Source organism: Grampus griseus (genome assembly GCF_964374135.1).
Source record: "Grampus griseus genome assembly, chromosome: 7".
Lineage (NCBI taxonomy): Eukaryota > Metazoa > Chordata > Mammalia > Artiodactyla > Delphinidae > Grampus > Grampus griseus.
Window position 1 is genome coordinate 19,193,269 of NC_139001.1, and position 58,132 is coordinate 19,251,400.

At 53.9% G+C, this 58,132-nt stretch overlaps 5 protein-coding genes across 9 annotated transcripts in view; 1 reads left to right on the forward strand and 4 right to left on the reverse strand.

Annotated features, from left to right (window-relative positions):
* Window positions 1-4,384: 4,384 nt before the first annotated feature.
* CTDSP1 (CTD small phosphatase 1) lies at window positions 4,385-10,284 on the reverse strand. Of its 4 annotated transcripts, none has more exons than XM_082658438.1 (7): window positions 9,897-10,284; window positions 8,348-8,496; window positions 7,784-7,885; window positions 7,612-7,668; window positions 6,890-6,982; window positions 6,563-6,748; window positions 4,385-6,087 (listed from the first exon to the last, which is right to left on the reverse strand). In XM_082658438.1, exons 1-7 carry the CDS (start codon window positions 9,961-9,963, stop codon window positions 5,959-5,961), a joined length of 783 nt encoding a protein of 260 aa, XP_082514564.1. In that variant the 5' UTR covers window positions 9,964-10,284; the 3' UTR covers window positions 4,385-5,958. The 4 variants fall into 4 exon arrangements, with proteins under 4 accessions (XP_082514564.1, XP_082514563.1, XP_082514562.1 ...); XM_082658437.1 differs by having other exon boundaries at window positions 7,784-7,888; XM_082658436.1 differs by having other exon boundaries at window positions 8,348-8,604.
* A 4,244-nt stretch (window positions 10,285-14,528) lies between these two features.
* SLC11A1 (solute carrier family 11 member 1) lies at window positions 14,529-23,631 on the reverse strand. Its single transcript, XM_082658425.1, has 15 exons — window positions 23,560-23,631; window positions 22,915-23,048; window positions 22,007-22,129; window positions 21,592-21,711; window positions 20,566-20,672; window positions 20,052-20,122; window positions 19,644-19,711; window positions 19,308-19,463; window positions 18,551-18,709; window positions 17,070-17,159; window positions 16,823-16,942; window positions 16,234-16,383; window positions 15,701-15,774; window positions 15,134-15,287; window positions 14,529-14,993 (listed from the first exon to the last, which is right to left on the reverse strand). Exons 1-15 carry the CDS (start codon window positions 23,564-23,566, stop codon window positions 14,886-14,888), a joined length of 1,641 nt encoding a protein of 546 aa, XP_082514551.1. The 5' UTR covers window positions 23,567-23,631; the 3' UTR covers window positions 14,529-14,885.
* A 10,796-nt stretch (window positions 23,632-34,427) lies between these two features.
* On the reverse strand, window positions 34,428-40,364 carry CATIP (ciliogenesis associated TTC17 interacting protein). Its single transcript, XM_082658433.1, has 10 exons — window positions 40,296-40,364; window positions 40,027-40,119; window positions 39,418-39,618; window positions 39,060-39,115; window positions 38,804-38,890; window positions 38,446-38,613; window positions 36,424-36,548; window positions 35,369-35,445; window positions 34,945-35,033; window positions 34,428-34,725 (listed from the first exon to the last, which is right to left on the reverse strand). The coding sequence occupies exons 1-10, from the start codon at window positions 40,318-40,320 to the stop codon at window positions 34,486-34,488; spliced, it is 1,161 nt and encodes a 386-aa protein (XP_082514559.1). The 5' UTR covers window positions 40,321-40,364; the 3' UTR covers window positions 34,428-34,485.
* A 3,584-nt stretch (window positions 40,365-43,948) lies between these two features.
* LOC309825068 (RAF proto-oncogene serine/threonine-protein kinase) lies at window positions 43,949-47,254 on the forward strand. 2 transcript variants are annotated; one of them, XM_082658423.1, is made up of 2 exons: window positions 43,949-44,294; window positions 44,435-47,254. In XM_082658423.1, exon 2 carries the CDS (start codon window positions 44,461-44,463, stop codon window positions 46,405-46,407), a length of 1,947 nt encoding a protein of 648 aa, XP_082514549.1. In that variant the 5' UTR covers window positions 43,949-44,294; window positions 44,435-44,460; the 3' UTR covers window positions 46,408-47,254. The 2 variants fall into 2 exon arrangements, with proteins under 2 accessions (XP_082514549.1, XP_082514550.1); XM_082658424.1 differs by lacking the exon at window positions 43,949-44,294 and having other exon boundaries at window positions 44,451-44,664; window positions 44,760-47,254.
* A 4,793-nt stretch (window positions 47,255-52,047) lies between these two features.
* Window positions 52,048-58,132, reverse strand: part of LOC309825449 (putative hydrolase PNKD) — an 18,802-nt gene continuing 12,717 nt past the window's right edge. The window contains exons 2-9 of the mRNA XM_082658996.1: window positions 56,595-56,710; window positions 56,349-56,461; window positions 55,642-55,700; window positions 54,840-54,932; window positions 54,303-54,466; window positions 53,495-53,581; window positions 52,462-52,577; window positions 52,048-52,243 (exon numbers count right to left, since the gene is read on the reverse strand). Coding sequence (XP_082515122.1) covers window positions 52,070-52,243; window positions 52,462-52,577; window positions 53,495-53,581; window positions 54,303-54,466; window positions 54,840-54,932; window positions 55,642-55,700; window positions 56,349-56,461; window positions 56,595-56,710 — 922 coding nt within the window. The 3' untranslated portion in view covers window positions 52,048-52,069. The remainder of the gene's footprint in view (window positions 52,244-52,461; window positions 52,578-53,494; window positions 53,582-54,302; window positions 54,467-54,839; window positions 54,933-55,641; window positions 55,701-56,348; window positions 56,462-56,594; window positions 56,711-58,132) is intronic.

Sequence of the window (58,132 nt, forward strand, 5' to 3'; positions counted from 1 at the left end):
AGGGAAGTCAGGAGAACATCTGTTTTAAAAAATTATTTCCAATTTCTTAATTTTGATAAATGTCAAACATATAGAAAAGTAGAAATAATAGTATGGTAGTATAATAATAAACACCCATGGACTCAAGAATTAACATTTGCTATATATATATATTTGGAAGTTGCAGATATTATTATACTTCAGCTCAAAATATTTGTCATACATCTCTTAAGAAGTAGAACAATCTCCTTCATAACTGTAATACGATTTTTGCAACTGAGAACATTAACAATTATTTCTAATATCATCTTCCGTGAAATACATAATCAGATTTCTCCAGTTGTCCACAGGAGGACTGTAACACCTGGTTTCATTGATTCTTGATCAAACCAAGATCATGCATTTCCTTTGATTGTTATGTCTCTTCAGTATCTTTTAATCTAGAAGAGTCCTGCTACTTTTTTCTATGACATGGGCTTACCTGAGTCAAGGGCAGTGTCTTGTAGTGTTCACACTGGGATTTGTCTTTCTTTGTGTATTTTTTTTAAATTTATTTAATTAATTAATTATTTTTGGCTGTGTTGGGTCTTCATTGCGGTGCGCGGGCTTCTCTTGTTGCGGAGCATGGGCTCTAGGTGCGCAGACTTCAGTAGTTGTGGCATGTGGGCTCAGTAGTTGTGGCACACGGGCTTAGTTGCTCCGTGGCATGTGGGATCTTCCCAGACCAGGGCTCGAACCCATGTCCCCTGCATTGGCAGGCGGCTTCTCAACCGCTGCGCCATCAGGGAAGCCCCTCTTTGTGTATTTTTAAATTTGTTTCTCTTCCTCCTGTATTTCCCACAAACTGCAAGTACCTCTAAAGGCTTGGTAGGTCCTGGTTAAACAAGTTTTTCAAGAATATGTGAAAAAGGACAGTGTTTCTCCAACTGTAATATCTTAAGAATCACTGGAGAATCTATTTGAAGTGCAGATTCTGATTCTATAGGTCTGGAGTGGGGCCTGAGACTCTGCATTACTATCAAGCTCCCAGATGGTGCTGATGTTCCATTCGGTGGACCACACTTTGAGCAGCGTGGTCAAAAGTGTTGCTGTGTACTTCACACTGTCTGGCATCAGCAGGTGTATAATGTCAAGCTGTCTCAGCATGAGTGATGGCGAAGTCTGATCCCTTGATTACGGTGGTGATTGCCAGATATTGCCACCTTAAAGGCACATTTCCTCCTTACAATTAGAGGTCATATTAGGGTAATCTTGGGGCAATTAGAAGTCATCTCCAGGCACTGGCAGAACAAAAGTTTCAGATTATTTACCACTTTCTACCTCTCCTTTTGTAATATTATTTTGTAATTACTTCGTTAATGTATGTTTTTCCCACAGTGTCTGTTTTGCTCACTGCTGTACCCTAGTGCCTGGTACAGAGCAGGCATGCAATGACTGTTTAAAGGAAAGAAATGGAATTTGTGATTTCTATCTTTGATAATATATTTAGAAAGCTGTTTTTAATTTAAATCGATTTTTATTTTTAAAAACTAATAAATGTACCTGGTAAAATAATTCAAAATATAAAGCTATATAATAAAACGTGTCCCTCCCATCTTAAATGACTGCCACCCAGTCCCCCAGCTCTGCTCCCCACAATTAGCCACAATTCCCATTTCTTGTGTACCCTATGGAAGTATACAAAATTATATACGTATATTTGTGTCTACTTTTATATTTCTCTTTAGTGGGAAAACACCATCACCATTGCTATGAATCTTGCTTTGTTTCATTGACTGGTTTACCTTGGCGATCATTCTATATTTGCTTGGATAGTTTCACCTCATTGTTTTTCATCACTATATAGTATTCTCTGGTATAGATACAGAGGCATTTATTTAACTAGTCCCTTATTCTTGGACACTGAAGTTATTTCAAGTGCTTTGCTATTACCAACAAGGATGAAATTAATACACATATGCATACAAACTTATATGCATATACATTTTATCTACCACATAAATTCCTAAAAGTGCAAAAAATGCTGCCTGTTCCTTCTGTTCTCTGTGTGCGTAACAAGCAAATAGTGAATAACTGAGCCCCACATCAGGCTCAGTGAGAGACATTCTCACAGCTGAAGTTTCCAAAGCCAGAAGTCAGGCTGCCTTCCTCCCTCCCCTCCACCCATGCTCCCAGGGTCAACTAGCCACAGCTTCCTGCCAAGTTCATCTCCTGTGTCACATCCATCGCTTCGTCCTTCTCTCTTCATTCTGCCTCAGCTTCAGTTCAGGTCTTCATCGTCTGTCTTCAGAACCACGGCTGTGGTCTCCCCTCAGGGAGAGTCTTATGTCCCCATACCCCTGATTTAGCTTTCAACGCGCAGCTGCCAGGTTTGAGTCGGCCCCTCTCTTGTTCAGTGTCCCCCAGTGTCCCTCAATGGCACCCAAGGCCCGCAACGCAAAGGCCACTCCCTCGGTCTGCCTACAGATCTGCGATACCTCGCTCCCGCTTTCTGCGGCGTCATTTCCCATCCTTCCCCCCACTGTGTGCAATTCCAAAATTGTCACTTCCCACTCTCCCTACTGTGGCCCACCTGAAGCTCTGGCTTCCTTTCCTGGTGCACCTCCACTCACAGACCACCTTCACCCGAACCTCTCTCCTTCCCAAATCCTCTGAGCCTCACTCCCGCGGGAAGGATTTCCAGTCCCCCCCCATGGCCGCCGCAGAGGGGCTAGGTGTCCCCTGTGCCCCCTGCCCTCCGTGTTATCTCTTGCACTGCATTTGCAGCCTTTCAGGGTTGGACAGGCCGTTCAGGTGTCTTTCTCCACACTAAGGTGTGAGTTCCTTGAGAGCGGCGGCACAGCCTAGTGATGGCATGTCCCCCGGTCCTGGCACTGTGCCTGGTACAAAGTAAGCTCTGATACACGCGGCTGTGTTGAACTCTGTGGGTGAAGTGTGTGGGGTGCGGGACGGGGGAAGGCTGGCTGTGGTCTCGTTCAGAGTTGGAAGCTGTGGCGACTCTCTGGTGGGATGCAAATCTGGAGGGACTAGTGTTTGCATGGAGAGCAGGAAATAGTGCAGGACCCCAAGCAGGGTCAGGGCAGAGGCAGGGAGGACTCTGTATTCACCCTGCCAAGGGCTCCGGGGCTTCTGCTCAGACTGGAACTGGAGCTGATGGCACTGAGCGAGGGTACTGCGGCTTCTCTTCCCAGGTGGATGCTTCGTGACACTTTCCTGCCAGGGAAAAGCAGCGGGGAGCGGGCAGTATCACACTGCAGATCCCCTCAGAGACTTGGGGGGCAGATCAGCATCTGAGGCACCAACAGGCAGCCTTGAGGCTGGATCCACAAGGTAAGGGTGTGAGGGGGTGTGAGGGGTAGGGGAGGTGGAGCTGCGGGAACAGGGATCACCTTTGGGAGGGGCAGACCTTCCCCGCAGTGGGTTTGTTCGGGCGGGCGGGATGGAGCCAGAAGCTACCCACTCCCGGTAGAGGGGGGAATGAAGCCTGCCCTCATCTTTCCAGCCACGGGCGGGGTGGGGGAGAGGGCTGGGTGTGTGCGCCCAGAGGGCGGGCAGCGGAGGCCCGGGGCTGGGGACCCCGGGCGTCCGCGAGGAGAGAGGCCTCTAGCGGCCACCGTGGGAAGCAGGAGAGGGCGGGCCGGGAAGGCACTTCCTGCCAGGGCCTGGGGCTGCCCAGTTTTGCAAAGGAAGTGCTGCCAGGGCCGGAGGGGCGGAGGCAGGAAGTGGGCCAGAGGCTCGTGCGAGGGTGCGGCCAGCGGGTAGTGAGAGGCCGCGGTCGGAGTGGGTGCGGAGGTGAACGAGACCGAGCCCGCGATCCCACCCATCCTCCCCAGAGCCCCAGACGCCTCAGCCTGCCAGCACGTCTGGCGGCGCGGCTCAGCCCGCGACGCCTCGGCCGCCCGCACGCGGCCTGGATCAACCGCGTTCTAAGTTCTTCCGTTTGGAGCTGAACTTGGCTTCCCTCTAACTCGTCCCGCACCCCACCTCCCCACTCTGGGGCCTCATGAGCCCTTCCCCTCCGCTCCAGAGCGGAGACCACACCCCTCCCGTCTCCGAATACCTTCCAGGGGCCTCTCCTAGGGACGCATTTCAGCTTGCTTTAGAGCTAATAATATTGAGTCCTCCCTGTGCAGGCGTTTAATCAATTCTGTAGAGGGCCTGTCTCCATTCTGCAGATTAGATAACTGAGGCCAAGAGGTAGAATTAAACGGCACAGCCGGATGCACTCAGATCCATTCAAAGTTCGCACTTTCATTGAAGCCCCAGGGGGCTTAGGGCAGCCCTTCCCTCCACTACTACTGCCGTCGCTCCTAAGGGTTTGCTGAAGCGAGGTGTGGCTTCATGGGACTCCCCGCACATCAACGCCCCCCCCCCCCGCAATAACCACAGAGTCAGGATAGGGGGGTCTGGCTTTCTCTTTAGTTCTCATCACTTTGGGGCTCTCCGTTACAGAGAAGGCACTTAGATGGGAAGGTCACTTGATTCAGACCAACCTTGTCCTCCCTCCCATCCCCAGCTCTCTGGGGTGGGGGGAAGGGTAACGACATCTCCACCTGACATCCCCCTTGGCACTGGTATGTGGGTCCCCTTAACCGACAGGCCCTGGGGAGAGCCCAAGGCCTTGACCTCCAGACCCAGCATTTGGGGGAGGGGTTCCAGACAAAGGACTCAGAGCTGGAAGGCAGCATGTCCTGGGAGCTGCCCCCAGCCAGCAGGGCGCGAGGCAGAGGGCTGCAGGGGTGGGTTGGCACAGGGGAGGGGGACAGCTTAGCCAGGCTTCCTGGAGCCCCCCAAACTCCGCAAGAAGGGTCCCACCTCCTACAGATCCCCTAAAGGCACCGGTGAAGTATGGGGTGGGTAGGGGAGGCACCCCTTAGGCGGTGTAGAGACCCACACACGCACACGCCGTGGTGGGCCTAGCATAGCGCTGGGCACAGAGAAGGTGGTCAACAAATGTGTTTTGAATGTATGAATAAACGGAGCTGAAAAGGGTGTGAGGGACAAAGGACAGGGCCTGGGGCCCTTTGGCCCAGCCTGTTTCATTCAGAAAATAGCAGTTTAAAAAATGTAGAAATCCTTTCCCTCCTCCCCCCAGTTTATGGGTCCAGGAAAGGGGTGAGGGAAGGGTGTCTCCACCCCAACCCTTCCCTCTCCCCTTCCCCTAAAAATCTATATACACATATACATATTTATACGGCACCGCAAAGGGATCCTGCCTATGCCTCCACACTCGGAGCTGGGGCACCAAACCCCAGGGCCTCGGGGTGGTCAAGGCAAAGGTGAGAGGTTGGAGCTTGGGCCGTGTGGGAAGCAGCCCTCAGGTGCTGATGAGCCCAGAGAAGCTGGATTCTAGGGTCTTGAAGGACAGACCCCTGCTCCCTTTACAAGTGGTAACAGATCTTCTATCCTCCCCGCCCTCCTAGGCAGAGATTGGTGGAGGCTATAGCAGTCCCAAGGTAGGAGGTGGGGAGACTGGGTCCTCCCCCACCAGCCTAGATTGCTGCAACCTGATGGCTGTTCCAGGCAGAGCTGACCCGGATCGTGGCCCTGGGAAAATTGGGCCGAGAAGAGGGCTCTATGCAAGGCACTTGGTGTCCACTGTTCCCAGGCTGGGGGCCCAAGGCGTGGGGCAGCAAAACTCTGCCCCTCCCCCAGGCAGAACTGGAAGGGCCCGAGGGACCCAATTTGGCAGCAAAGAAACATGGCCATGCAGAGAGAGAGAGAGAGAGAGAGAGAGAAAGGAGGGAGGCGGCACGCAGGGCCCCCCAGGTCCCCCCAAGAAGGAGGAGGTTCTAAGGCACTGACACAGGGACCCGGGGACTCGGCGCCCTCGGTGCAGCCTGCCGCCCCCTGCACAGCCTGGCCGGGCTGGGGGGAGAGACGCCCACTTCCCCGTGGCGCTGAGTTTTCTTTAGGAAGAGTCCGCGTGTGAGGGGTGAGGGTGAGGTCAGGGGCAGGTCCTGGCCCCGTGGCGCCTCACTAGCTGCCGGGCCGAGGCTGCCTGAGCACTGAGTACACGTCATCCACACGGCTGAGCTGCTCGAAGAAGGGCAGGAGGTCGTGGAGCTCCGTGTCACTCATGTTGTCAAACCACGAGGCCACCGGTACCTGAGCAGATGGGTGTAGGGCGGTGAGGGCCACCTCCTGGAAGCCCCTTACCCAGTCCTCAGACATTCTGACGGCAGCCCCAGTGAGTCACATTTACACACAGGTCAGAGCAGAGGTTCCACGGGACCATACTTAACCTTACCATGTGCTAAGCACTCTGATATTTTCAGTTCTATTTCATTTTTTAAAAGAATCCCAACTAAGACCCACTAAATTATTTCTGTGTTCCACTAACAGCTCACGACTGGCGGTATGAAAAATGGAAATTGCTCCAGTGTCCAGCAGGGACCCGAGCCCATGGCAGGTGCCCTGTATCTGCAGGCAGAATGGGCTGAATGACTAACACAGAACAGGGAGCAGCAGTGAGTGGACCAGGCGGGTGGGCAGCAGGCATGGGTCACTGAGGAAAGAGGGAGGAATGGGAGGGCACCAGACCCCAGCAGGGGCCCCCATCCCCACCCTGCCCGGCACTTACGGCGTTATCTGGATGGAAGACATAGGAGGCGGGTGAGTTGTCCAGGATGAGCACCCGCCGAAGGTCTCGGCCCAGCCGGCTCAGGTCCTTCACATAGTTCCCCCGGTGGAAGACGCATGACTCACGAAACAGCCGCGCCCGGAAGGCCCCCCACTTGTCCAGCAGGTCAGCTACTGGGTCTGCGTACTGGGGGGCAGGAGGTGGGTCATCCAGGGCCAAGAGCGACCCAGAGGTCACTGCCCAGAGGTCACTGCCCAGAGGTCGTGCGCTGGAGGCAGATAGGAAGCAGAGATGCCCCAGGAGGCCTTCGGAGCGTGGAGGGCTCACCTTGGCAAGGCTGGCGGTGAACAGCACACATTCGAAGAGCTCACCCATCCGCTGCAGGAACTCGTCGACGTGGGGCCGCTTCAGCACATAGACCTGGGGGGTGGGCCAGTGAGGGGACTGCTGGCCCACAGGCCTGGGTGGGGCGGGGCGGCCGGGGGCTGGGAGGGAGTGGGTGGAGGAGGCACAGGAGGGAGGCTGGTCCCATGGCCTGCGGGCTCCACTCAGCCAGCCGGTGCAACCACCACTGGGGAAGACACCCACCCATCCAGAAGAGTATCAAAATGAACCTCCAACTCCTGGTTTCGGGCCCTGCCTCAAAGGGCATCACTAATTCCTAGCCCCTTCCTCCACCATGGCCTCAGCCAGATGTAGGGGCCTGGGGGCAACCCCCTCACCCCAGAGCTGCAGAGCACCGGCCCCCGAGCCAAGTAATGGAGAACAGGCTGGACAGCACACAACCTATCCTGAATTACTTGAACTGGGTCCCGGGCAGGGTGGGGCGAGGGGGCACCGAAGAGGACCCCGACTCCCTGCAGGCCTTGGAGTCGGGCCAAGTCCCTGAGGGTCCGTGTGACCTTAGGCAAGTCTCACACCCTCTCTGGGCCTCTGACATTCCACATCTATCAGAGTCCCATCTGGGACTCTCAGGATTGGTGGGAAGAGCCTGGGGTCTGGAAGACAGATGCCAAGCCTACCACCTCCCCCCACACCCGGCCCCTCACCTGGTGGACCACCCCATCAATCTCCACAGGAATGATGAAGTCGGCATTGTTCACTGGCTGTGAGGGGGGAAAAGAGCTGCTGGAGCTGGGGCGAGGCCCGCCGAGACCGCCTCCCAGGCCAGGGCAGACTCCCTTAGAGACCCGGGGCTGAGGGCTGCTGGGCAGGGCCCACCTTGAAGGAGCTGTGCACCAGGGTCTCGTCCAGGTCGATGACTACGCAGATCTTGTCCGAGTCCTGGGCCTTGGCCTCGGGGAGCAGGTACTGGACTGGGGTCTGCTGTGGGGACAGGCGGGGCTGGCTGCGGCACCTCTCTCAAGCCCCAGTCATTTCTCCTCCACATGTCTTCCCTCCCCCAGCCCTCTACCTGGCGAGCCACAAGGACAGTGGGAGAGACCAACCCCTTCCCAGCTTTGCCCCTGCCAACTCTGGAGCCTGGGGTAGGCCGCCTGGCTCTCTGGGCTTCACTTCCTGACCTGGGAAACCAAGGCAGAGGAAAGCTTCCACTTCTGAAGGGGAAATTCAGAATTCCCGTGGTTGGGGGGCCCTCCCCTGGGAGGCAGTCTTGGGGCATTCAGGGCTGGGAAGGCCTGGGAGGGTGGAGGGCTTGGTGGGGGGACAGGGGGGCTCCACCCTCCTTCCAGGGTCTACGAGCAGGTCATGAAGAACCCCCTCCGCCTAAACCCCCTGAGGGTTGAGCCCAGGTGCCCCTGCAGCGCCCTCCTGGCCATCACACACCTTGGGGACAGCACCGTTCTCCTCCACGAGCAGGGGCGCCCCACTGTGGGCAGGCAGGGCCTCCCCATCATCCCGGCAGACGCAGCAGAACAGTGAATGGAGGAGGCCCCGACTCCGGGGCTTCTGAGAAGCCGCAGACTTCTGGTCACCTGAAGCAGGGAGGCCCAAGGTGGGGGAAGGCACGCTGACTGGCCTGCAGAGGTGGGCACGTGTGCCGAGGCACGAACCCCTGGGCTGAGAGGCTCTGGCCGTGCTGCCTTCATTGAGGGAGACACACGAAAGTGGCATCCAGACAGTCTTGGCTCCAGGCCACCCCTCCGCTCCCCACAAGTCCTTCTAGTGTGGGTACAAAGTTACCCACATTAGGGAGTGGGCTGGCTGGAGGCGGGGACTGAAGGTGTTTTCTCTTCCTAACAGCCTCCATCGCTGCTGGGGGATCAGCCCACTGGGGGCACCTCCTGGCACACCCTGTACCTGAGCAGCCCCTATTCAGTAGGGCCCCTGCCAGAGAGGGTTGAGGCCTGGGGCCCTGGGGCCCACTCCTGCTCTCCTTCCCCTCCTTCCATCCTCTCCGCCTCCAGAGGTGCAAAGTCCTTCCTGAGGCTGGGCCCAGAGACAGGGGGTGGGTGCCTGGGGCCAGTGTCCTGCCGCCATCTGCTGGCCCCTCCTCCTCCGCCCCCGCCCGGACCTCCAACTTAGGCCCCGCTGATAGACGGCCCGCCCTCCAACATCCCCTCCACCCGGCCCCGGCAGAGCTAGGCCCGGGCCACAGGTGCGAAGACCTGGAGGGACTTCCTAGCCTCTTAAGTCAACACCGGGACAAGGAAGGGCAGACCCCCTGCCCAGACCCGTCAAGCCCCGGGGTGCCCGGCCGAGGCCGGCGGCATCTCGAGTCGGTGCGTGTGCGCACAGACCCGGCGCCCACCGGCCTGCAGCCGGGGCTCCGAGTACCCGGTCCGACGCGGGTCTCCCCGCGGGCGCGCTGGCGATCCTTAAAAGTGGTTGTCCCTCTCTGCGTCTCCGAGAGGCTCGGCGCCTCCACAAGTGACGCGAAAGTTTGTGAAGAACGTGGCTGTGTGGTAGCGGGAGATCCTTCCAACCCTCCCCAGCCCGCTGTCACCTCTGCGCCCCCTTCCTCGACCCGACCAGACCGCGGCCCAGAGGGGGCGGAGTCTCAGCTGGTGGCCTGAAGGCGCCCTCTTCAACCCCCCCATCTCCCAGCCCCACTGGCGCCAATGGGGGGGAGGGGGCGACTCCCGGGCATCGCGCACAGCCAGTCCGGGAAACCCGGAGGGCGCCCCTTCTCTACCCCTGCCTCAGTTTCCCCACCTCGAGCAGACAGGAGCGCCCAAAAGGGGGCAGGCCCCGCCCCGCGTCTCTGAGCCTCTGCGAGTTCAAACTCTCAACCAGCTCCCCCTCCGGTTGGAAGCTTCGGGCCCCGCCGAGTCGGGAGCCTGGGGCGGCAGCGGCGGCTGCCCTGGGGAGGGTCGCGGCCCCCTCTTCCTCCCCGCAGCGCCCGGATTGCGGGTCCCTCCGCGCGCCCCAATACCTTTGCTCCGTAGCGGGCTCCGCGCTTCCTCCTTGCTGATCTGAGTAATGACGGCCGAGCTGTCCATGGGGCCGGGCGCGCTCCGCTCCGGCCGGACTCTGGCCCGGGCGCCCGGCCTCCCCCCCGGCTCGGGCCGGAATCGGGGCGCGGGGGGGAGGGGAGGGGTGGGAGGGAGGGATCCCCGCGAGCTTCGGAGGGGAGGGGAGCCAGGTTCTTAGGGGGAGGGGGAGGGAGGGGGCGCGGAGGAAACTTTGTTACAACATGGAGTTTCCTCCCCGCGAGGCGGATGCAAACATGGAACCCGGGCGCCGTTTCAAGGCTCCCCCTTAAAAGGGCAACGGTTTCGGCGTGACCTGGACTTGGCCGGGGCTTTCATCACTTCTGGGGCCGGCGCGGCTTGGCGGGCTAGGAGGCGGGCCCGGCCGGGTTCCTGCCGCACTCCAAGGGGCGTCGCCTCCCTTCCTGCCGCCCGCCCGCCTGCGGGGCCGAGCCTCTGCGGCTGCGTGGCAGGGCCGGCACCCGACCCACCATTCTCCGGCGCTGGGCGGCCAGGGGACAGGGCCCGCCCGGAGCGCCCACGCCCGGGAGTGCCCCGAGGGCGACGCGGCTCCACCTCTGCACATTCCGAGGGTCGGGGGCTGGCAGCTTCTCGGTTTCCTCATCTGGGAAATAGGGTAACACCGTCTAGTCTGTAAAATGGGTCTCTCCGGCGGTCTAGGGGCCATCTCGCAGGGAAGTCGTGAGCGTGCAAAGACTCTTTGCTACCTTCAAACGTCTGTGCAGATCCACATAATTAGGCTCTTAACCGGACCAAGACTGTCACCACCTACCGCAGTCTCGGGCCCCTTCCCCTAAACCCGGAGTTGTAGGGCGTGGAAATTCCAACTGTCTGCCCCGGGATGCCCCCTGCCGACCTCTCCCAACCGCCTCACCTGGCGCCCGGCCACGTCCACTCCAGCCACCTGGCTTTCTCGCCAGAAGCCTAGCGCCTCCACGCCTCAGGGCCTTTGTACCTGCTGTTCTCCCGGCCTGGAATGCGCCTCCTTAGACTTCTCACAGCCAAATCCCACCGACCTCGAAGAAATGACACCCCCTCCAAGAGGCTTTTCTAGGCCCCTCCCCTACTCCCTACGCCGGCCACGATGTGACTGTTGGGCAGGGGGGAAAATCAAGCGGCGGCTACACACAGTGGGGCCCCCATCCCTTTGGGCTCAGTGCCCAACCGTGGGGACCACACCGTCAACTGGAGGACCTTGAACACCCGCTCCACCCGGGTCTGTGCAGACACACCGGAGGGCGCGGGGCCCGCGTTTCCACGCAGATTCTTCACGAGGGAAACTCCCGTGTGATGCACGGTGAGGTTTGCGGGTGGTTTTTTTTTTTTCTGTTTATTAAGTTCCTTCCATTTGCCGTTACTATTTTGTGTTCACGTTTTAAAAATATTCATAACGCCAAGCCTTGACAAACACGCCTCAGCATTTCCTTCCCCCGCCGGGCGGGGCGGGGCGGGGCTGGCGCGTCCAGTCCCGTCCGGCCGCAGGGTGCTTACGCGGCGCACGTCCTCCAGGCCGGGCGGAGGGGGGAGCCGGGGAGCGAGAGGCCCCGCGAGGGGAGCGGCGCTCGCCCAAAGGCGCGCCAGCTTCGGGGCTGGGCAGCAGGGCGAGGAGGAGGTGGTCAGAGGCTGTGAATCCTGTGGACTCCACGACCCCCCCTTCTGCTATTGGGTTAGCCAAAAAGTTTGTTCGGGTTTTTCCGGAACATCTTACTACGCCGCCGGCCGGCTGCCATCATTGCATTTAATCACGATAATCGCCAACTTGCGGCGAGCGCTTAGTCTGGGTCCCGCTTTGGCTGCGCCTCTCATCTCATTTACTTCTCAGAACAATCCGTTTTTTAACCCATTTTACAGATAAAGAAACAGTCCCGACGAGCTAGCGACTCGACCAGCCCTCCGGCGGGGGCAGAGGTTGGATTCCTGTCGCCGCGCCGAACCCCCTCCCCTTCGGTACGGCCCCGGGGCGGGGCCTCGGCATTCTCTCCGGATGCTCAGCCGGCGCCGACCCCAAAAGGAAATGTGCGGCGGAGGGCTGAGTGAACCCCGGGCCTCGCCCCTGGCCTGAGCAGGGCGGCTCGCGTTCCACTCCCTTCGTCTTTCCCTCTGTGAAGGCTGGAACCTGGCCGACTGTGCCACTGAGGGTCAGGGGAGCTAACGCGGGGATAGGGCACTGGGCACAGGGCACTGGGCAGCACTGCTGCCCCCCTCCCGTCGCTATTCCCTTCACCTCCTACTCCTACCCCCCCCTCACCCTCCATCGTCTCCTCCGAGCCTTCGCTGGTGCGGGTCTCCTCCCAGCGAGACCTGCCCTCTTCTCACGCTCAGCGGTGCGCTTTCCGCCGGGGCGGAGTGGATGCGGAGTGAGCCCAGACGCCCGTGCAGTGCGGGGGTCTGGGGTCTGTGGGGACAGTAAGGTGGGGCAGGTTCTTTGGGTTTCCTCAGGAAGGAGGGGAGTCCACACCCAGCTGCTCTCCCTCTACCCTCTCTACTACAGCAGGTGGGGGGGTCGCCGTACCCGCATAGTTTATTTTTATCTGTTTCATAGGTTTGCGCCCCAGGACGGATAAAGTCATGGGGACTGTGAGTCGAGAAACACTAGGACTCAGCCGGGGTCGGTCTGGCAATTATGGACAAGTGTCTTGTTCATCTAGCACCTCAGCTTCCTTCTCTGCCAAATAGGGTTGGTAAGGGTCCAACCCAGGCAAGTGGGTAGGGGGAATGCCGAGCAGAAAGGCCGGATGCCCTCCTCCCAGGCTCCGAGACGCACCGTGGTGCACATTCCGACAGAGCGGGGTGGATGCGGAGTGAGTCAGGACGCCTGTGCAGTGCCGGGTCTGGGGTGTCTGTGGGGATGGAGTTGTGGGTGGAAGCTTCTGGGGAGAGTAAAGGTGTCAGGCCACTCCCAGCCTGAGGGGCTGATGAAGCATCTAGTTAGATCTGAACCTGGGGGCTGGGAGGACCAGAGCTACTGGGGAGGGAGCAGCCCTTTTGGAGGCGTCCCTGTCTGGATATGACTGACCTTGGCCTGACTTCATCGCTAACGCCTTACCCAGGCCCAGAGCAACCCTTAGCTGGCCCTTTGGTCCCCTCCCCTCCTCACCTTCCTTTACCCCAAGTTCTAAGCTCCAGACTTGCCTGTTGGTATGACCAGCCCGCCCGTTCTTCTGGGGAACTCCCAACAAGGTTGCAAGTCTCTCGCTTTTGCATACACTGACCCCCCCCACCCCAACTCCCGGCATGCTCATCTCTCCCTTGATTGCTCTCCCTATGTCTATTCAGCTTTCAAAATATTGTCCCGGAGTTTATCTTCTGTGGGCCTTGCCTCATCGGTTGCAGGTGTGCCTGACGCACACTTCGGATCGTCAGTGTTTTGTTGTCATTCACTTAGGTTCCCCCCAACCCAGTGTGAGCTCCTAGAGAGCTGACATCTTTAATTCGAGACTGTGCCTCCCTTCCCCAGGTCTAGCACAGGGCTGGCGCCCAACTAATGCCTACAGAATTGACCAGAGGGGTGGGCAGGGGGTACAGCTGGGGGCACCTCAGGGAAGCAAAAAAGGGGTCTCCCGTTTCTCCGCTACCTGGCCCCCATTCATCCTCTCTTTCAGTTCGCAGGGGCCCCATCTTCTCCAGGGACAAGCCGGGAGAAGGAGGTTGGGCGGCGTTCTAGCCCAGGTACCTCTCCACCGTTGCTCGGGTGAGCCAGACCTGTCCCATCCCGTCCCTCTTAGAGGGCCCCACTTGTTTCGTTGCCCTTTTAAGAAAGAGGAAATTCTTCTCATAAACAAGCGCCTCAACCGGAGCGCGGAGCCCAGCTGCCTGCCCCGCCGCATCCCCGGGAAATCGGGGGTGCTTCCAGGCACAGCGCCCACTCCAAGCTCAATCTAGGGGAAAGGGCTGGCGGCCCCTCATCGCGGACGCTCGCCACAGCTCAGGGGCTGGGGTCCAAGGGACGGGAAGAGGCAGGAGGGACTTGGGGGAGCCTAGAAACAGCCCAGGGAGCGTCTGTAAAGTGCAGCCCCTTCAAGGGGCGAAAGGGCGCCGGGCCGCTCCCTGCGGCCGAGGGGGTTCCCCGCCCACAGAGCTCACCCCACCTTCCCGCCTGGGCGGATTCCGACGCCCCCGGGCGCGAAGCCCGAGTGACAGCCTCCTCCTCTTTGGAGGCGGGGAGTACCGGCGCTCGGGATCGTCCCTGTCCCTAGGGGTAGCTGGGAGTCAACGCCCAGGGAGCGTTAACTGCGCGGCTTGGGAGTCCCGGTCGCCTGGTCCCCTGGGGAGATGGCAAAGGAATTGGGCCTGAGAGGCACCGACTCTTGGGTTCCTTAGGACTTGGCGCCCTAAGAGGGGAGAACCGCGCTTCTGTTTTCCTGCCTGGAAAAGGGGTTTCAGGTGGAACAGAAAGGCTGAGGCCACTCCAGCGAGAGTGGGAGCGAGGCAGACCTTCGGGGAGGGGGACTATTCTTGATGGTTCAGGGATTTTGTGCTTTCCTGTTTCCATTTCCCTGCTCTTTTGGATAAGAAGTGAATTAGCATTTATTTATCGTTTTCAGACTCTATTTTTAAAGTACCAGTTTGGAGCCTGTGTCCCACCCCCAATTGGGTTGGTCTGTCAGGTTACTCCTATAGGTGCTCAATAAATACTTTAGGAATGATTTTTTTTTTTTAAGTCTCAAGTGCCAGGCTCTGTGTTAAAGTGCTTTATTTACCTCCGCTGCAAGGTTGGTGTCCCCATTTTATAGTTGAGAACACTGAGATCCGGAGGTTAATCACTTGTCCAAACTAGGAGACAGCAGGTCCCTACGGAACCAGGGGAACCAGGGTTGGCCTGCTTCCAGAACTCCATCTTGCTGCCTCCACACACCACCCCCGACCCCCACTGGTCCAGCAGGCCAGTCTGCCCCACTCGTTACACCCTCGGCCATGCCCTGGGTGGGAGCTCATCCAGAGGTCTTCTCCTGATCCTCTTCAGGAAGCCCATACAGAAAGTGTTGGTGGGAACCGTGGGCCAGAAGGGTGGCTCCATGGGTTATGAGACAGGTCCAGGTCTGGAGGAGGGGTGACCATGAGTAGGGGAGAGGACAAGACCTTTGGGGAAGCCCCAGTGCATCCCCCCACTAAGCCCTCCATCTGTTGTCTCTTCTCCTTGCCTCCCCCATCCCCAAGGCGCCCGCGGACCCAACAGTACCAGGTAGATGGTGAGGCCCAGGTAGACTGCGGCCAGCAGTGCCACAAGGCTGAAGTAGGCAGGGTGGGGTAGGCTGGGCAAGTAGCTGACCACAAAGTAGAGGTTAATGGCACAGATGAGCACCATGATGGAAGAAGTGAAGGCCTTGCTCACCCTTGGGGACGAGAGGGAGGCTCAGGATTGGCTGCATCTCCTCCAGTGCCCACAGCCAGCCTGGAGCTAAGGTGGGGGGTGGATACACAAAGCCAGCTTCCCAGGGCTGTGGGCCCTGGGGCAGACCCCTGGCCAACTTCTGACTCCTGGGCCCTCCAGGCACCACACTGGCAGGATTTGGCAAAAGCAGAGTCTGAGGTGAGGGGGAGGAGCTCAAGCTCTAGAAACAGCCCCTGGCCCAGGATCCCAGTCCTGGCTCCCCCACTTGCTAGCTAGCTGTGTGACCTTCCGCAAGTTTCTTAACCTCTCTGACCTCATCTGGGTAGTGGGAAGAACGGGACTTCCTACCTCTTGGTGGTTGTGAGGATCAAGTGTGGTAACGTAAGTCCAGTGCTGGGGTTGCGGAGTACTCACAGGCCATTGGTAAACTCCTGCATCAGGGCGGGCATGCTGGTGAACGTGAGGATGGGCAGCACAGCGAAGGGAAGCTGGGGAGAAGCGGGAGGAGGGGGCTGAGGGACCCTGCCCTTAGAATACAGTAAGGAGGGGAGAGCAGGCCGGGGCTCCAGTCACCCTCTGCCTCACTGTGCAGCCTTGGGAAAGCCTCCTAACCACTCTGAGCCTCAGTTTCTCCACCTCTCTGCCTTCCAAGGTTGTAGGGGCTCGAAAGCAGGAGAAAGTGTTTGGGGGCTCTGGCCCCAGGCTGCCTGAGCTTGTATCCCAGCTGTGCCACTGGTCACTTAACTGCACGCATCAGTTTTCCCATCTGCAAAATGGGGATAGTGGTGGTTCCTACCCCCTGGGGTGGCTGTGGAGAGTACATGAGGCTTGTAGATAAGGTGTGTTTAGAATAGCGCCTGGGATGCAGGGGAGGCTCTGTAGCGGGATTGCTGTGGTTCCTGTTTGGCTCCACAGCGGGAAGGAGGTGATAGGGCCCGCAGGCTCACCAGCAGGCTCTGCAGCACGTTGAGCAGGTCGTTGAGGCCTGACAGGTCCCGCAGGTCCCTGAAGACTGCCACGAGCACGGTGGGCAGGATGGCACAGGAGCGAGTGAGCAGGACTCGGGCGAAGCGTGACCACCGCAGCTTCAGGAAGCCCTGGGGGGTGGGGTGGGCACCTTGGTGGCGGGGTGCAGGACTGTGTTCCAAGGGAGGGACCCTCTATCCTCCCTCAGCCCATCTCATGCCTGGAGGAACACTCTGTTTCTCCATCTTTGAAATGGGGGCAGCTCTGTCCATAGTTGGTGGTGAGGGGATAGATGGGGGGAAATTAGGGGGGGTTCCCCTCCTTTAGGGGGGGTTCCCCTCCCACAGCTGATTGCTGAAGACTAAACCGTGTTGGAGAAAAGGCTTCTATTAGTTCTGGGTTTGCAGTTTCGGGCCTCATCTCGCTGAATCTCAGTTTTCTCATCTGTAAAATGGGGCTTATAAGGGCACCCGTTGGGCTGCCTTAAGGATCAAGGAAGCGGATGTCCGAGCCCCGAGTAGTGTGCCTTGCCCTCAGTCCCCTGCCCGCCCCGGCCCGCCCCAGCCCCACCTCCATCACAAACTGTCCCGCGTAGGTGCCGGTCATCGTGGAGCTCTGCCCGGCGGCCAGCAGACCCACCGCCCAGATGTAGAGGGCTGCGGGGCCAAAGAGGCAGCCTAGGATCACGCCCTGGAGGGAGGGGTGTGGTCAGAGCCATGGGTCCGCCCCTTCTCGCGCAGACACTACCTCTGAGGTGGGCGTGGCGAGGAGCCCCGCGGGATTGAGCCCTTCCATACCCGCCCTGCCTCGCGCTTACTCCTTGGTAAATGTCCACCGCCACTGTAAGGTTGTTCCTGGGGAAGATCTTGGCGTAGTCGTGGAGGCTGCTGCTAGCACAGACGTTGAACTGCGGGCACCGGGCAGTAGGAAGGAGATGTGAAGCGCACACTCAATGTTGGAAAATCAGACCTCCAAGCCTTGACCAAGGATTGAAAACTAGTGGCCCGCGGGCTGAATCCAGCCAGACATATTTTGTGTGACTAACACATTTTTTTTTTCTTTAGTGTGAATTGGTTGACATTTACAATTGAGAAGATTTAACATGAGACCCTGGTTTCCAGCTGCTCTTGGATTGTAAGAGCTGGCATTACCACAGAGAGACAATTGGCTGGCAGGGACTCAGGCTGTCCCACAGGCCCTTCTCCCTTACCTGGGACCCCCTTCCCACAGCTCTGTGACTCGGCTGGTCTCGAAGGCAATGTGTGACTATGGTTTGCCATCCTATTTAGACCTCTCTCCTTATGCTAAGGAGCAGAGACCCAGGGAGGGCTATGACCTCACAAGGTCACACAGCAAGGCAGTGGCAGTGCCCATGTCCCCGGAGGCTTGGCCAGTCTGTCCCATCCCCACCCCACCCCGTCAGCGTTCAGTAAGCGCCCAACACTGGCTAGCAGTTGTTAGAGCCTTGGGACAGAGACTCACTCAAAAACTGCGACAGGCAGAGTCCCAGATCCCAGAGAGCCAGGGAGGAGCTGGCCGGCTCCTTCGCCTTCAGAGCCCGCTCAAATGTCACCTCCTCCAAGAGGCCTCTCCTGACCACCTGGCCTAATGTAGCAGTCCCTCCCTCACCACACCCCCAGTTATGTTTCATCACCCCCTTTATTTCCTTCACAACATCGTTCATATTTTCCTTTGAAACCGATCAACTGATTGGTTGAATTGTTTCCTGTTTGCTCACTGCCTCTGAATTTAACCTGCAAGAGGGCAAGGTCTCTATCATTGGCTGCTGTATCCCTAGGGCCTAAGACACCGGCTGATACATAACAAATGCTCAATAAATCTTTGCTGAATGAATGACAGTTTATCTAGTAATAATGAAGATTATCACTAGAAACTCAAGGAAAGAAATTGCCTGCCTGCATATTCCTGACCCCACGCTCCGTGCTTAGGCAGGCTGCCCCCTCCCAGAATGCCCTCCCTACAGTTTGCTGGGCAAATCCTGCCCATCCTTCAAGGTGCAGCTGGAATGCTGGATCCTCCAAGACTCAGCTCCTCCCGCCAGTCACCTCCCCTGGACGTCTGTGCCTTGTAGCCCCTGGCGTGGGGCTGACCGCGTGCAAGCCTACATGCGTGTCTCCCCAGTGGGGTGGGGAAGGGGCTCCCAGCCAGAGGCCAGGGTCGCAGACTCCCTCCCCTACCAGTGCCTGGAGTACAGGACAGAGACTCGAAGGGCTTAGCTGCACTCTTTGGAGTCCCCAGCAAAGCCTGAAGGGCATGTGGGCATGGGGTGTGCCTCACCGCAGCCTGGTTGGTTTGCTGGTAGAAGGCTTGCCCAAAGACAGCCACAACAAAGAGGTTGATGAAGAAGGAGACAGACAGTGCGATGGCGGCTTCAATCAGGAAGTACATGTTGGCTTCTCGGATGTCTGCCCTGCGGGTCCGGTCTATCTCTCGAGACTATGAAAGTCAAAGGGAGGGAAGCACCGAAGTCCCTGAGTCATCCCAACATTCTCTACCCTCACACCTCTACCTATGTTCCCCCCAAACCCCAGTTCTTTCTAAAGCCCCCTACATGGCTGTCTGGGATAGGCCTTTGTTTCTGCCTCAGGGCCTTTGCACTTGCCAGTCCCTCTGCTTAGAATCTCTTCTCCCCTGGTCTTCCTTCCCATCCTTCATGTTTCAAAGGCCTTGGCTGACTCCTTTTCTAAAGGAGCCCCCTCCCCAGTCATTCTCCATCATACTTCTCTGTGTTGTTTCCTTCAGAGCACCTTTCACAATCCATTTCTTTCCTTTATTGTTTACTTGCCCATGGTCTGTCTCTCCTGCTAGAATGCATGCTCTAAGAAGGCAGAGGACTTATCTGTCTCTTCATCACTGACCCCCAGCTCCCAGCACACAGTAGACCCTCTATTATTACATATTGAATAAAGAGTGATTCACTTCCCTCCTAAATTCACAGAGTTGGGAGCCAAAAGGGCGGGGCCCCAGCCTTGGGGGCGGAGCCGGTGTGGCCCTTAGGGAGAAAGCATGTCTCCCTCCCCTCCAGTCTGCTCACCTTGACCAGGGCTGAGTGCAGGTAGATGTTGTGGGGCATGATGATGGCGCCAATGATGCCCACGGCCTGCAGCAGCTCGGGCTGGCCGCAGCCAGGGCACGAGGGCAGGAACAGGTCCCGAAGAAGTGCTCCCTGAGCAGGACGTGCCACCACATACTGTGGAGAGGAGCCTCGGTCAGGCTCCACCCCACCCCTGAGCAGCCATTCTCACCCTCTACCCCAACCCTGGCCACTAGGGAGCGTGGCTAAGGTCCGCTCCCCGCTCCTCTCAGGCTCTGCATGGGGCGGAGTGGGGTGGCCTTGGTGTGGGGACGTGGTACTGGTACGGCTTCCCACCTCATAGCCGAAGGTCAAGGCCATAATGGTAATAAGAAATCCAAAAAAGGCTTCCAGCTTCCGCAACCCTAGGGGGAGAACAAAGGGGCAGAACCGAAAAACCAAACAACCAAAATTATAACATAAACAATTGTTAATGGCTGGTATCTTGAGCACTTTGTTCCAGGCACTGTGCCAAGTGCTTAACATATAGCGCTCGGTGCAGCCCCACCACAGCCCTGTGGCCTCTGTGCTACTATCCACGTGTTATAGATGAAGAAACAGAAGTCTAAGTAACTTGCTCAAGGCCGTACAGTCAGAGTGGGGCTGCTAGGAGCACTTCTCCCAATTCAGCAGAGCATCAGCTCCTACATTCATTGCCAGTCCCCCCCCTCGCCAAGTCCCCTATGGGATGAGAGGCACACCCACCGTAGTTATCGAGGAAGAGGAAGAAGAATGTGTCCACGATGGTGATGAGGACACCACCCCAGAGTGGGATTCTGAAACCAGAGTGGCCTGCGTCAGCCCCGCCCGGTCCAGGAGTCTGGAACTCCCTCCTCAGGGCTGGAGACTGTAGAATGTGGCTTCCTGGGAGCAGGCACTCAAATGGCCCCAGACAGCTAAGGGAGAGGGGAGTGGGAGTGTGCTAGAGATGGGAAAATGCCACATACACGCTAGGAAGGGCCAAGCTGTGTGGAGGACCAGCGTGGTAGGGAGCTTGGGGCTGCAGTCCTGAAGGCTGCATGGTGACCGACATCTGTGTGATTTGAGACAAGTCACTTTACATATCTGGGTCTCCACTTCCCCATCCGGCAAATTGGGCAATAGCTCTGAGTCAGAGGTGACTGGAGGATGAAATGGACACAGGGAAATAGAAGGCCTGGGGAGGAAGAAGCCGCTGTTCCCAGCCCTGGACTGAAGAGCTGGGGCCCCTCCAGAGTACCGTCCAGCTGAGAGCAGATTGAATGCGATAGCTGTGCCAATGACTTCCTGCATGTCTGAGCCCACGATGGCTAGCTCGATGGTCAGCCAGAGGAGGGTGCGGGGCACCTAGGGGGAGGTAATCCCGTCATTAAGGCTGGACCAATTATTTGTCTGTTGTCTCAGACCTACACTGACTGACCTTTCTGTACCCGGCTCTATACTCCTGGGCTGGAAGCCTGCAAACTACATTTGCAAGTCTGCCTTGCCAGCGGGATTCCAGTTAGGTTTTCATGGTGTAAAATTAATCAACAGAAGCCTCAATTAAATAGAGTCGGGAGATGAGAAGGGGAAGCTCCCACGCCCTGCGAAGATAGCAGAGCCCAACAGGAAGAAGAAAGACTCCTCTTCATTCCCGGCAAGGACTCAGCCACTGAAAAGCCATGGACTCTTTGTTGACTATCGGCCTCCCAAATTCCCTTTCCCCTCCATAAAAGTGTTCTCCTTCCTTTGCTGTGCGGAGACTTGCACGTGGCTCCCCATGGCTTCAGACTCCCCAGTTATGATTCTCTCCCCAGTTATGATTCTCAACCCATCTTTGTTGGAGAAGTATCTAGCAATCTATTTGTTTTAGGTCAACAGTAGGAAATAGTTAAAGGAAATGGAAAGGCAGGGAGACATCATTTTTACCCCCCCCCCCTTCTGGAGCTCGCACCAGCAAGGGCACCAGGCAACATGGGCTCCATTCAGCAGTAGCGGCAATGCCTCTAGAAGCTTGGGTGCGAATGATGGCCCCTGGGCTCCTGTCCAGCAGCTTTCTGATCTCTGGGTAACACCTCCTTCCCTTGCTCCTCCAGCTCTTTCAACACCTTCGTGACTGCATCCCTGCATTAGATACCTTTGAAATATCTAGTGGCGTGATTTCTGTTGGCCTGCGTGGACACTGACGGCCAAGTCCCCGGTGCCCACCCCAACCAATGCCCTCCTGTTTTTCACCTTGGGCAAGTCACCTCTTCAGGTGCTTCCTGTCCAGGGGCACCAAGCTCACCTTAGGGTAGTAGAGATGACAGACTTCGCCCAAGTCCTTGCCTGTCACCACGCCCAGCCGGGCAGCAAGTCGCTGGCAGAGCAAGCCCAACACGGTGGCCCACAGCAGTACCCAGAGCAGCTGTGAGAAGCCAGGGAGAGGCCGTCAGCCAGAGGGACCAGTCTGATAAGCCCTGAGCTGCTGGGACCCTCTAACCAAGGACACCCTCTGGGGAATGAGTTGGGGAGATGGAGCTAGAAGACACCCCCCCACTCCCGCAGGGCTGCTTTGGGGACCCTTTTGTGGTCCATTTGAACTTAACACCTGTTCCCAGGAACACTGGCCATGAAGGCCACTCTGGGGAAACGTGGCAAGCTGGGGGTCTCCACCCACTTAGCCTGGTCACCCCCTCCCCACCGTGCCCCGACTCAATCACTTTGAATCCAGCCACAGCCCCGGCCTGAAGATCCGACTCGATGTTTCCTGGGTCCAGGAAAGCAATGCTCATAAGGAAACCGGGCCCCGTGAAGGCCCACAACTTCCGCAGGCTGAACGTGCCCTGTGGAGGGAAGTGGAGTGAGGGGTCTTGGACACAGGCTTGGGGGCCGCTGGCCATGGCCAGCCCCCAGGTGAGCCCCTCTGGGCTCATGGGCCCAGGCTGGCCAGCCCTGCCCTGGGCCATGGAGCTGCCACCCTGGGGTGGGGGATAGTGGAGCACAGGGGGTGGGAGGAACTCAGGATTTGCTGAGTCACGGCAGATCAGCTTTCTGGATCGGTCAGGTTCTGTGGTCTACACTTGACTAGCCTGCCTCGGGCAGGCCCTGAGTCAGCAGATCCTCAGAGCCCAGAGGGGAGCTTTCCTGGGTCAGGCCTCCCTGCCCAGTCCCTTCTCAGACCACAGGGCCTCCTCTCTGGAGTCCACTGAGCCTAGGGTCTCCCCACCCCCATTCCGGGGGTTAGCCTAGCAGCCTGGGCATCTGCTAAAGATTCTGGGAATGCAGGGTGATAGTCTCTTAGAAGCCAGCCGGCAGGCTCCACGTCTCCCGATGCCCTTGTCTGTGTCCTTTCCTTAAATGTTACAACAAATCCTTGAGGCTCCAACCGGAATTCACCCCAGGTCCCTTTCCCTTCCTAGGAAAGCTGAGATTCATCTAGAAAGCCACTTGATAATTTTTAGACAAATATTAAGTGCCCCAGCTAAGCACTGGGGACAGAAGCAGGGAGGCAGCGGTTGCCGTTGTCCATCAAGGCTGCTCAGAGCTGGAAGGGACCCCTCTCCCCCTGTGAGATCCCATGTGGTCTTGTCCATCCCGAAAGACCCCAGGAAGTTTCCAGCATCCTCACCGGTTCTGCATCTGGGATGGGGATCTTCTTGCTCAGGTAGGTCCCTCCGGGAGGTTCTTGCTGTAACCCCGGGTTGGGTGGGCTAGAGATGGAACCATATCTGGTCCTGCTGAGCTTTGGGGGGCCTGTGTCACCTGCAAGGGGCCCCATGAGCCTTGGTGAGTGACACGCCTCTTTCTGGTGGCCCAGGATTAAAGCCATCTGTCTTCTTCCCACACCTCCTCTTGGCAAAGTGGAGAAATGAAGGCCCAACTGAACAGGAGGCCTTGACTCCCATCTTGGGTCCACCGCCTCCACCCCGGACCAAACATTACAGAAGATGTGTGAGAAGCGGGGCCTTCATGATTACCCTCCTTCCGTGTGAGTGCAGAGATTCCCAGACCCAGATCTCTCTCGTCACGGAGGATGTGGAGAGGGACGTGGGCTCTGAGGAGGGAAAGCTGACCCCACCGTGTGTGCCCCTTGGCCTCATCGCTGCCACCTCCAGCAGCCAAGGAGGCCCCAGGGGTTCCAGACCCACAGAGATGAGGCAAGGGGGCACTCTGCCCTTGGGGATGTGAAGAACCCAGCCTCAGGCCGGTGTCCTTGCCCCCCTGACTCCCCCCCACCCCCATTCAGACTCTGTCCCCGGAGGGGGCCGCTCACCTGTCATGAGGACCGCAGACTCAGGCACTCTGCACAAGTGATGTGCTGGGCAACCCTTCTGGCTACGCTTCCTCTCTGGGTACTGCTGAGTGTGTGAGTCCACACCCTCTTACCCATCCTCAGCTGAGCTGGGCTGTTCTCACACGCACGGAGCCTTGTGAAACACTTTCCAAGGGCAGAAGTGGCCAGCTCTGGTGCAAGGGTCTGGGTGACCACGGTATGGCCATTTGCTCCCCTCCTGGCCTGAGTCCCACAACTCCTATGGCTCCCTTCCAGGCACCCCGAGTTCTGTGCCTCCCAAGTTAGCTCTGATTTCAGACACTTCCTGCCACTTGGGCATTCATGTCTAGATCACGTGACTGCCCCCTGCCTCCACCTTCTCTCATCCTGCACAATCAGACCCTTCTCCTTTTCATTCTTGAGTCCCATGGCCAGTGGTTGGCCTAATGGGAGGAAGGGAGTTCTGATGCCTACCTCGACCTCAGTTTCCCACTGAGTGCCTCAGAGGGAAAGACCTTCCAGGCACTGCCACAGGGACATGCATTGAAGATTCAGGCCAAAGAGATCCTCAGAAGAAAGGGGCACTGGAATTCTGGTCCTTGTTCTGCCAGCGATCCACTTGACATTGTCACCAGATCATGTCCTGTCTCTGATCTTGTTTCTTCTGTTAAAGGAAGGGCTCAGACTAGCTAAGTGGTTAAAAGTTTAGGTGTCCAAGGAGGCCAGGCAGGTAAGATGAACTATGAGACAGGTTGGGAATGAGAAAAATAGTGCCAGCTCAGGACTGAATGACAAAAGATGCCAAGCCTCCGCTGTGGGGGGGGGGGGGGGTACGGTAATAGGGAGTGGTGGACTGTAGCAAAACAAAGGTCATAAACTCTGTCTGAAGAGGGCAGTGCTTACAGAGTTCCAAACAACTGTCATGTGGAAATGTGGGTCCACTGTCATCATGTCCTCTGACTTGTCAAGGATGCTGGAAAATGTATGCAACATATGCTTTTTGAATACTAGGCTACAATTTTTTGAAAATATTGTGTAATCTAAACATACATTTCTATGGGCTGGATTCCACTTGAGGGTGACCAATCTATTACCTCTAGACCGTTCCAGCTCCCAGTCTCTTCTCCTTGCCAGCTGCCAGCTCCTTTATCCCCCCACTTACCTCCTTCAGAGTCTTCTCCCTGCCATGCCCTGCAGCCTTTCTTTTCTGCCAAGAAGATTCAGACCTTGAATTGTCATGGGGTTTCCAACTCCAAAGTCTACAACTTCAGGACTCAGAGAAAATTGGGGCAGGTTCTCACATCCAGACCTGATCTGGGATATGATGTATCCCCACGTTGAGTCAAAAACTTGAGCCAAAGCTTAGGAAACCAGGATGGGGGGAGGCAGCCAATCTCCTGGCTCCTCGTTGATTGAAGAGGCTGGAGGGACAGGAGAGATGTGGGTGCGGGTAGGGGGGTGAATGGCGTGTCAGAGAGGAGGGAACTGCACTGGGGTTTGTCGCTCGCTGTGCAGTCCTGTTGCTCGAGGTATGGTCACCATCCTTGACCTCTAGGGTTTACACAGGTTTGCAGTCGCTATCTTGGACTCACGTGGTGGTGGCTGTGGGGTGGGGCTGGGGTAGGATGCTGTGATGGTTTCGTTTTTTGTGTCAGTTTGACTGGGCCATGGGGTGCCCAGTAATTTGGTCAAACATTCTGGGTATGTCTGTGAGGGTGTTTTTGGAGGAGATTAATATTTTAGTCAGGGCTTCCCTGGTGGCGCAGTGGTTGAGAGTCCGCCTGCCGATGCAGGGGACACGGGTTCGTGCCCCGGTCCGGGAAGATCGCACATGCCGCGGAGCGGCTGGGCCCGTGAGCCATGGCCGCTGGGCCTGCGCGTCCGGAGCCTGTGCTCCGCAGCGGGAGAGGCCACAACAGTGAGAGGCCCGTGTACCGCAAAAAAAATATACATATATATATTTTAATTAGTAGACTAAGTAAGTCTGATTTCCCTCCCTAATGGTGTATCATCCAACCAGTTGAAGACCCGAAGAGAACAAAAGGCTGAGTAAGGGAGAATTCTCTCTCCCTGAGGACTGCTTTTGAACTGGGACACTGGTCTTCTCCTGTCTTCAGACTTGGGTTGGACTAGAATTTACACCACCGGCCCACCTGTTTCTCAGGCCTTCAGACTCGGACTGGGATTATATATGCCATTGGCTCTCCAGCTTGCAAATCTAGAGATTCTTGGCCTCTATCCTCACATGACCCCATTCCTTATTATCTATCTATCTATCATCTATCTATCTATCTATATCTATCATCTATATTTTCATTGGTTCTGTTTCTCTGGAGAAACCTGACTAAGACAGCATCCTGTCTTCCTCTTTGCATCTTTTGTGGGGCCTTCCCTATAGTTAGGAACTCGGTGAGTATAACTGATTAATGACTGATCGATACCCTCCACAACCTCTACCTTACAGAGGAGGCAGTGTGTGTAACGGTTAAGAGCAGAGGTCTCTGGGCAGAGTGTCTACATGAGCCAGAGCTCCAGAAATCTGCATAGTCGTCCCCTCGGATCTGGAATTGTTGCTGAATATTAAACCCTGCATGCGTGCAGTGAAATTGCATGAAGGCCAATCTGCTCAAAATGGATCACAGACTCAAATGTAAATTTAACACTAAAGCTTTTAGACAAAAAGTAGGAGAGGGAATTCCCTGGTGGTCCAGTGGCTAGGACTCAGCGCTTTCACTGCCGTGGCTTGGGTTCCATTCCTGGTTGGGGAACGAAGGTCCGCAAGCCACTTGGCGAGGCCAAAAAAAAAAAAAAAAAAAATTGGAGAAAATCTTCAGGATCTAGAACCAGACAAAGATTCATTAGACTTGACACTTACAAAAGCATGATTTATAAAGGGAAAAATGATGAATTGGTCCTCATCAAAATTAAAAACTTTTGCTCTGTGAAGGACCCTGTTAAGAGAATGAAGAGACAAGCTAAAGGTTCAGAGAAAATATTTGCAAACCACATATCTGACGATGATGATTAGATAACAAAGGATAGGGCTTCCCTGGTGGCACAGTGGTTAAGAATCCGCCTGCCAATGCAGGTGACACGGGTTCAAGTTGCCATGGAGCAACTAAGCCAGTATCCAGAAATAGGGAAATCTCTTAAAACTCGAGGGAAAACACAAACAATCCAATTAGAAATGGGCAGGGAGTTCCCTGGTGGTGTAGTGGTTAGGATTCAGTGCTTTCACTGCTGTGGCCTGGGTTCAATCCTTGGTAGGGGAACTGAGATCCCACAAGCCTCGCGGCGTGGTCAAAAAAACCAATCCAAAACAAAACACCAAACAAAAAAGAAATGGGCAAAAGTCATGAACACACATTTCACCAAACAGGATGTACAGATAGCAAACAAATATATGAAAAGATGTTCAGCGTCATTAGCCATTAGGAAAATGCAAATTAAATCATAATGAGATATCACTACACGACTGGCAGAATAGCTAAGATAAAAAATAGTCCCAATACCAAATGTTGGTGAGGATGTGGAGAAACTAGGTCGATCACTGATATGTTGCTGGTGGGAATGTAAAATGGTACAGCCACTCTGGAGATAGTTTGGAAATTTCTTTAAAAATTAAAGATGCAGGATCTTCCCTGGCGGTCCAGTTGTTAAGACTTCGCCTTCCAATGCAGGGGGTGTGGGTTCGATCCCTGGTCGGGGAGCTGGGATCTCACATGCCTCACGGCCAAAACAACAAACAAACATAAAAAACCCCATAAAGCAGAAGCAATATTGTACAAATTCAATAAAGACTTTAAAAATGGTCTACATCAAAAAAATCTTAAAAAAATAAAATTAAACCTGCAACTACCATAGGATTCAGCAACTGCACGCCTGGGCTTTTTTTTTTTCCCCAGAGAAATGATGACTCATGTTCACACAAAAATCTGTACACAAATATTTAGAGCAGTTTTATTCATAATAGCTCAAACTGGAAACAACCCCATACCATCCTTCAATGGGTGAATGGTTAACCAAACTACGGGACATCCATACCATAGAATATACTATGGTACTCATACCATATACTATGGTATACATTTATCCCAGAGAAATTAAAACTTGTGTTCATACAAAAACCTGTATATGAATGTTTATAGCAGCTTTATGTCTAATAGCCAAAAACTAGAATTAGTCTAGGTGTCATTCAACAGGACAATGGTAAAACTAACTGCGGTACAAACCACGGATTACTACTTAGCAGTGAAAGGAACAAACTACTGATACCACAGTAACTTGGATGAATCTCCAGGAAATCATGCTACGTGAAAAAAGTCAATCTGAAAAGTTTACGTTTTACTATTACATTATATAACATTTTTGCAATGACAAAATTTTGGAAATGAAGGTCAGATTTACTACTTTTATCCTTTTGCTACTAAGTCGCAGCCAGTAGAGATGGGTGAGGTCGGGGGTGGAGAGGGATGTAGGTGTGATTCTGAAAAGATAAGTTGAAGGATCCTTGTGGTATTGGAACTGTTCTGTACCTTGACCTTGGTGGAGGATACACAAACCTACGCATATGACAAACTGTACAGAACTTAATACACACACATGAGTACAAGTAAAACTGGGGATATCTGAAAAAGAGCAGTGCATTTTGTTAAGGTCAATATGTTGGTTGTATTCTTTTTTATTTTTTTAATTTTTAAAATTTTTGGCTGCATTGGGTCTTCGTTGCTGCGTGTGGGCTTTCTCTAGTTGCGGCTAGCAGGGGCTACTCTTCGTTGTGGTGCATAGGCTTCTCATTGCGGTGGCTTCTCTTGTTGCAGAATACGGGCTCTAGGCGTGCGGGCTTCAGTAGTCACAGGATGTGGGCTCAGTAGTTGTGGCTCATGGGTTCTAGAGCACAGGCTCAGTAGTTGTGGCGCATGGGCTTAGTTGCTCTGTGGCATGTGGGATCTTCCCGGTCTGGGGATCGAATCCGTGTCCCCTGCATTGGCAGGTGGATTCTTAACCACTGAGCCACCAGGGAAGTTCTATCCTGGTTGTGTTGAAAGTGGAGACTCAAACAGATACTTGTACACCTGTGTTCAGACCAACACTTTTCACAATAGCCAAAAGGAGGAAACCACTCAAATGTCCATCAACAGATGAATAAATGAATGTGGTATATCCATACAATGGAATATTATTCAGCCTTAAAAAGAAATGAAATTCTGATATATTGCTATCATATGGATGAACCTTGAAAACATTATGCTAACTGAAATAAGCAGTCACAAAAGGACAAATTTTGTGTGATTCCACTTATATGAGGCAAATTTATAGAGACAGAAAGTAGAATGATAATTACCAGGGACCAGGGGATGAGGGGGGGAAAGGGGAGTTATTATTTAATGGGTACAGAGTTTTTGTCTGGGATGATAAAAATGTTCCAGAAACAGATGGTGGTGATGGTTGTTGGTTGTACAATAATGTGAATGTACTTAATGTTGCAGAATTGTGGTTAAAAGGGTACATTTTATGTATATTTTACCACCGAAAAAAGTGGAAAAAATCCTGGTTTTAATGTTGAATTTTTAAAAAATATTTAATTCTATTTATTTTTGGCTGCATTGGGTCTTCATTGTAGTGGCTTCTCTTGCTGCAGAGCATGGGCTCTAGGCACATGGGCTTCAGTAGATGTGGCACGCGGGCTCAGTAGTAGTGGCTCGTAGGCTCTAGAGCACAAGCTCAGTAGTTGTGGCGCCCGGGCTTAGTTGCTCCGTGGCATGTGGGATCTTCCTGGACCAGGGATCGAACCCATGTCCCCTGCATTTGCAGGCAGATTCTTATCCACTGTGCCACCAGGGAAGTCCCTGTAATATTATATTATATTAACATTTTGCAAGATGTTACCAATGGGACAAAGTGGGTAAAATGTACATGAGATCTCTCTGAATTATTTCCTACAACTACGTGTGAATCTGCAATTATCTCAATTTTTAAAGTGAAGGAAAAGTCTTATTGAATGAATATTATACTTTAATAAAATTGATTTAAAAAAAATCCACCAGGGAAATTCCCTGGTGGTCCAGTTGCTAGGACTCAGGGCCTTCACTGCTGAGGGCCTAGGTTCAATCCCTGGTCGGGGAACTAAGATCCCACAAACCATGTGGCGTGGCCAAAAGAAAAAAAAAATCCACCAGAGTCAGAGTCTCTGGAATCAAATGGCCTGGGTGTGAATCTTTCTTACTAGCTCGATGACTTGGTCAAGTTTCTTAGGCCCTCAGTGTCCTCACCTGTGAAGTAGGGGCGATGAAAATACCCCGAAACATTTGTGTGAGGCCCAAGAAATGCGCCTAGCACGGCGCAGTTAGTTGCTTTTGTAAATTGGGTTCCAAAATGTCATTGGTCACTGTCAGTTCTTCAGAACTCCAAATACATTTTCTGTTAAAAACATTGATGCACATGGTGGTTTAATTCTTAGTCTCATCCACCAGAGGCTTTGGATGCAGTGTAGCTCAAACATGGGGCATTTGTGATGACTAGATAACAAAGGATAGGGCTTCCCTGGTGGCACAGTGGTTAAGAATCCGCCTGCCAATGCAGGTGACACGGGTTCAAGCCCTGGTCCAGGAAGATCCCACATGCCATGGAGCAACAAAGCCTGTGTACCACAACTACTGAGCCTGTGCTCTAGAGCCCGCGAGCCACGACTACTGAAGCCCATGCGCTTAGAGCCCGTGCTTTGCAACAAGAGAAGCCACTGCAATGAAGAGTAGCCCCGGCTCACTGCAACTAGAGAAAGCTTGCATGCAGCAACGAAGACTCAATGCAGCCAAAAATAAATAAGTAAAATAAATAAATTTATTTAAAAAAATAACAAAGGACAATTCTGATGCAATATATCTTAAAACAAAATGGGGAAATGATCAAACTAAACAAGAATGGTTTTTTAAAAAAAATTATTTATTTTATTTATTTATGGCGGTGTTAGGTCTTCGTTGCTGTGCACAGGCTTTCTCCAGTTGTGTCGAGCGGGGGCTACTCTTGGTTGTGGCGTGCAGACTTCTCATTGCGGTGGTTTCTCTTGTTGTGGAGCACAGGCTCTAGGTGTGCGGGCTTCAGTAGTTGTGGTACGCGGGCTCAGTAGTTGTGGCTCACAGGCTCTAGAACACAAACTCAGTAGCTGTGGCGCACAGACTTAGTTGCTCCGTGGCATGTGGGATCTTCCTTGATCAGGGCTCAAACCCGTGTCCCCTGCATTGGCAGGAGGATTCTTAACCACTGCGCCACCAGGGAAGCCCCCAAGAATGAGTTTTAGCGGGAATGCTGGTGTTGGGGAAACAGCAGATTTAACCAAAAGAAGGGAGGAGCACGACAGAGATTCAGAAGGTCAAATCTGCACCTTCCAAGGGCATTATCAGCCCTGTTTTTTAATTTTGTTGTCAAATGTCAAAATGTAAGACTCTCTTTTTAGGGCTCCATTGATCTATAGCATTGCTCTTAGTTTATTTGCTTGTATTATGGCTTCTGGTGGGAAGAAAAAGCGCAGAAACAGGCAGGCATTCAAGTATTTGCCTAATCCACTTCCAGGGCCTCTTAGGCTCCCAGACAGAGGGCAACACTTTAGTTGCGTTCTTGTCAGGACAAGACCATCTTGTCCTGAACCCCTTGCAGTAGCTCAGACATTCCATGCTCCCTCCCTCTCATCTCCATGCCTTGGCATATGTTGCTTCCTCCTCAAACAACTCTGCCTGGCAAACAGCCTCTTGTCATTCAGGATTCAGTTATGGTGTGACCTCTTCCAGGAAGCCTTCCTTGATTTCTCCAGGGCTAGACTGTATGCTCCCATAGCACAATGCCTTCCCTGTCTACCCCGGCAATTCAAAGCACTGAAGCAGCTGTCAGTGACAATGCAGTAGGGAATGGGGCAGTGTCTGGGTACCTGGGGAAGGGGAAAGACAGTGTACAGTCAACACTACTCTGGACGGATCTAAAGCAGGACGATGCCTCTTCTCTGTTCTGGGATCTGTCTCCAGAGAGCCACCTCTGATCTATTTATCAGAGTGGATTCACATATAGCCTTGAGCCAGGCTCCCTGGGTCTAAATCCTGGTTCTGCCACTAACCAGTTGCGTGGCCTTGACCTTAGCCTTTCCTTCATCTGTAAAATGGGTGTAATAATAGAACCCACCTCATAGGGGTATTGTGAGAATCACATGACTTATGTGTAGAGGGATTAGAATAGTAAGTGCTGCATAGGGCTTGCTCTTATTATTACTATTCCCTTCCCTTTGCCTCCCTGGGTTCTCAACACTAGATCAAGTCACATTAAACACTCTAATATTGCAGGTAGCACTTTGCATGGTCTACACTCACACATTCATCCACGGGAGCCTTGGCTGATGTCTCTTTCCTTCTGAATGGACTCTGTGTCATGCAGGTGGGGCTTGGTCTTGATACCCCCACAGCATCCCCACACCCTAGTCCAGTGCCTGGCATGTCACGAGTGCTCAATCTTTGTTTTTTCTTTGTTCAGAGACATATATAGCTTAGGACTATGGAGCAAGGAGAGGGGGGTCATAGGAGTTCTGGGGACAAATGATACGATCTAAAAACAAACTGGTCTTGAAATGGATGTCACAGAGCAGGCAGGGAAGTGGCAGACTCCTTCTCAAGTCACCTGATGCAAGAGCGCTCAGCAGGGGCTTCCCTGGTGGCTCAGTGGTTAAGAATCCGCCTGCTAATGCAGGGGACATGGGTTTGAGCCCTGGTCCAGGAAGATCCCACATGCCGCGGAGCAACCAAGCCCGTGCGCCACAACTACTGAGCCTATGCGCCACAACTACTGAAGTCCATGTGCCTAGAGTTCGTGCTCTGCAACAAGAGAAGCCACCGCAATGAGAAGCCTGCGCACCACAAGGAAGAGTAGCCCCCACTCGCTGCAACTAGAGAAAGCCCGCGCGCAGCAACGAAGACCCAAGGCAGCCAAAAATAAATAAATAAATAAATATATTAAAAAAAAGAAAAAAGAGCGCTCAGCAGAGGAAGGATATCCGTGGGTTGGATGTTAACTGCCGTCCCCTCTTCCCCACTGCGGCAGAGTATCAGGAACTGGAGGGAACTCTCAGGATCTCTACAGGAACATTCTGGGTGCATTGGGCTGAGTCAAACTTGGTTTCAGTTCTCCATGGATGAGGAGAACTTGCCAGGGCCTAGGAGGCCCTTCAAGACCCCGCCCTCCCTACCTCAAGGTGACTGAGCACTTTCATCGCCAGCTTCTCCTTCATCACTCCCCCACCCCGCCCCGTGCCACTGTGCATCAGCCTCACTGGCCTTCTGTCCCCAACGTGCCATGCTCAGAGCCTTTGCACTAGCTGTTCCTTCTGCCTTAAATGCTTTTCCCACAGCTCTTCACAGATCTGACTCCTTATCATTCACAACCCAACTCAACTGAGATGTCAGAGAGGCCCTCCCTGAAGTCTCCACCCTCAACTCTCCAACCTTGAGTCCCTTTCTATCCATGACTTGGCCTTGTTTTCATAAATGTCTGAAATTTCACATAAGAAATTATCTTTTGTGTTTATCATCTCTCTCTCCATGCTATCTACAAGTGCCATGAGGCTAGGAACTTGGTCTCGTCCCTGCTGATCTCCCAGGGCTCAGAACCATCCTGGCACATGGAAGGAGCCCAATATTTGTTGAGCTGATTGCCTGATTGAATGAAAAGACCTTATCCTCTAGAGCTGTTGCTGTCCAGTCTGGTAGCCACTAGCCACATGTGGCTATTTAAATTGAAATTAATTAAAATTAAAGTAGGGACTTCCCCAGTGGTCCAGTGGTTAAGACCCTGCCTTCCACTGCAGGGGGTGCAGGTTCAATCCCTGGTCAGGGAACTAAGATCCCACATGCCATGCCATGCAGCCAAAAAAATTAAAGTAGAGCTTCAGTTCCTCAGTCACATTAATCACATTTCTAGAGCTCAGTGGCCACATGTGACTAGTGGCTACCATATTGGACATTGCAGATAGAGCACATTTCCATCATTACAGTCTTGTAGATACTGGCCCCTATTGTCCGCTAGAGTGCAAAGCTTCTCTGGAGGCCCTCACCTCTTAGCTGGTGGGAGGAATGAATAGATGGAAGGATGGAGCCTGCAGGCCCATTACCACTTGCCTCAGGGGAGGGTGCCTCCTCTTTGTTACTGAGCTGCGGCCAGTATTGGGCAGGAACAAGCCACTGGCCAGAACTGTCATTAAGCAAGGAACCTAAACGAGGTGATGATTGCCTTCCATCCTATTGCTAACTGGGGACCCTCCACGCAGTTTGGGGGTTCCTGCGTATAGTGGGAACCGGGAGGAAGGAGGTGGAGTGTGAGAGCTGGCGTTGGGGTAGGGAGAGAGGGTTTGGAAAGCTTCGGGGGTGATGAGCAAGGTCAGTGGTGAACACATCGACTGTTTTTCTTTCTTTGGCGGGAGCGGGCAATTATGCTAGGTGGAATCTATAATGATTCTGTGCGCCAAAAGCCCCGCCCCTCCATCGCGGCTAACCTCGTGACTAAAAGTGGGGGTTCTTGGAATCCAACGTCCAGGTTTGAATCCTACTTCCCACGTGTTTACTCTGTTACTCAATCTTTTCGTACCTCTATTTTTTTATCTGTAAAATAGTGATATTGATCATAATAACAGCTAGGAAGAAAGGCTGAAAATCGCTCGATAAACCCTGTTCACGGTTCCTATGCTAAGCCCGAGACACGAGACGCTGGTCAGAGAAGGATCCGGCTCACAGCCAAGCCTCGGGAGGGCCCCGTTTATTCCCATTAAAACCGCAGGCAGGAAAGCGCGCCTCCCGGGTGCCTCCCGCCCGCGTGCCGCCCCAGCCCAGTCCGGATGCCTTGTCTTCCTGCCTCGCCCCGGCCAGCTGGGCCCCGGGGGAACGCCTTGCTGCCCACCTAGCCCTCCTCGCCCTCGAGGCCCTCCGGCTCCAGCTCGTGGAAGGGGCAGGGCCGGTTGGAGGAGCGCAAGGACGGAGTGGGTGGGCGTCGCATCGCAAAGGGACCGAAGTACTCGGCGGCGAAGGTGACCACGTCGGCCGGCTGGTGTAGCAGCAGGAAGAGCAGGAAGTCGGAGATGAGCGCCTGGGCCTCGGGGTGCTGCCGCAGATAGCTGTTGTGGCTGAGACGGAGCTCCTCCTGGAGGGGTCCGAGCCTGAGCAGGACCCGGGACTCCCGCGCCCCAGGAGCTCCCCTCCCCTTCGCCCTGTGGAGGGCTTAGGGACGCTGGAGTCCCCTAGGCCCTAGGGATGATGCATTTCAACCGGGCAGAAAAAGTGATCAGTAAGGGTGGAGTGTACACCCTGGGCAGGGGGATGGGGGGATGGGGACCTCAGGCTGGCTGCAGCCCCTCCTCACCTTCCGGTCCACGAACTTCGAGTAGAGCTCCATGTCCTCCTCCCACACCAGGGGTTTCTTCTCAAACACTGGGTGAGGCTCAATATCATCTGGGGGTGGGTGCGGATGGGAGGAAGGCTGCGTGCCTATTCCGACCCCAGAACCTTCCTCAGATACAGAGGGATGCCCAAGAACACCAGTTCTGGGCAGGCTCAGGTAAAACCCCAGGGTTCTGGCCATATGGGCGAAGTTGCTGGAGGGGGTTCCCAGCAAAATGATCGTCCCTGAATTGCCTTGGAGACAGGGGCTGGAGAGCAAAACTTCTCCATCTCATCCCGGGCTCCGATCCGGGGCCATGGCACACTCAATCCACCCATGCACCCTGGAAGGCTCCAGGTTTCCTCACCTCGCCTTCACTCTCCCACCAGCCAGGGGCTTCACTCACCCGCCTCCCTCAAGGTGGGCACCTTGGTGATCATGCAGCACCCCGGGGAGCCCACCTGGATCCTCTTGGCCAGGTGCCTGGAGTGCAACAAAGAAGAAGGTGTGAGTCTTCCTAGACCAGCCCACTCCTTTGAAGGGTGTTCTGGGGGCCTCCCTTTACTGCTGTCCCCCTCCTCCCCTCCTCCACTTGTCTTTGAGTTCCAGGGTCCTGTTCATTTCTAGATCCCCAGATAATGTCCCCTGCTTTTCAAACTGGGGACTCTTCCTACCCTGGAGATGTGTGCACGTGTGCAAGACTAAATTTAGAGGTGTGAGCGCTAAAGGAATCACAAGGGAATTCCCTGGCAGTCCAGTGGTTAGGACTCCGAGCTTTCACTGCCAAGAACCCGGCTTCAATCCTGGTCAGGGAACTAAAATCCTACAAGCCATGGGGCGTAGCCAAAAAAATTTAAAAAAATAAAAAGAATCACGAGCCTCCTGCTATGTGATACTCAAAATAGAAACAAGTTAAATTATGAAATAAGGAAAGCCCACAACGTTCTGATTACTTTTTTTTTTTTCTACTATAGTGATTCTGTCAATATCTCTTTGGAAATTTCAAGAAACAAATGCTTCTCCCCCTCCCGAATTTTCTCAGGATTTGGTGCCCGCACTTTTCTGGCGACAGCTTGGCAGTGTGCTGGGGTGCTTCTCCCAGCCTGCTGATTTTATCAAGTGCTGAGCTGTTCAGACTTGGGTGTTTTTCAATTTTACACCCACACCCGTGGCAGCTGCTTTAGCGACGCCTTAGGCCCTGTGGAGTTGACCTTGACTTCCTCAGCCATTCAGGGCTCTTCGGTGAGGTTTGGGAGGCATTGTGAAGACCGGGAGAATGAATGCATATATGCAAAAGGGTGAATGAGTGGAGAAAGCAGGGGCACTCAGACCTCCACAGCAAGTCTTCCTGGTGGTGTCCCCAGAAACAGGACTCTCCCTTTGCCCCGACCCAGCCCAGGAGGTTGAGCTCCCATGCTTGTCCTCAGTACTGCCCCTTTTGCCCCACCGTCAGTAGCTCACCCATCAGAGAGCAGGTAAAACTGGCAGGACACGGGGATGCCCTCTTCCGAGTGTACAGTCTGCTCCACAATGAACGCTTCCACCTGCTGATGGCCCACCTGGATCGTCTGGGAGCCCAGGCCTTGCTGGCAGCAACCAAAATGAAGGGAGGGAGGTGAGGTGGATTCCCACCGGGGCCTCCCCACACATCTCACCCTGGCCCTTCTCTCCAGGTTATAGCTTCACTGCTTGTTCACCAGTGATAAGCAGCCCTTGGCTGTCCAGACCCTTAGGCGCCCCAAGATTTGAGATGCACCCCCAGGTTAAGTTGGGGTTTTCTCTTAGAGAGTCAGCTCCACCCTGCTCCTGCCCCAACCCGTCCCCATGCCAGCTTCATGACCAAGTCCTTCTAGTTGGCAGATTCTGTAATAGGGATGACCAAGTAGGTGTGAGTGTGGGCTAGGGCGGAGGCTGGGCTATTTGGGGGAGGAGGTAGTGGGACGCTGAGGAGGGACTAGACTGAGATTTATGGCTGCCTCAGGCCCGTGCAAGCTGCCCATTGTAATTGAAATTTAAATTCCTGGGGACTTCCCTGGTGGTGCAGTGGTTAAGAATCTGCCTGCCAATGCAGGGGACAGGGGTTCGAGCCCTGGTCCCGGAAGATCCCACATGCCGCGGAGCAACTAAGCCCGTCTGCCACGACTACTGAGCCTCTGCTCTAGAGCCTGCGAGCCATAACTACTGAGCCCGCGTGCCACAACTACTGAAGCTCACACACCTAGAGCCTGTGCTCCGCAACAAGAGAAGCCCGCGCACCACAGCAGAGTAGCCCCAGCTTGCCGCAACTAGAGCAAGCCCAAGTGCAGCAACGAAGACCCAGTGCAGCCAAAATAAATAAATAATTAGAAAAAAAATAAATCCCTGTTACAGCTACAGCAACAGGGAGAAAACTGCTAACATAAGAAAAACATTTCAAAGAAAATTGGGGGGAAATGGTATGTGCCTCTTTGTATCAAACATGTTTCTGTTTGTCATGTTTGTGATAGAAAAGACAAGAGTGTCATTTACGAAGTTGGTCAAATCAGCCCCCAAAGTGTGTGTTCAGAGGCATGCTTCAAAATCACATATTACAGGAAGTCCTAGGTAGGTTGATGATGAAAGTTTAGCCAAAATAAGAGAAAAATAAGAAACACCCTTAAGGGTTGAGACATAATAAAATAATTTTTAAGTGCAGTTGGAGATGTTGCATTTCCTGATCTTAAAAAAAATATGTCTTGGGCTTCCCTGGTGGCGCATTGGTTGAGAGTCCGCCTGCCAATGCAGGGGACACGGGTTCGTGCCCCGGTCCGGGAAGATCCCACATGCCGCAGAGCAGCTGGGCCCGTGAGCCATGGCTACTGAGCCTGCGCGTCTGGAGCCTGTGCTCCGCAAGGGGAGAGAGGCCACAACAGTGAGCGGCCCGCGTACCGCAAAAAAAAAAAAAAAAAAAAGAAAGAAAAAAAAAATATGTCTTTAAAAGTGGCCCCTGTGGGGCTTCCCTGGCGGCTCAGTGGTTGAGAGTCTGCCTGCCGATGCAGGGGACGTGGGTTCGTGCCCCGGTCCGGGAAGATCCCACATGCCGTGGGGCGGCTAGGCCCGTGAGCCACGGCCACTGAGCCTGCGCGTCCGGAGCCTGTGCTCCACAACGGGAGAGGCCACAGCAGTGAGAGGCCCGTGTACCGCAAAAAAAAAAAAAAAAAAAAAAAGTGGCCCCTACGATGTTTATTTTTCCTGGACTGACTTTTGTGCAAAAAGCGTTGCTTTCTTCCACTGCTCCCAGCTTTTGGTCCTTCTCACTCACGCCACTTGCCTCACACTTGGTCCTCCCTCTAACAAATGCGGTCTTGCTTTCTCCTGCTCTTGGAAGTCTCACCCCCATGCCCTAGGTTTATCCCCACTCCACCCCCTCTTCCACTCCACAGGTGTCTTTTCTCCCAACTCAGCATTCTCCTTGCCCCTTCTAGTTCACCCCAGACCAATTCCCCACCCAGGGAAACCCCTCACGTAAGTGGAATAGCAGAGTTTGCCCTCGGTGTCCAAGGCCAGGAAACGGGCGTTGCTGGGCACTGTCTGCCTCCAGGCCATCACCCTCAGCAACACCAGGTTGGCAGCCTGGGAGACGAAGCCCGCAATGGAGTGCCAGGGGAAGAAAGTCACTTCGGTCTTCACTTCCTGTTCAGGACAAATCTGGGTCAGGGACCTTGAGCCAGGAAATGGAGGGAGGTTGTGCAAGACAGGTGTTGAGCATATGGTCCAGTCCATATGGTCCCTAGTCCAGGCTCCTGGCCTGACACCATCTGTCCCCTGTTCCTGGTTCCAAAGAGGATGTAGAGTATGGCTCCCACCTGGCTCTCATCCTTACCTCACCCTCCTTGATGATTCTGGTCATGGCCAGCTGATCATCCTGCTTCAGCAAACTCATCTTCCGTTCCATGGGGAGGGCGTGGAACTAAGGGCCAGAGCATGGAGGGGAGAACCAGGGACTCACGGGATCGTATATACGAGCGAGATCCCCCAGAGGTCGCCTTGTCGTTTCTCCTTCATAAATGAGAAAACTGAGGGGAAATTTGGATAGAAAACTTTCCATATGTGGTCAAGGCTGGGGCCCCAGGAGGTACCTTAATGAACTCCTTATTATGTTGTTCCACAACCTCCAGTTTCCACGAGAGATAGCCTGTGGGGAGGAGGTGAACACTGCTGTCACCGGAGACAAGGCTGGAGTTTGCAGGAAGGGAGGCGGTGGCCCGGGCTGGAGGACTCAGATGTAGGGTGGTCCGAGGGAAAAACTAAGGCTGTGATTAACTTCCCTGTCACCCCCCCACCCCCGTGTCCCATGCAATCTCTTTGCCTCGTTCTAGTACCAAGGTGAAGTCAAAGCGTTGGTCCTGAGTGAAGGTCCTGGGAGTTGGGGGGTGGGAGGGGGAGGGCAGTGGAGGAAGGGTGGGGGTAGAGGGTGTCAGGCAGCAGGAACTCTACCCAGAATGGAGTTTCCGCAGGGTATTTTGTCCATGGAGCTGCGGCTAAAGGCATGCACAAATGGGAAGTACTCCGTGACACCAAACTGGTCTTTGTATTTCCCTCTCTGCACCTCAATGGTCAGCTCTCCCTGAGGCTCCCCTGTGTCGGAGACCATGACCAGAGTCTCCGAGAAGAATAGCGTCAGCAGTTCCTCTTGCCCTGGGTGCGTGAGGGTCCCGTGGGGACAGTTAAAGCCCCAGCTCCAGCTCCTAGGTCTCAACTTTCGGACCGCCCCCCCCCCCCCCCCGGCCACCAGTGCGCCCACAGTCTCCACCCACTCCCTCCTCATCCCACGTCCCCCAGGTGGCCTCTGCGTCCCCTCCATTGGCCTCTACATCAGTCAGCAGGTGAAGGCTCCCCCACCCCAATCCCCACCAGTCCCTACCCACACTGTGTCCCTGGGGTCTTCCCTTGAAGAATATCAACTAACGGGCCTCACACCCTTTGTGAGTCCCAGGAGAATCAAGGCTGAGAGAGGGGGTGGCCAGGTCTGGGCTTTCTCTCCTCCCTCCCGTCCGTACTTTTGCCCCTCCCCCCCCACCCCGCCCCGCCACTGCCCAGGCTCACGGAGGGAGTTGAGGAAGTTGACGGCTTCAGCATTGGCCTCTGGGGGTGGCAGACTCTCTTGGGCTGAGGGCTGGTGATCCTTGGCTTTGAAGCCTAGGGAGGGAGGAGAGGTTGAGACGGCAGATGGCGGACCCTGGGAAGAAGGACAGGGGTGGGGCAGGGGTCCCAAGAGCAGGATCCTCCAAGGCCACCCCAGGGTGGATGATGAGGGAGAAGATGCCCCACCCCTTTCCAGGTCCCCACTCCAAATTCCTCAGCTCTCTTCTCACCTTTGGATTGAACTTTGGAAGACATGCTGCCTCCTGCTACCCAGTTTGTAACCAGCTGTCTCCATGGCAACTGGGAGCTAGCTACCGCCTCTTAAAGGGCCATCAACCCATTTCACTAAACACCCAGACCTTGGAAGAATTGGTAGGAACTGTGGCTTCTGCGACTCAGCCCAAGCCTGAGGTATTGTCCAGCAGAGGGAGCGTTTGACATTCTTAGGAGGCAGGGGGGATGACATGGATCATTAGAATGACCTTACAAGTGTACTTTGAAGTTCAATTCTTACTGGGATTGTAAGTAGGACCAAAATATTTTTTTAAAAACCTTAAATTTTACTATATTTATATGTTTACGTTTCTTAGATTGCATTAAAAGTACTTGGGAAGCTGGTTTGTCAATTTATTAAAAAATTCTTTTAGAGAATTATTTTTACTTATTTTTCCCAGTCAATCGCTTTTGACAATTGCAATTGCCACTGGGCAGTCCAGTGGTTAAGACTCTGCGCTTCCACCGCAGGAGGCAAGGGCTTGATCCCTGGTCGAGGAACTAAGATTCCGCATGCTGCGTGGCGAGGCCAAAAAAACCCAATCAATTGCTTTTAAAAAGGAAGTAGAATATATAGAATGAATAAATATGGCATAAACATATTTATGGCAGTTTTAATTTTGTAAAGAGAACCAATTATTAATTAAAGCCCCCTTAAAAGTTAGTAATAACATTAGATAGATTTATGATTAGAATGATATGACTAAGTTGAACTTAAAAGTTTTTAAAATGCTTATGTTTTAAAATTTGCATTTTAAGAAATTGAGTTCTAATTTTTTTAAAATTTATTTATTTTATTTATTTTTATTTTTGGCTGTGTCGGGTCTTCGTTGCTGTGTTCAGGCTTTCTCTAGTTTTGGCGAGCAGGGGTTACTCTTCGTGTGGTGTGCAGGCTTCTCATTGCGGTGTCTTCTCTTGTGGAGCACAGGCTCTAGGCACGCGGGCTTCAGTGGTTGTGGCACTTGGGCTCAGTAGTTGTGGCTTGCGGGCTCTAGAGTACAAGCTCAGTAGTTGTGGCACACGGGCTTCGTTGCTCCGCGGCATGTGGGATCTTCCTGGACCAGGTCTCTAAACCGTGTACCCCTGCATTGGCAGGCAGATTCTTAACCACTGCGCCACCAAGGAAGCCCTGACTTCTAATTTTTAAAAGCCAAAATGAATTCTGCACGTGAACCACCGCCAGTGGCATTAAGAAAACTCACAACTAGGGCTTCTCTGGTGGCGCAGTGGTTGAGAGTCTGCCTGCCAATGCAGGGGACACGGGTTCGTGCCCTGGTCCGGGAAGATCCCACGTGCCGCGGAGCGGCTGGGCCCATGAGCCATGGCCGCTGAGCCTGCACGTCCGGAGCCTGTGCTCCGCAGCGGAAGAGGCCACAGCAGTGAGAGGTCCGCGTACCGCAAAAAAAAAGAGAAGAAAACTCACAACTGCTTTGGGAAGTAGTCTGTTAGTTCCTCAAAATGCTAAATGTGGAGTTACTATATGACTTAGCAATTCCGCTCTGGGGTATATACCCAAGAGAATTGAAAGCATCTGTCCACATAAAAAACTTATACACAGATGTTCATAGCATCATTATTCAGAATAGTCAAAAAGTGGAACACCCATCTGTTCATCAACTGATGAATGGATAAACAAAACGTGGTGTATATATATATAATGGAATATTATTATTCAAGCATAAAAAGGAGTGAAGTACTGACATATGCTAGAATATGGTTGAACCTTGAAAATATGTTGAATGAAAGGAGCCAGTCACAAAAGACCACATATTGTATGATTCCATTTATATGTGTAAATGTCCAGCACAGGCAAATCTATAGAGACAGAAAGTAGATCAGTGGTTGCTTGATGTGGGGGAAGGGTGGAGGCATGGAGGCAGGGAGTGGCATCCACTGGGGACAGGGTTTCTTTTGGGCATGCTGAAAATGTTCTAAACTTAGACTGTGCATATACTAAAACCCATTGAATTGTATACTTTAAAAGGGTGAATTTTGTGGTAGGTAAATTATATCTCAATAAAGTTAATAAAAAATAGATGCTTTAAATAAAATCTAAGAGAAGAAAGCAAACCATTTTGCTTTCATATGTGAATTACATAAAGTTTAACAAAATCTTTTTGATTTAGACAAAGTTTAAAAAAAGACTCCGCGCTTCTACTGCAGGGGGTGCGGTTTAGATCACAGGTCTGGGAACTAAGGTTCCACATGGCTTATGGCCAAAAAAAACCAAGAAGCAAACTGCTCTTTTTTAGATGCTCTATAAGGGGTGCCCACATAGTCCCCCTCCTTACTGTGCCCCCCCCATCCCAGCTATTCTGGACTCCTGGCCTGAGGGAAAATTTGCTCCCTGAGCCCTCTACCCTTTAGAGTTTTCCTGTCACCCCTGGTCCCCCTCACCTCCCCTTGGTCAGACTCCTCTAGCTGCATAGGACCCCCACCTGCTTATCCACACAGGCTCCCACCTCCTGGGAGCCCATGTTCTCAACTCTTTCACTCCCCCCAGATTCCTTCCTGCCTGATGCTGGCTGTTTCCTGCTAGCTGCTTAGAGGAGAAAGCATTTTGGAAAAGTGGATCACAGAAGGATCAACATCCAGTTGGTTGTCTATTTTTTTAACCATCTGGAAGAGATCTGTTAAGGACCCTTGTTACCATCCCCCCTTAGGGCCTGATACGCCAGGGGAAGGATGCTCTGGAGCAGTTGACGTACTAGCCGTGTGGCTGTGTTGGGCAGGTACGCCTTTCTGAGCCTGTGACATGGACAGCATGTTCCCTCCAGCAGCTGGGGTTGGCATCTATTGAACAACAACCATTACCGTAGAGAGGGTACCCTCTATGCTAAGGTCTGCAGGTAGTAAGTCACTTAATCCTCACAGTCAGCTTCTAAGGTGGTGTTAGCATCATCCTCATTGGACAGGTGAGAAGTGGAGGCACAGAAAAGTTCAGTAACTTGTCCGAGGTCACCCAGTTAATAAGTGGAAGGTGTGGACTCCAACCCAGATGGGCTGGCTTGAGTCCATGTTCTTAATCACTTTGCCCTACTGTCCCTGATAGACTAGCACTAAGTTTATTAATAACAGTGAGAGGAAAAAGAGGCTGCTGTTCACTGAACACCGTTGTGCATCTCATTTGGGTCTCCCAGCCACTCCAGAAGGAGGCTCGGTGACATGAGTCCCATGTCTGGAGTTACCCACGGAGTGTCAGAGTTTGTATTCAAATCCAGACCAGTGCAAGTCCTCTCTCTTTCTTCCACCTTGTCCTGCCTTTGGCCCAAGCTTAGGGTTTACTGACCATTAGGGTTAGCTTCCCACCTGCTTTCAAAGGCTCCATTTGTGGCCAGGGCCTGGGAGGACTAGGACAACCCCTCACCAACACACATATGTGGACACACAGGGCTCTTCTACAACTTATCCTGTTCTCTGTCCTTCCTGGGAACTTCTAAGGCTGCCCCTCCCTTTTTCCTTTTCTGTGATTTAGAAAAAAGAGAGAGACAGCCTGTGATTCAGGGAAAAACGAACTGCTTACAGCATTTTTTAAAAAAATTAATTTATTGAGGCGAGCTCACGCAGAAGCAGAGAGCTGGTGGCGTCGCAGGTCGGGAGGAGGAGCACCGAGTGGAGGGCTCGCTTGCCGGGGCCGCCCGAAGGCGTCTTCAGTGCGGGCGCTGGGGCCGCCATCTTAGATGGCAGGAGTAAGACGAGAAAGAGCGTGAGAAGCGAAGGCTTCCCTGCCGCTCTTCTTGGGCCCCGAAGAGGGCCAGCTGGCCGGGCTTTGGGGTGTGTGCCCTGAGGTGCGGAGTGCGAGAGCGACGATGCGAGGGCTGCCCGGGGCCCCGTCCCCTGGGCTGGGGACGCGCCGAATGTGACCGCCTCCCGCTCCCTCGCCCGCCGTGGGGAGGAGGAGCGGACCAGACGCCACTGCCGGACGACTGGACACAGAGGCGGCCGGGCTCCCTCAGGTTCTCATGCTATACAGAGACTGGATCTCTGAAGATCAAGAAGAGAAGGTTAAAAAGAAAGTTACAAGACTGTGAAAAAGAACAGGAAACAGAAGACCTTACAGCAATAAAGATCATTATAAGAAGTGATAAATGAAAAGGTTTAAGTATTGTGTAAGCTGCATCAATGGAGCACATACAGGGGGCCTGGAAGACGATCAGCAATGGTTTTGGATTCAAAGATGCTGTGTTTGATGGCCCCAGCTGCATCTCCCCTACAATAGTTCAGCAGTTTGGCTATCAGCGTCGGGCATCAGATGATGGCAAACTTATGGACCCTTCTAAGACAAGCAACACTATCCGTGTTTTTTTGCCAAACAAGCAAAGAACAGTGGTCAATGTGCGGAATGGAATGAGCTTGCATGACTGCCTTATGAAAGCTCTCAAGGTGAGGGGCCTGCAACCAGAGTGCTGTGCAGTTTTCAGATTTCTCCACGAACACAAGGGTAAAAAAGCACGTTTAGATTGGAATACTGATGCTGCCTCGTTGATTGGAGAGGAACTTCAAGTAGATTTCCTGGATCATGTTCCACTCACAACACACAACTTTGCTCGGAAGACCTTCCTGAAACTTGCCTTCTGTGACATCTGTCAGAAGTTCCTGCTAAATGGGTTTAGATGTCAGACTTGTGGCTACAAGTTTCACGAGCATTGTAGCACCAAAGTACCTACTATGTGTGTGGACTGGAGTAATATCAGACAACTCTTGCTGTTCCCAAATTCCATTGTTGGTGATATTGGGGTCCCAATACTGCCTTCTTTGACAATGCGTCGGATGCGAGAGTCTGTCTCCCGGATGCCTGTTAGTTCCCAGCACAGATACTCCACACCCCACGCTTTCACATTCAACACCTCCAGCCCCTCCTCTGAAGGTTCCCTCTCCCAGAGGCAGAGGTCGACGTCCACACCTAATGTCCACATGGTCAGCACCACCTTGCCCGTGGACAGCAGGATGATTGAGGATGCAATTCGAAGTCACGGTGAGTCAGCCTCACCTTCAGCCTTGTCCAGCAGTCCCAACAATCTGAGCCCAACAGGCTGGTCACAGCCCAAAACCCCTGTGCCGGCACAGAGAGAGCGGGCACCGGGATCCAGCACCCAGGAGAAAAACAAAATTAGGCCTCGTGGACAGAGAGATTCAAGCTATTACTGGGAAATAGAAGCCAGTGAAGTGATGCTCTCCACTCGGATTGGGTCAGGCTCCTTTGGGACTGTTTATAAGGGCAAGTGGCATGGAGATGTTGCAGTAAAGATTCTAAAGGTTGTTGACCCCACACCAGAGCAGTTCCAGGCCTTCAGGAATGAAGTGGCTGTCCTTCGCAAAACCCGGCACGTGAACATCCTGCTCTTCATGGGGTACATGACGAAGGACAACCTGGCAATTGTGACCCAGTGGTGCGAGGGCAGCAGCCTCTATAAACACCTGCACGTCCAGGAGACCAAGTTCCAGATGTTCCAGTTGATTGACATTGCCCGGCAGACGGCTCAGGGCATGGACTACTTGCATGCAAAGAACATCATCCACAGAGACATGAAATCCAACAATATATTTCTCCATGAAGGCCTGACGGTCAAAATTGGAGACTTTGGTTTGGCAACAGTGAAGTCGCGCTGGAGTGGTTCTCAGCAGGTTGAACAACCCACCGGCTCCATCTTGTGGATGGCCCCAGAGGTGATTCGAATGCAGGACAATAACCCGTTCAGCTTCCAGTCCGACGTCTACTCTTACGGCATCGTGCTGTACGAGCTTATGACGGGGGAGCTGCCCTACTCCCACATCAGCAACCGCGATCAGATCATCTTCATGGTAGGCCGAGGGTACGCCTCCCCAGACCTTAGTAAGCTGTACAAGAACTGCCCCAAAGCAATGAAGAGGCTGGTAGCCGACTGTGTGAAGAAAGTTAAGGAAGAGAGGCCTCTTTTTCCCCAGATCCTGTCTTCCATTGAGCTGCTCCAACATTTTCTACCGAAAATCAACCGGAGCGCTTCTGAGCCATCCCTGCACCGGGCGGCCCATACTGAGGACATCAATGCCTGCACGCTGACCACATCCCCTAGATTGCCTGTCTTCTAGTTGACCCTGCACCTGCACTCAGGCCACCAGGTGGGAAGGGAAGTCAGCAGGTATCACCTTTTTGCGGGGACAGAGCTCGTCTTCAGAGAAGCTGCTGCTAAGGACCTTCTAGCCCACTCACAGGGCCTTAACTTCACGTTGCCTTTTCTATCCCTCTGGCCCTGGGAGGAGGAAGCCATTTGCAGTGTTGGTTTGTCCTGCTCCCCCACAACCCCTGTGCTCATGAGCCGAGCCTCCTTCAGATGCACCGGTGGCTGCTGATGGCAGTACATGATCTGGGGCCCCAGCTGTTAGAGTATTTTTAGGGCAAGAAAAAGCACTCAGAGGGGAAATGCAGGTAGCAGGCAAACCAGCCGTGATGTGGGGACATGTGGATTTTGGAAATCAGCTCCTGTGAGGAACGCTTATCACAGGACTTCTCTTCAGAGATACGTGGTGTGGCACCAAACAGGTAGTTTTGCACATAATGCACCAAACAGCCCAGGACTGTCAAGACCGTGGCAGCCTGGAGGAGCCTGCTTTGGTACTATGGACTTGACTTTGGGGACACTGCCTTTTCTTGAAGGTCTCTAGTGCTTTGGGATGGTTTTCCAGAAGAGGTGCTTGGCCTGCCCCTCCCAGTCTCCGCCCTCTCAGGGAGCAGTCTTCCATTGTGCTGAATTTGTCTTCCAGGAGCTGCCCCTATGGGGCGGGGGCGGGCCCCCCCACCCCTGCCCCGCCAGCCTTGTCCCTACATCACATCGTATACAAGGAAGCCAGGAACACAGGTTTTCTTGGGTTTAATTTTGTTTTTATTGCGCCTGACAAAATACAGTTATTCAATTTGTTATTTTAATAAAATAAATTAAATGTAAAAAATAAAATAAAATAAATAAATAAATTTATTTATTTTATTTATTTATTTTTGGCTGCGTGGGGTCTTCATTGCTGCACGTGGGCTTTCTCTAGTTGCCGTGAGCGGGGGCTACTCTTTGTTGCCGTGCACAGGCTTCTCACCGCGGTGGCCTCTCCTGTTGTGGAGCATGGGCTCTAGGCGCACAGGCTTCAGTAGTTGTGGCACGCGGACTCTAGAGCGCAGGCTCAGTAGTTGTGGCGCACAGGCTTAGTTGCTCCGTGGCATGTGGGATGTTCCCGGACCAGGGCTCGAACCCGTGTCCCCTGCATTGGCAGGCAGATTCTTAACCACTGTGTCACCAGGGAAGCCCCAGGTTATTATTATTTTTCTAAATTAATTAATTAGTTTATTTTTGGCTGCCTTGGGTCTTCCTTGCTGTACATGGGATTTCTCTAGTTGAGGCGAGCAGGGGCTACTCTTTGTTGTGGTGCACGGGCTTCTCATTGCGGTGCCTTCTCTTGTTGCGGAGCACGGGCTACATCTAGGCACACGGGCTTCAGTAGTTGCAGCACGCCGGCTCAGTAGTTGTGACGTACAGGCTTAGTTGCTCTGCGGCATGTGAGATCTTCCCGGACCGGGGCACGAACCCGTGTCCCCTGCATCGGCAGGCGGACTCTCAACCACTGCGCCACCAGGGAAGCCCAACCCCCAGGTTATTTTTTAAACTACGTATTATTCAAACACCTTTGAGGCCATGTGTCTACCTCCATTTCTTCTCTATAATGAATTAGGGCACCAGAAATCACATGTAGCGTTTTCCAAAGTGACTTCATATGCCCTTCTCGTCTAACTCTTCTAATAGCCTCCAAATAAGTGGCCTTGTTGGTGAAAGTTTATGAGTTTGCTGCCTTGCATCATTTCTGGTATCAGGGCCCCTATTCCTCTGGGGGACCTTTTCCCCACTCTCGGTGCACTGTGTTTCAGTTGGGTCTGACACTGCCTTTCCAGGTGTGGTCACGTGACCTAACCTGGCCAGTCAAAGAAGACCATTCCCCTAACTCCTATGATTGGCTCAGCATTGGGCACATAATCCAAGCTGAACCAATGAAACTCAATCCCTGGGACTATTAGAGGTTCTGCTATGTTTGATGAACTATAGCCCATAAACGTGGAACTTCTAGAGACTATCTTTCCATTACAGGGAGAAAGACTGACAGAGAACGATATCAATATAGAAGAAAGCAGAGCTGAATGATGAAGATGCCTCTGGATCCCTGGATCCAGTCATGCCTGAATCACCATGACATAATCCTACACTTCTCAATTTCATGACCTGATAAATTTCCCTTTTGGTTTAAGCCCCTTTCGGCTGCGTGTTTGTCACTTGCACTTGAAAGGGTTATGTCTCATTCAACGTTGTCATCTCCACTGGAAGGTGAAGAAACTGAGGTCCGGAAAGTTACTTGCCCAAGGTCCTTGGATGTTGAGTAACAGAGCTGGGACTAGAACCCAGGTCTCTAAGGCCAGTTGTCACTCCTGCTGTTCTGCAAGCAAAGAATAGGTGTCCCGGTTATTGCTGGTCAGTGCTGGCTCCAGGAGAGACATGTGCCATTTTTCAGGACAGATGCTCCAGTGAGACGATCCGCCAAGGCCTTGGGAAAATGCTTCACCAAAAGCCCTAGAGAACCATTAGCAATTGTCCCTTGAAGCTGGGCATACCCAGAGTGACCTGGCCCTGGGGCTTGCCCAGTCACGAGACAATTACAGAGCACAGAGACTGCCCTTTTTCAGGAAGGTGAGGCCCACGGCTCCTTCCCTCACCCCCACCCCAGATGCAGCCCTGAGCCAGGATAGTGAGGACCAGTGCCAAGGCCCTTGGCTTGGGGTGAGGGGTGCCAAGAGGGGAGGCTGAGCTGTGGCCGGGGGGGCCCAGGAAATGTGGAGCTAAGCCGGTGCTTCCCAGTCTTCAGCCACACCAAGGCCACCTTTAAGGGTTCTGCCATAGGGACCTCCCTGGTGGTCCAGTGTTTAAGAATCTGCCTTCCAATGCAGGGTACGTGGGTTCGATCCCTGGTCAGGGAATTAAGATCCCACATGCCACAGGGCAACTAAGCCCACGCACCACAACTGTTGAGCTTGGGCACCTCAACAAGAGAGCCCACGCACTCTGGAGCCTGAGTGCCACAACCAGAGAGCCTGCCTGCGGCAACTAAGACCCAACGCAGCCAAAAAAACATAAAAAAAGAATTCTGCCATAGCCAAGTGTCACCTTTGCTTCGTATTTTCCTATTTCAGTAAATGCAAGCACACTTTGGAGATAGTTCAGGTTCAGTTCCAGACCATTGTAGTAAAGCAAATACCGCAATGAAGGGAGTCACGCAAGAAAATTTTTTCCCAGTGCATATAAGAGCTTTGCTACACTATAGTCTATTAAGTGTGCAGCAGCATTATGTCTAAAGAAGACAATGTACATACCTTAATTAAAAGTATTTTATTGCTAAAAAAAAGATAATCATCATCTGACAATGCAGGGCTGCCACAAACCTTCAATTTGTAAAAAACGTAATATCTGCAAAACACAATAAAGTGAAGCACAAATGAGGTACGCCTGTACCTTTAATCCTTTCATGAATTGAAAACTGGTGTCGCTTGTCAAAAATATTGACCCCAAAGATAAACACAATAAACACAAAATGATGCTGTTAAACTTTGACTCAAGATAGTTGCCCTAGACGGCCGACCTGGAGTCTGGCTGTCAGTTAGAAAGGCGTTAAAGGGAGGCCAGTACCAAGGCCTTGCCGTCGAAGCACATTCACTGCTGTGCGGCGACCAGGTAAAGCTATCTCTCCTGTGGCCAGCGGCACTCCTGTTCATCTCAAGCTTTGGAAAACACCGAGGTAGGCAAATTGTAAACCCTGGATAAATGCTCACGAGCCGTGGAAGGGTATATTTAGAGCGCCGTTTCTGCCCAAAGCTCTGGAAGAGCAGTCACTCCAAGTAAGCAAGTAACCCAGACAGGAAAACGGAACAAGCAATAAAGACAAGCCCACTGAGGTATCAAGCCTCGGTTAAATCATTCATTCATTCAACATTTATTGAGCGCCTACTGTGTGCCAGGCACCATGCTAGGCGCAGAAATACAGAGATGCATAAGATACAGTCCATGCCCTGAAAGGTTCACAGTCTAGAAGGGGAGACAAACATGTAAACAACTAAAATACAGTATGATAAGTGCCACAACAGAAGCATTTACAAAGAGGAGAGGTAGCCTGGAGGGGGAGGGACACAGGGGTGGTCTTCCTGAAGGAGGGGGCCTTTGAGGGGGATTGTGAGAGACGAATAGGTGTTTGCCAGGCAGACAAGGCAGGAGGAGCAGGGTAATAGCATTCCATTCTGATGAAACAGCATGAGCGAAGGCACAGAGGCATGAACTGCATGTTTTGAGGGGCGGGGAGCTCTATTCTGGTGGTATTGCTGAAGTTGGCTCCAGAGGCTGTGGCTGGAGAGGAAGGCAGAGGCAGGATGATGAGGAGAAACTGAGAGCAGGAGACATCTCAGAGGCACCCCAGAGGAGAACAGAGCCTGAGGGAAGGAAGGCTTCCACCCAGGAAGAGAAGGTTCCTGGCTGACCCAAGTTACGCCCGCTTGAGGACAATCGGAGTCCTCACTGCAGCCCCAAAGGGACTGGACCCAAGGCCAGAGGAGGAGCTGAACTGAGGGAGGGCTGAACAGAGGGGAAGGGCCCAGGCTTGGGGTCCTGGAAGCTGCCACTCATTTGAGAGCTCTCCGCTCCTGGACTTCTGATTTCTGCTCTCTGCTGCGCAGATCCCCTGCTCCCACCATGATGGGGCCAGGGGCCAAATGAGAAATGACCTGGGAATGTCTTTGGCCAACTGTAAAGGGCGAGATGAATGGCTTTACTAACTAAAAGAGGAAAGGGTTGAGGATAAAGCAGGAGTTCCTCAGAATACGGGCCATAATGAGAAAACCAGAGTTGCCCTGGTGGACGATGGCTCTCTGGTCCCCTGGGGAGGAGGGGCCCTGTTGGCCCAGGGCAGGGGCAGAGGCCAGCTGTGCAGGGAGCATGTGTGACCTACAAGACTGTGGGGCTGCAATCCCAGCCTCCTGGTGTCTCCTCTGCCTGAGGTTAAGTTTCCTTGGCAACCAGGATCCTCCGCCTTCCAGGAAGTAGGGGAGTCACCGAGGCAGAGATTGTCCACAGCCAGGCTTCCAGCCCTTTCCTCTTTCTCAGAAATGGCTCTGTTTGAAAAATGCCTTCATGGGGGCCGGGTGGAGGTGGAGCAGGGAGGCTGGGGGAGGAGGGGCAGACTCTCAGTAAACCAGAGCCCAGGTGCCCCTCTGAGTGACCACTTTTCCAAGGCACCACGCCTCAGGCCACTTTGAGGGAGTGAGTTTCTTTCCCTACCCTGGATGGGAGGAGGGGGAAGATGGACTCAACCTGTTCATGGCTCCTGCTGCCCTGAGTTCAGAGGCTACAGTGAGAGTGAGGCCTCTTCATCCTCACTGCCATCACGGGAACAGAGGAAGGGAGGAGGGGAGGTTCCCGATTCGCTCTGCCCTCCATGGCTCAGCCTCACCCCACGGAGTCTCCAAGCCTCCCGTCAGCCCCCTTCCTCTCGCTCTCAGGCTCTCGTTGCCTTGTCCCTCCTGTCTCCCGACCCGGGTCAGGGCGTGGTGCCGGCTTGACGGGCTGACGGAGGTGGTGGTGGAAGCAGTGAGAGGGAAGGTGTGGTGTGGGCCGTGGTGGGTGGCTTCCCCACCATGGTGGGGGGGGGGCGGGGGGGGCTGGGCTGGGCTGCGGTGGGGTCACTTGCTCTTGTGTAGGTCCTTCAGCTGGCGGAGCTTCTCCAGGAGCTGGGCCCGGGAGTAGCCATTGTCTCCCGTGGGGCCTGGGTCTGGCCCCAGAGCCTCCTGCAGCACCAGGCAGTGCGTCCTCAGAAATGGGTTATAGGAGCGCTCCTCTCCCAGGGTGGACGGGCACTGTGGGGGGAGAGGCACCCGGGTTTGGTGGGGAGAATCTGGAAAATAGACCCAACAAGGGAAGAACGCCCGCACCGCCCCATCCCAGGGTCCAGAAGTTCTCACTGGAAGGCCCTTGTGCCAAATATGTCAGCTCTGGAGGGGGCCCTGCAGGGCCCGCAGGGATGAGCCCTCTCTCAGGAGTGCCCTCGGCCCCTCCTGGACCCCAAGCCCCGCACCGTGCTCCTGCGTTCCATCCGCTGCCTCTGCACCCACTGCATCTTCCTCTCCCGGGCCAGGTTCTCGGGCTCCACCACGCCTGCAAAGCCCAGGTTCTCCTCCGCGTACTCGTGGCCTAGGGATGGCATGGGGGCCAAGACACAGGGCAGAGTGAGATGGGTGGTACGGTCAGAAAAAGTCCTCCCCACCCGCAGGCCTATGGGTACCTGACGGCTGGGGAGGAGGGGCAATGCTTCCAGAGAAGCCCCGACCACATGGAGCTGTTTCCCTAAATGTGGGCACAAGTCAGCCACGAGTGAAGAGGCAGAAGCAGTTCAGGGGGGAAAACCACCAGACCTGGAGCCAGAAGACCTGCATTCTAGCCCGTCTGGCTCTGCCCAGCTATGCGACATCAGTCAAATCACGGCGCTTCTCTGAGCCACAATGTTCTCCTTTGGCAAGTGGGGAAAATAATAACGCCACTCTAAAACTATGTGTTCCTGGTGCCTGGAACAGGGCCTGGTACACGTTAGGTGCTCAATAAAGTATTTGTCGAATGAATGAATGGATGCATGTATGTTCTGAGGATTAACTGAGATATGAGTAAATGTGTTTTAGAAACTATGGATACGCAATGTACACATGCACATACGTGTGGATGGATGGATATTCCATGGACGTGCATATGCATGATGGACGTGCAGTGTGTGGATGATGGATGCAGGCAATGGTCCATGCAGAATGGATTCAAGGCCCCTCTTTGCTCGTTAAGCAAAGGCAATTTTCTGTTCTAGGCTTTGGCTATGAAAAATCAGCCATCTCCCAGGGATGCTCTGGGACCTACAGGGCTCCCAAGAGGCTGTGGGCTGGTTGCCAGGGAAGCAGAGGCCTTACAGAGCCAGGTCTGCAAACAGAAGGGAGCTCTGCCCCCACTGCTAGAGTTGACTCCCAGGAGCCACCAGAGGTGGCGCTGTATCCCCTCTGGGCCAGGAGCTGAGTCGGCTGGGACTCTGGGGGTGTGAGGGGCTAGGGGGAGAGGGAGGGGCACCTCACCAGGCCACAGCAGAGTGTCGTCCCCCAGCCCCAGCACGGTGTCCAGTGAGCTCAGCATGGTCTCTGCGGTGCCCTCAAAGGTCCGTCCTGGTAGGGTCAGAAGGTACGTGTAAGGTCCAAGAACCACACAGCACGGTAAGGTACAGGAAAAGGGTGGGGACCAGCTTGTACAGCTGGGGCTGGCCACCAGCCCTCAGCCGTGCCCCTGCCGTGCCCACTTCCCTGGCATCTACTCCTTCCCTCCCTCTGGGAGCTGGGCCCAAATATTCAACCGCAACCGAGCCCATTTGAAGGCCTCCATTGCACATATTGACATGTGGACAGAGGGGGCTGCAGAGCCTTCAGGCTGAGTTCTGTGGCTCCGAGCCCTCTTGATAGAGGGTTGCTCTTTTCCGTAGAGCACTTCTTTCTTTGCCTGTGCTGTCTTTGGGACTCCATGCACCTTGGGACCTGTGATCCTCCCACCGACAGGATCACCCTCTCACTCAGGGGTTCTCAAGTTTTTGTAACTAGTCTTGCCAGTCACTGTATCAGAGAACCAGGCTCCACCCAGTGGAAACAAACGCCCTTCGAGGTCTCTACTCAGTTACAGGCATCGTCTCATTCTGTCCATCCCCCGCGGGAAGTCGTGAGGATATAAAAGAAAAATCGAGGTAACAAAGGTGGGAGTAACTGCCGAGGCAACATGTGTACTGAAACCAATGTTTTCATGCATTGCGTGGAGCTGTGGCTGTCCTTGGGCCCCTGCTCTGGCCTCTCTCCCTCCCTCTTGTCCCCCCTCCTCCCTCTTCCCTTTTGGGGGACTCACCACAGCCAGAGAGGAAGAGCAGGTCCCCTGAGAAGAGGCAGGAGGGACCCTTATAGGGCTCCCCATCCAGCAGGTAGACCAGATGGCCTTGTGTGTGGCCAGGGGTGGCCAGAGCCTGGATCTGAAGCCGTCCCACACTAACCACATCTTGATCACACAGGGGACTGAGAAGCGAGGCAATAGTGGAGAGAAGGCTCTAGAGCTTGTGCCATGCTGATCCTCCCTCCCCCGCCCTGCCCAGGCCCAAGGGAATGGGTGATGTACAGGAGGGGGGCTTCCCCACCAGAGAGAGAAGGCACCCCCAGTGCCCAGGACTTCAGACCCAAGCCCTCCTGCTTTCTCTTTTGGGGACTATGGCTGGATCACTTGGGGGATGGGCAGTGGCAGTCTTCAGATGGGCTCTGATCTACTCTCTAAGGGCCAGGAAGGGCATCAGCAAAGACCCACCTGCTGACACCCCTGAAACATGTGACTAAAGGATGGGGGGTGAGGGGAAGGGCCCACAAGGGCCATCCCATCCCTGGGTCAAGGACTTACTGGGTGAGGTAGGGGATGCCGTCCTGAGGGCTCCCATACACCCGACAGTCCTGGTGCCGCCGGCTGAGGTCACGGTTCCCTCCACTGTGATCCCTGTAGGATGGCGCAGGCAGGGTCTTTAAGGGGCAGCTGTACTGGGCCTCCTGCCTCCTTCTTCCGCAAGCGTCTCCAGGTCTCTGAGCCATGGGACTCCTGGCTTCTGGACTGAACCAAGCTGTCCACACCTCTTCTGGCCTTAGTTCAAGCTGTCCCCCTGCCCAGAATGTTGTCCCAACAACTTGCCACCCCTCCCCTCATCACCAACTAATGCCAACTGATCTTCTGGCCTCTCAGCTCCAGGGTCATCAGCCTCTAATTCCTCCAAGTGGATCTGATCACACCCTCCCTGGTGCCCCCCGCCCCCGTACCCTGTGCCGACTGTCACAGTTGTTACTGTTTGTCATCGCTGTACACTTCCATACAGGGCTGTCTCCCCTATTGGACTATAAGCTCCTTGATGTTAGAGATCACAAGGTTTGCCCATGCCCGGCACACACGCCCACACGGAATGGAAGGTAAATGCCTGCCCCACCCTCCTCTGGCGCTTCAGAAGCCTGGTAAGTAGAGGAGTGGGAGACCCGCCCCTCCCCCTCCCTCTCTGCTGGTGCCCCAGTGACTTCATGAGGATGGTGTCCACCCATACTGACTTCTTGACTCTCAGCCCAGCCTGTTCTCGTGGGACCTAGTCCTGGCAAGCCCAGCCGGGGCAGGGGCCAGCCAGGGAAGAGGATCTGCACCCAGACCTCCCACCTCAGCCCCTTACCAGTGCTTGTGGGTGCAGAGAATGGCAACCAAGTTAACGCCCTCCTTTTCAATGGAAGCCTAGAGGAGAGAGGGGGCAGTGAGACTGAGGAACAGGATGCAGAGGGAAACAGGGGCATGGGTGCTGGGTGGAGAGGAGAGGAGAGGAGAGGGGAGCAGGGAGACATGAGGGAGAAGGAGGCGATGAAGCCAGAGAACGAGAAGCGGGTGGGGAAGAGAGGGCCGGGTAAAGGGGAGCAGCTGAGCCCCAGCCTGGGCACAAACAAGAGGGAGATTCGTGGAGGGGGTAGACACACAGACACACGCACACACAGATAAATAAGTAACAAGAGGGAATGATAAAGACGCCCAGACATGACAGACAGAGGCGAGGAGAGAAGAGCGAGGGTCAGAAAGGGGGCCACAGAGAGTGAGAGGCAGAAGAAAACTCCCTAGACCCGCAGTCCTGGGTCAGCACCACTTGCCCTCTGGCTCTGATTCCCCCACTGCTGCCCTCCCCCTTTCCCCCCGCCATGCCCTGACACTGAGCCCCTCCCCATGGTGTGTTTGTGGTGGTCTCTTTGTGCACGTGTGTGTCAGGGTCTGTGTGTGAGTACACATGGAGGGGGGCACATCGCATTGGCAGAGGGCAGGGTCAGCCTCTCTCTAGCAAGAAGCTGCCAGTCCTCAAGGTGACCCCAGGTACCCCCGACCCCATCCTCCCCTCACCTGTACGGCCTGAGGGTCTGAAGGGTCCACAGCCACAGCCAGCCGGGCCTGGGTGTCAATGATGAGGTAGCTGTAGTTGTCTGAGAGGACGGGGATAGGAAGCACCTTCACTCCTGGGGAACAAAGATGGGCTGTGGGCGGGGTGATGGGGCGGGCAGCCCAGCAGTCGGGGGTATGAGATGGGGAGTAGGCTGGGAGGGTGGCCACGGCTTGGGGTGATGCTGGCCCGGCGTGGCCAGAGCTCACCATTGAAGAGGCGGGGCTGGGTTCTGGAGTGGCCTTTGGGGTAGCGATTCCGAGCCCTGCGCAGCTGCTGGCGGTAGAAGAGGTACCCGAGCCAGGTGCGGGTGTACAGGCTGTACCTGCAGGACGGGACGTCTGTGCTCAGCCCTGCCCCTCGAGCCCAGACCCTCCGTGAAGCCCAGGTCCCATGTCTCCACTCCCTCAGTCACCCCCTGAGTCAATGCAACTCCACCATCGCTTATCGTGTGCTGACTGTTTGCCCTGCTCAGTACTCAGGACAAGATGGAGAATGAGACAGAAACACCCCCAAGCTCACCAGGCGAGACGTGAGCTGAGGAATTCATAGAAGAGAACCGAGGGTGAGGGGTTTATTCAGTGAAAGGGGTATAGGAGTTAGGAAGCTGCAATGAGGTGGGAAGAGTATTTCAGGAAGAGCAGCGGTGTGTCGCAGTCATGCCCGGGGCTTGCTGAAAACCATCCCTTGGGCCCCATCCCAGTATTTGAGACTCAGCCAGTCTGCGGTGGCGCCCGGGAATCTGCATTTCTAACAAGCTCCAGCTGGTGCTGATGCTGCTGACCCAGGGACCACAACTCTGAGAACAACTGGGGTAGAGGAAACAATAGGCCAAGGCCCTGAGGCAGCAGACAGCAGGGTTTACTTAGGGAAAGTGTAGAAGCTTCTGTTTGGCTGTTTGGTGGAGGAAGCAGGCAGTGGTGAGGCTGGATGAGCTGACCACACTCCCTCCCTCCACCTGCCTCCATTCCAGGCCATCCCAGGCTACACAGTGAAAAGGGGGCATGAGGAACAGAGGGGACTTGCGAGTGACAGAGTCCCCCAAATACAGGATGCCAGCACGCAGGGCTGGCTTCACAGGTGTGCGACCCGGCAGTCACATAAGGCCCCGCACTTGGTATGATGCTCTGCTGTTGCCATCTTGAAATTCTTAACGATCTTCTCTATGAACTTGTGTCTTGTAAGTGAAGTCTGATGGGACAATGGAACATGCATGCGAGCAGAGGTGATACACACAACATCACGACACGTGTCTGCTCCGTCCCTGCTGCCCCTCACACACCGTGTTTGCGATGGCCATGAGCACAGAATTCTGGTGGACCCTCTATGTGTGGAAATTCAAGGCCCAAAGTGAATACAGGTGAGTGTACATCTGTGACTGGGTAAAGAGTGGGGTGGTGGGCACTGGCTGGCCCATAAGCCACACTGTGGGTTCAAACTAGAATTTGCTTGAAATGCATCAAGAAGGCAATGGTGTTCTAAGAAACACAAATGATCAAGGAACCCTTATCATGTTACTGCCCTGTATGATCCCACCATTGACGCTGCAAACGATGCTGCTACGGAAGGAAAGGGAAAGAGGCAGCCGATCTGTCCTCCTCCTTCCAGCCCTCCCGCTCATCAGTAAGCTGAAAGCAGAGCGATCTGGTAGAATGTGCACGTATCAAGAAGTGAAATAAAAACAGCTGAGTTAGCTCGGTGCCACATTTCCACCGTTCTGGTCGGAACGTAACACATATCCACGTAC

Coding starts and splice junctions, on each gene's coding strand:
- CTDSP1 (XM_082658435.1), bottom strand. CDS start 9,963: ATGGACAGCTCGGCCGTCATTACTCAGATCAGCAAGGAGGAAGCGCGG. Junction 7,889..8,347: donor AGAACGGTGCTGTCCCCAAG/GTGTGTGATGGC, acceptor CTGTCCCCACAG/CAGACCCCAGTCCAGTACCT. Junction 6,983..7,611: donor TTGATGGGGTGGTCCACCAG/GTGAGGGGCCGG, acceptor CCCACCCCCCAG/GTCTATGTGCTGAAGCGGCC.
- SLC11A1 (XM_082658425.1), bottom strand. Junction 20,123..20,565: donor AATCTGCTCTCAGCTGGACG/GTACTCTGGAGG, acceptor CTCTGGTTTCAG/AATCCCACTCTGGGGTGGTG. Junction 15,775..16,233: donor ACGTGCTGCAGAGCCTGCTG/GTGAGCCTGCGG, acceptor GCTTCTCCCCAG/CTTCCCTTCGCTGTGCTGCC.
- CATIP (XM_082658433.1), bottom strand. CDS start 40,320: ATGTCTTCCAAAGTTCAATCCAAAG. Junction 40,120..40,295: donor TTCCAAAGTTCAATCCAAAG/GTGAGAAGAGAG, acceptor CTCCCTCCCTAG/GCTTCAAAGCCAAGGATCAC. Junction 39,116..39,417: donor CTGCGGAAACTCCATTCTGG/GTAGAGTTCCTG, acceptor TCCTCCCCACAG/GCTATCTCTCGTGGAAACTG.
- LOC309825068 (XM_082658423.1), top strand. CDS start 44,461: ATGGAGCACATACAGGGGGCCTGGAAGACGATCAGCAATGGTTTTGGA.